At 39.0% G+C, this 72,089-nt stretch overlaps 4 protein-coding genes across 5 annotated transcripts; 2 read left to right on the forward strand and 2 right to left on the reverse strand.

Moving 5' to 3' along the window:
• The first annotated feature begins 931 nt into the window (after nucleotides 1-931).
• On the forward strand, nucleotides 932-10,317 carry LOC131852343 (CKLF-like MARVEL transmembrane domain-containing protein 4). Of its 2 annotated transcripts, none has more exons than XM_059203009.1 (4): nucleotides 932-1,072; nucleotides 3,023-3,168; nucleotides 8,131-8,397; nucleotides 9,897-10,317. In XM_059203009.1, the coding sequence occupies exons 2-4, from the start codon at nucleotides 3,034-3,036 to the stop codon at nucleotides 10,044-10,046; spliced, it is 552 nt and encodes a 183-aa protein (XP_059058992.1). In that variant the 5' UTR covers nucleotides 932-1,072; nucleotides 3,023-3,033; the 3' UTR covers nucleotides 10,047-10,317. The 2 variants fall into 2 exon arrangements, with proteins under 2 accessions (XP_059058992.1, XP_059058993.1); XM_059203010.1 differs by lacking the exon at nucleotides 932-1,072 and adding an exon at nucleotides 1,335-1,394.
• An 8,081-nt stretch (nucleotides 10,318-18,398) lies between these two features.
• Nucleotides 18,399-31,624, reverse strand: LOC131852330 (conserved oligomeric Golgi complex subunit 4). The gene is made up of 14 exons (XM_059202995.1): nucleotides 31,397-31,624; nucleotides 30,818-31,015; nucleotides 29,662-29,764; nucleotides 28,834-28,966; nucleotides 27,714-27,834; nucleotides 27,104-27,292; nucleotides 25,942-26,103; nucleotides 25,688-25,815; nucleotides 25,242-25,355; nucleotides 23,278-23,488; nucleotides 22,695-22,944; nucleotides 22,032-22,204; nucleotides 21,749-21,951; nucleotides 18,399-18,567 (listed from the first exon to the last, which is right to left on the reverse strand). The coding sequence occupies exons 1-14, from the start codon at nucleotides 31,481-31,483 to the stop codon at nucleotides 18,525-18,527; spliced, it is 2,115 nt and encodes a 704-aa protein (XP_059058978.1). The 5' UTR covers nucleotides 31,484-31,624; the 3' UTR covers nucleotides 18,399-18,524.
• A 282-nt stretch (nucleotides 31,625-31,906) lies between these two features.
• On the forward strand, nucleotides 31,907-43,613 carry LOC131852324 (kelch-like protein diablo). Its single transcript, XM_059202990.1, has 13 exons — nucleotides 31,907-32,104; nucleotides 32,221-32,291; nucleotides 35,490-35,693; nucleotides 36,023-36,191; nucleotides 36,494-36,673; nucleotides 37,438-37,596; nucleotides 38,590-38,782; nucleotides 39,219-39,442; nucleotides 39,874-40,026; nucleotides 40,611-40,861; nucleotides 41,278-41,416; nucleotides 42,121-42,233; nucleotides 43,485-43,613. Exons 3-13 carry the CDS (start codon nucleotides 35,491-35,493, stop codon nucleotides 43,507-43,509), a joined length of 1,809 nt encoding a protein of 602 aa, XP_059058973.1. The 5' UTR covers nucleotides 31,907-32,104; nucleotides 32,221-32,291; nucleotide 35,490; the 3' UTR covers nucleotides 43,510-43,613.
• Nucleotides 43,614-44,153: 540 nt separating this feature from the next.
• Nucleotides 44,154-54,425, reverse strand: LOC131852349 (thioredoxin domain-containing protein 6-like). The gene is made up of 10 exons (XM_059203016.1): nucleotides 54,281-54,425; nucleotides 53,123-53,226; nucleotides 51,933-52,004; nucleotides 50,107-50,256; nucleotides 49,105-49,303; nucleotides 47,531-47,701; nucleotides 47,131-47,285; nucleotides 45,719-45,939; nucleotides 44,923-45,148; nucleotides 44,154-44,390 (listed from the first exon to the last, which is right to left on the reverse strand). The coding sequence occupies exons 1-10, from the start codon at nucleotides 54,423-54,425 to the stop codon at nucleotides 44,154-44,156; spliced, it is 1,680 nt and encodes a 559-aa protein (XP_059058999.1).
• Between the last annotated feature and the right edge of the window lie 17,664 nt (nucleotides 54,426-72,089).

Genomic DNA, 72,089 nt, shown 5'->3' on the forward strand with positions numbered 1-72,089 from the left:
GGTCGTGAAGCCCAAGCGTATATTGAGAACGGGTCGTTAAACAAGCCAGGATTGACTCAAGAGCTGAACAATCTGCTTTAAAAGAGTTTCACGAGGAAAAGGAAGGAATACTCTATGGACCAGGCATCGCCGATTGAGAGTAAGTTGATATTTTAATAGTTTTTAACGAACTTGAAACTTTAAACGCGTTTTTCTCAAAACTGTGTTTTTCAAACTTTCCTCCATTGTATCTCAGAAACGGCTGGACCGAATTACTTGAAATTTACAGGGCACACTCAATATATGTAAACGCATGGAATGAACTATTATCAATCGAAAATTTTCAAAACTTCGATTTTTTTATAGCAAAAAACAAAAAAAAAAAAACGCCTAATTTGCAACTTTTATTTCAAATGTCTATCAAAAATCCAATTTTTTTTATATTCATTTGATTATAGGTCATTCCGTGCTTTTAAGCCTACAAATTAAAACGCCGTTTTTTTTTTTTTTTTCAGATAAGCCGATCAGCCGGAATCGTGGAGGAAGTGGGAGCTCTTTTTTTCGAGGCGGGGGTGTTCAGAGCGCTGTAACTCTAGTTTGACTGAATATTTTTAGCTGAAATTTTATATTTATACTGTCCAAATATGTGTTAATAAATGATAAAAAACTTGAAGCTCTAAATATTTACTGGTTTAAAATATCCCTAAAAAACAGGCCGTCACATAGGAAGACCCCCTTAAAAAAACTGTAATGAAACGTGTAAACATAGAAGTATTTTTTTTTTCAGCGCAACTAAAATGTCCATTAATTCATATTTGCTTTTTAGAATTGCACAGAATAAAACAGTTTTAATATTTCTAAGTCGTACATAATTTATGACTTTACGAATTTAAGATAATCGTTGCAGGTAGGTGTTTATGTCATTCACCCTATTCCCTCCCGTAGAGTTTTTGACAGTTGCTGTATGTTTAAGCTTTCATAAAATTTGTATTTTCGCTCAATTTGTTCAATTTATTGAAGTTTTACTATAAATAATTGACTCGTTAATGTAAAGTGAATGAATTATTAATATATACAAAGTTTTGTATTTTATGTAAGTAAATTTCAAATTTCTTTTATAATTGTATAAAATCGTAGTGTATTTTTGTGCGCTCCGTTGATAATCACCTATTTTGGGTGATGACGGACGACCGCCTTGATATTTAATATGTCCTTATAGTATTATTAGTTGTGAGCGCTAAGTATAACTGGTAATATGCAGTAAATATTGTGGAGTTATTGTTGTCATAAATTTCTATGTCAATAACTGCAGTGTACGTAACATTTGCTCAATTTCGTGGGAAAGTTGCACATTGCACAATATTCTCTAGCGCTATATGAACATACGTTATACAATAGGCAAGCTAACATTAAAAGTAAGCAATTTAAATATTAGAAACTCACTTGGCGTCTTGTTATCTACAATCAACATAATATACTTACAATTTCATAATAATATTGTATTGTATTTTAATCATACACACGCTACTTATAGATGTACATAATCTGATTACAGCAATCAAAATAGGTTTTATTAATTATAAGTAATTTATTTTTTTTCTAACCTCAAAATTTAGTATATATTTTACCTTTTTATGACTAATGTATTATGACTAAACCAATATGATATAGAATCCAGTGACTTGTGTATGTCTTGAGGCAACATCATACATATATTCCTGGTGTTCTTGTATATATAATAATAATAAAATAAAACAGACTCATTGCAAATCCCCCTCTTAAAACTATTAGAACCTCATTCTCAACACAATAAAACAAACTTCATCATATCATCATCACATAACTCACCCAGGCTTGGCTAAGGTCCGCATGTTTGAATGTATTACCCCCGTAAAAAGGGAGGTATATAAAATATATATATGTATAAATAATAATAATAATAATATCAATCTTGGCTTTGGCCCGTAAGTCTCTAAATACATCTAAGAGTAAGAAATAAAAAAAAATGTGGGAGCAAAAGTTGAAGCAATGAAACAACAATAATAATCATCTTTATTGGTCTCAAATTAAAACAAATACAATTGCTGCTTATAATAAAGTTTAAAAATCATAAATGTGACAAAAAAGTCTATAACTCAGAGGGTGCAGTGAGTCCACCATCTCTACTATTCTATTACAGCCTTTATTAGTAAATTAATACATTAAGAGGTACAATATATGACGATGACAATACCACTTATGTTATAGTCTGTCCTCTACTTACTCTTAAAGTTTCTTAATGTCGGGAATATACATGTGACACCCCTGGTGTTACATGATAACCATTTACCATCAGATGGAATGTATGTTTGCCACCATAATGATGTAAAAAAATATTATCCTATTATATCTCGCCATGTGTTGCTGTAGCTAAGGTTCTTGAATAAAATAATATTGCGATTATAAATTGAGATGTAACCTATCCTATTTTTCAAGTTGGATTAAATTGCACACAATGTGCAAATCAAATTTGCAATTGGTTCAGTAGTTTAGGAGTCCTTTGTAGACAAACACCGTGATACATAATTTATATATTTGCAAATTATGAAGATGTATGGGTCAGCTAGTCTTTAGCTGACCCATACATCTTCATAATTTGCAAAATATCTTTATTAATTATAGCCTATGTGTTATTCTAATGTAGTAGTATTATTACCGTGAAGTTTCATCAAAATCTGTTCAGTAAATAATAGTTAAAATCTATTCATTTTCTTGCTAGTAGTTTTTGCATGAAAGAGTAACAAACATCCATCCATACTTAAAAATTTATCCATTTTTTTTATACTATTATGTTGGCAAGCATGCATAACGCCCATCTGATGGTAAATGGTTACCGTAGCCTATGGACACCTGAAGCACCAGGTGTGTCACGTGCGCGTTGCCTACCCTTAAGAAACCTTAATATACCCTCCTTGAAAAACCCATTTATAATATTAGTAAGACAAAATCTACGCATAGTCGCTAGTTACATATAGTTTGTTATATTCAAGTGATGATATTCCAGCTTACTGAACAATGGCAGAAGTTGGATTCCCAGGACAGCACACCACCACAACAACGGTGACATCCAGCACTACGGTACAGACCAATCTAAGGTTTGATCCAGAATATGTCAAGACAATACCAGGAATACTCAAAGTTGTTCAAGTTGTAAGTATTTTAAATATATCTTAAAACCCTCTTATGGTTTAGCACATTGCCTTATGGGTTTGAATACAAACATTTGAATTCATGTTATTTTTTTATACAACTATGTAGCAATCTAAATATATATAACTCAAAGGTGACTGACATAGTGATCTATCAACGCACAGCCCAAACAACTGGACGGATCGGGCTGAAATTTGGCATGCAGGTAGATGTTATGACGTACGCATCCGCTAGGATTTTGATTAATTCTACCTCCAAGGGGATGAAAGTTTGTATGAAACTTTGTCAATTTTAAACCGATCGGGCTGAGACTTTGCATGCAAAAAGCTACTATGACGTCGGCATCTACCTAAGAATGGATTTTGATAAATTCCATCCCTAAGGGGATAAATTAACGCGAGCGAAGCCGCGAGCAAAAGCTAGTCAACCATAAAGTTCATGTGATGGTAATAATAAATGAAATGAAAACACTGTCTCTGAAACGTATTAAAAGTAAAAATAACTTAATAGCACGTCACCTAGTGGGTCCTTAACAAAACAAAGCTCTGTACAATTGAAATGGACTTTACACTTATGATTCTTTCTTCTTCAGCCGTTCACTCTTGGCAGAGTGGTCGTGGCTTTCATGATGGTATATTTTGTGGTATGGTATCGTTGTGGTCCTTGGCGAAAGAGCTCCTTACAATTTGCCTCCACCTGGTACGGTTAAGGCTTCACGAGTACATTGTACCATGGACTGCTGTGTAGCCGTTCTTATAATGTCAGTCCATCTCTTTGGTGATTGACCCCGAGAACGTCTGCCCTCAACCGAACCTTGGATAATTAGCCGCTCCGTACAATTATGATATATAAGGTCTATTATCACAGCTGACAGGTATTCCACTGCGTTTCAGGCAGCTGAAAGTTGTATTTAAAAATTTACATCTGACAAATTTTGCAGTTACAGGAGTGACTGTCTTTTTTCTTCACGTTTGTACTGACTTATAATCTGATTATTTTTAGACGATAATCTCTGGATCTACAGACCCTATTTAAAAAAAAACATTTACCATTAAAATGTCACGTTATTAGTGAGTATCGTAGGCTTTATAACATCACGCTACGACCAATAACAGCGGAGCTGCAATAAAAAATGTTGCAAGAACGAGGGAAATCTGCGGTAGACAAAGTTACGCTGGTCTGCTATTATCTATATCTATACTAATATTACAAAGAGTTTGTTTGTTTGTTTGAACGCGCTAATCTTAGAAACTACTGGTTCGAATTGAAAAAATATTATTGTATTAGATAGTCCATTTATCGAGGAAGTCTTTAAGCTAGACAACATTACGCTACGACCAATAAGAGCGGAGCTGCAATAAAAAATGTTGTATTAAGTGGAGAAATGTGTGGCAGGCGAAGTTGCGCGGGATAGCTAGTATAAAATATTACGAACTCCAGTTTATTTATTGACTACGCTACAATGCTCGTTCCCTGATGTGATTATTACGTGTTTAAGACCGCTGTAGTATCGATTACACATTTTATCGCTATTTAAAAATTTACAGCGCAGGTGTTACGGTTTACACTGGGTTACATGTTACACTTACATTACTGTAATTTTTAATATGTTGTCATTGATTATAATTACTTTTTATTCGTAATTTTTGAAGTCTAAACTGTATAGTAATGCTTTTTTTAATGGATATAAATAGCAAAAGATTATGTACATTCAAGACACGATGTAATATTCAAGATATTGTCATTTAAAAGAGAAAAAAATTAAGACTACAAAAAACACGCAGACATGGCTGTATGGGCGCAGTTTCCTTAGGCTTACCTTTAACGGATAAGTAGAACAGAAAAAAAATAACTGTGTCCATGATTGCTAATCTGTATTTTGTTAATTTAAAAAAAGAAATTAGAACTAGCAGATTTAAGTATGGTTGAGCGCAGTGATGGCTGGCTCACCCGTTATACTCGTGAACGTGTGCTTGTAGGACTGGTCTGCTCTGATACCTAAGACTGAATTATTTTGTTACTCAAGTTACTATTCATTTATTTACGTTAACTTTACTATTTGGCAGTTAGTATTCACACAAAATTGATAAAAATGTAATTCAGAACAATATTTATTTAAAAGTACAACACGCAAGTTTCTTACTTATTCTTCTTGTTATGAGTATGCTTTCTGAATGAGTGTTAGACTATTTAATTTTGCTTTAAGTTTATTGCTATATGTATTTCTATTTCTAAATATGTTATTTCTTATGTTATATATATATATGTTATTAGTTCTAATATTCTCGTTATTGGAACAAAAATACAATAATTTACAACTTAAAACCATACCATAGCTTACAAAGCAATCAGTGTTCTAAAATAATCATTTACAATGATTCACAAAAATGTTTTATATTTATTAATAATACATCAGAATTAGTAATATTAGCGGCTGATATGAATTGCTGATAACACGTTTGTTGAAGCCATATGTCGATTTTACTGATTTATTAATATGAATGGTTGTATCTCGTTATGAATCATCCCAGGTGATTGTTTGGAGGAAAAATTCAAAGAAACCTCAATAAAAAAATATTAAAATAAAAAAGTACTTATATGTGCATAAGTAGGTATGTACCTACTTATGCGGTAGATTAAAAAAATGTAATGACTATTCTTTTTTTTTCTTTTTTATATCTTTTTAAATTTAGGTACTTTTATACCATCTAAATACATGTCAGTCCCATTGTACCCTAAAACCAATCACTCCGTTACCTCACCAATGAACAAATTGCCTTAGCCGCACCGTCCGAAGGATCGGCTAAAACAGTTTGTATGGCACCAACATCTAATATATTTATTTAATGACTATTCATAAGTGCTTCAATGTAAGTTTATTTGAATAAATGATTTTCTATTCTGTTCTATACATGGTTATTTGTGAAGGGTTAACAAGACTGAAAGACAGATTGAATATTCATGTAATAAAAAGCAATAAGGCTAGCAATGTACTATATCAGGTTGACCTCCACGATTGTTGGAAACCATCGTGACACATTGTGGATGATGATCTCATCACGTCCATATCACTCCACTAGTACCCCGCCAGCGTAACCAGCGCTAATACTGCGGGTCCAACATTCCACAATAATAAAAAGCAATAAGATTATTGCTAGCAATGTACCATATCAGGTTGACCTAGCGCCCCCACGCATCCCGAATACTTTTCCTCTTGGTCCCATTGTTTCGCCTGGAAACGTGACGCATTCAGTTGTGTGATGTTTTATCTTTTTTAATTTGTCACGATGGTCTGTCTGTCTGTCTGCCAAAACCTCATGAAATTTTCATTTTATCATCCTTTTTAATGCCAAGGTTATCTTTATGCGGTTGAATACACACTTATTATAATAATGGCTTAACTAAAAAATTTGATATTTTGGAAAGCCTTTATAATTGTGTTATTAACTATTTTCAAAAATTTTTAATTTCGTTATAGATATGCGACTTATTAACACTCATATGTCATAAATAAACTGCGCGCGCACATATATGTTGCGCGCGCAACTGATTATTGTCAATCCGTTGTCTCCTTATGAATTTAAATGAATAAATCCAATTTTATTTTATAAATACATAAATATAATCTGGTATAGCCTATAACTGATGACCCTGCTCTTGGACAAGAGCGTAAGAACATATTATTAATATTTTTGAAGAATAAAACAACATATAATATTAAGAATATTGTCAATATTCAGGGTCGGAATACGCGTTTCTCCCTTCTGGTCAGTAGAGTCAGAGATATGGTTCGCGCAAGTAGAGGGATAGTTTGCAATTTAGAATATCACATCTATTATTTTGATTTAACAAAATTTTATTATGTTATTGGCCAACTGGACCACCAATTTTCAAAAGAATTTAAAGAAATTTTTAAACTGTTTATTAAATATAAACAAAATATCACATTTAAATTTGTAAATATCACATTGTCACCATTCAAGGGGTAAAATAAAATAGCAGATAAAAGTTTTTATGGAAATTCGTCATATTTGAAGCTAGAACGATGAAGCTTTTTTCTTACGCTTTTTTGGGTCAGTTTATTTAATAAATACCTTACTAATATTATGAAAGTGAAAGTGACTCTGTCTGTCTGTCTTAAAAGCCAAAACTTCTGAACTGATTTAAATGAAATTTAAAGTCTAGATCTTGAGATAGGACATAGGTTACTTTTTAATGCTAAAAAGGGTTATAAGAGACTGAAAGAGGAATTTTTTAAAAGTTTAAGCTTCAATCTTATTTTTTGCGTATTGATTAAATATAATTAACGAAAATGGGTTGTAAGGGTCAAAAGGGGAGTTAAAATGTTGTATGCATGTATTGTCATTTTTTAAAGCTAGAAACTTGAAACCCATTTTTTAGGCTGTTGAGAAAATATCAGTACCTACCGCCACAGGACTCAGCCATAAATGGTTACAGTATAGCGACATCTTATCATTGGTACATGATGACACTAATATAAGTAGCATTAAAAAAAAAAACAAGAAAAAGGGTTATAAGGGGTTGAAAGGGGAGATGTAATGTATGTATGGTATGTATGGAAGTATCTTCATTTTAAAGATAGTAATTTAAAACTTAGTTTTTGGCTGTTGATTGAATTGTATGGAATTATGTATGGAAATTTCATTTTTGAAGCTAGAACCATGAAACTTTTTTATTGGGTTAGATTATTAATATATATTTTTTATTATTTGCTCAAGGTCACTATTTTACGCGGATTTTGTCTATATTTTTCATATTATTATATTGTTTTACATGTGACCTAAGTTATTACGACGATCTACGATTCTACGACTACATCGGTGTCGTTTTCTTTGCTCGTTTCGTCTTGATCTCCTTCATTCACACCAATATATACGTTAATTAATATGGATGGTATTAGGCTTTGTTTAAAATAATAATAATTTAACACATTGTTTGCAGGGAAGCAGCCTGCTAGGCTTCATCTGCATCATGTGCTCAAGATTTAGCTACATCGGGAAAGCGGTCTACTTCAGCTGGATCTCCATGATCGCGTTCTGGTTCACGGGTATCCTGCTAGGGTTCTACCTGTTCCACATGGTGGAGAAGTTCTACAAGATCCCCTGGCTCAAGATTGAGTTCGTGTTCTGTGCGCTCTGGACTCTACTGTACCTGCTCGCGGCCATCTTGGCCACGACTGTGCATGACAACCCTCATTCTGCTGCTGCGGTGAGTTTTTTTTTATTGTATGACTATGACATGTAACTTCCGTTATGGCTTGTTGCAGTAATGGAATATCTTTAATTTGGTAATTTTGCGGAAGTACATTTTAATACTTAATGGAGTTATATTATTTTAATTCTGATACCATTATCATGTAATGTTCATCAGCTTCAAAGCAGCCCCGACAAAGAGGACTGCCAGTAGCACCTATTGATTACAAATGTTTTTTAAGGGACAGTGGCCCGTTATTTTTAGTTGATATCTATCTAGATTTAGTAGGCGTTTTGTCAATCGATGGTTCGTTTTAGGAATTGCCACTTTCGATTGTTTGCAATCAGTGATTTGTTTCCATCTTTGGTTTTGTATCTCGGTGGACCTTTGGCGAAGCCAGGTTCGAAATTGCGAGAAGGGTAATGATAAGAGCGGGAGGAAACTGAATAGTTGTGATTTCGCATCGCTAAGCTGAATTAAACAGAAGAATATCTAATGGTATACGATAGAGGGGCACCAGTGGAGGATGGTAAAATTTAAAAAAATCTAAGTTCAAAATATTTTTATTCATATGGTCTATTATAGACTCTTATGGTATGTGAAATCTACATGATAAGATAAGCATGAAGTCAAGTTAGTCACTCCATATGAGGAATTACCTAGAAAGTAACTCCTGTAATTACCAAAGGATCGTGGGGATCAGACATGTATACTGTTAGAATTGGGACCATCAGTCCTCATCATTAACCATCTCTTCTCACTTTCCCATACAGATTTGCTAGAGGATGTGTTTACCAATAGACTGTAAAAATGAGATGGTTAGCTTTATTTATGCGTTTGGAATTCAAACAAGCGGTAGAACTAAGAAACCTTTTTGTAATATTCGTGAACGATAAATCCAGGTTGAAGTTGTACAAAGTTATGAGATTTATGGCAGAAATAGTGAGAAGAAGTTGTTTGACTTTGTCTCACCTTTCAGCCGTCAAGCAGGTTGCTTTATACGATAGGTTTCGGTTGAGGAACTACATGGTATTATTATTATATTATACAATGGACTGTGTTTTGAGGAATTGTTCGACATGATGCCTACGGCCACCTTTTACCATCGCACCGCTCGCCATCGACAGGGAATTCATTCCCACACGCTGGAACCTAAGTGGTCTCGAACCGTGCGGAAGATGCCTTCTTCTTCCGCACGGTTCGACTTTCGTTGCTGACCCTTAAGAAACCTTAATATACCCTTGTATATTAAGGTTTCTTAAGGGTCAGCAACGCGCACGTGACACCCCAGGCGTTTCAGGAGTTCATAGTCTACGGTAATCCATTTACCATCAGAAGGGCCGTATCCTTGTTTGCCACCATCGTAGTATAAAAAAAACAGAATTACAGACTCTGTATGCTTGATATCTCAGTCTTCTGGTATGACAACGCACGTGGTACCATGATCATAGCAATTTAAAAAAATGGACTCCAATTTATCACATGTCATAAAAGCTGCCACCTTTTTGATGCAGTTCTTCGGATTCGTGGCAACAGCGGCGTACGCCGTCGACGCGTTCCTCAAGTGGCGCGCGGTCCGCGGCGGGGGACTCGCGCAGGGCTCGCGCGTCGTCTCCAAGCAGACCACCTCCGTGGAGTCTCCGCCCCCGAGGATCGGATACTGAACACCTTACACCTGCTACCGAACCGTGGTGAGGCAACCCCAGATTACCAGTCACACCTTAGTGTTTTAATAATCGTATTGTTTTAATAGAATAATTTATCGTGCACGTAAAAGACCATTCAAATATGTACAGTTTATAATTGGAACAAATTACAATAGCTGCCTTTATACGAATCGTTTTATCGCGCGCGATTATGACCGCACGCGATATAGCGCGGGAAAGTCAGTTCACGTAATCGCTAATGATTTAGTTTCATTATTTTTTGTGTTCACTCTTTTCATGAGTAGCGTTAGTTTAATGTCATTTCATTTTTTAAAATTAATCTTAAGGTTTTTGGAAATAAATCGTAATGTTTTTTCCAAAAGCTTTATAAATTATCAATTACTTTACTCCATATCTACATCTGTATATATCCGCCATTTTGAAATTAGAATTAATTGTTACAAAAAAACGTTAGAGCACGCACGACTGAGGGACGCGGAAATGCGCGAGTTGACGACGTCGAATCGCGCGTAACGACCGTACGTGTAAAAGCAGCAAAGAATAAAGGTTAAAGGGACTTAACATATCCATAAAGAGCTTCGTATATAAGATATTACTATGTACATTCACGTTTACTACACTTTATTAATATATATATATATATACTTAGTGAACTAAGACAGCTCGTGACCGAGTACTAATAATTACGTCTGCTAATTCAAACTCTAGTCCAAATGTAATGTCGTGAATATTGTATTTATCAATTGATTATTAAATAATAATAATAATCTCAGGACAATTCACACAGCGCCATCTAGACCCAAGTTAAACTAGCTAAAGCTTGTGTTATGGGTACTAGATAACTAATACAAATACATAGATATTTTTTTTTCGTAAATATATATTATACATAGAAAACACCCAGACCGATACAAACAATCATACTCATGAATACAAATGTTTGTGCTGTGAGGAATCAAACCCGCGACCATCGGACGTAAAGCGGTATGCTAGACCGCTAGACCACCGAGGTCGTCAAATAATAGTAATGTTTTAAATTTGACGCGTCATTATTTATACTTATAATTAGTAAATCACGGGATTTTATCAAGTTTTATTTTTTATTGAGTTCCCGATATTTCGACAGTGTTTCAACCGCCATGATCACGGGTAAACTATACGCTATACGTCGAGATATCGGGAACCCAATAAAAATAAAACGTGGTAAGATCCCGTGATTTATATTATATACTAGCTGTACCCGCGATTTCGTCCGCGTGGTTTATAACTTTATTTTTCTAAAATAAGAGTAGCCTAAGTTACTCTTTATTACATCAGCTACCTGCCAAAAGAAACCTTCAAAATTGGTCCAGCTATTTCAGAGATTAGCCGGAACAAATAGACCGACAGACAGACAGACAAATTATAAAAAATGTTATTTTGGTGTATGTACCGTATTTATATTCATATGCATGTAGTAAAAAACGGTTATTTCAATATTACAAACAGACACTCCAATTTTATTTATATGTATAGATGTATAGATTAGTAAATCTATACGTATAAACAATGTTAATAAACTTGATGTTCATAAGTGGCTAAAATGTCCAGCATTGTTATTTTAACTTTACTGCTATCGTAATGTTTAATCTGATTTCAAGTAAAAATATCTATAAATACGAATTAATGCATTTTCTCTAATATATCTATTGTTAAACAATTTATTTGTTAATAATTAAACTGATTGTTAGTTTAGCATTAGTTGCTTACAGGGGTGGAATGTTGTCCCCATCTTAAACAATTTTAAAGTTCTGTTCAGAGTTCCCTTCGTCTTTTCGTTAGCAAATCATTTATTAAAACGACAAAGATTGTTCAATAATTATTTTATAGGATTAACTCCTTAATTATGATGTTTCCATCTTAATAAATTTTATTATTCTGTCGCGAGTTCCTTTCGCCTTTTTGTTAGCAATTTGTTTATCAAAACGGCAGAGTTTGTTCAATAATTATATTATAGGATTAGTTCCTTAATTATGATGTTTCCATCTTAATAAATTTTATTATTCTGTCGCGAGTTCCTTTCGCCTTTTTGTTAGCAATTTATTTATCAAAACAGCAAAGTTTGTTCAATAATTATTTTATAGGATTAACTCCTTAATTATGATGTTTCCATCTTAATAAATTTTATTATTCTGTCGCGAGTTCCTTTCGCCTTTTTGTTAGCAATTTGTTTATCAAAACGGCAGAGTTTGTTCATTAATAATTACTACTAGCTCTATTAAATAATATAATAGAATTGAGGGCTTTATATATGCTTTATTAATAATTTATACATTAGATTGCTAATTTCATTAATATTATTAATATATGTAAGTTACATTTAAATAGTGAGTTCATGTTCATATACTGTGCGCACACTGTTTTTCTATTAGTATACACTCATCTTTGACACTTCCGGTGTCTGTTCACTTAGATCTAGTTTAAGGCAGAACTAGGTGAGAAAAAGGCGCTCACCTGTAAGTTGTGGTTCACAACTTACAGAGTACGATTTCATGACAGCAAGATATATATGTCGAAATATTGTATTATTTGATGTCAATGTATTCGATGATTAAAAAATATAGTCTTTAAAAAATTTTACATATTAATGTAAAACACAAAAATGTCCAGTCATCATATGTAGGTTTTAAAGTGAATATATGTATTTTGTATATTAAAATGAACAAGATATATAATAGTTATATATGTCCATGTGGAACAGTCATAACACTATAGAGTTATGTTGATATAACTTTATGTTTTCAATTAAAACCTATAATGTCTACGTCTAATTGTATTTGTGTTCAATAATTTAGAGATTTTAATATATAAGATTGGTTTTACATTTGTATCAAATATCGTTGATTGTATAGAAAAATGTCATTTTTCAAATATTGCAAAATTAGAAGCTAGAATTGCCTTCTTTTATATAAGTCAATTAAATTAACCACGCCGTCTTAAGCATTATCTGTGTAAATGTTTGTTAAAACTTTAAAGGAAAAATTAATAATTTCAATAAATTTAAATACATTAAATGCATGACTTGTAAAAAATGTACTTTTTGAATAGTGCCATTTTTCTATTTAACCGATCGTGCATGTAATTGTAGGAGCTAAAGAAAATTGGTCTCTATCGTGCACTTTTTAAAGTTCTCATCACCATGACTGTATTTGGACAATTTTTAAATATATAATTATTTTTATAAGTATATATATTATATGATTCTAGTTAATATTGGAATGTGATAAGTGGTTTATCCCATACGGATATTATAAGATTAAACCAAAGATTTTAATAGCGACCGTGCTAGAAAGCTCATTTTTTTTATATGAATATATTGCAATTAAAACTGTAAAACAAAATCTTTATATGTCTTACTGACTCTACTACTACCACTAAACTAATTATACAGTTAAGTTGCTTTACAGTATATTTCTACAACACCTTCTCTAATGCCATGTGTATCACCATTTGCGGTATTTCCGAGTAAAAGAGTGTTGCGTACAAGCAGCAACAAAACGCAACACAAAAGGAGCGTTCTGATTGGAGCGCACACCCATCCAATTTAAATATGCAACGTAATGTAACAGACAAAAAAATATCCACCGATCGATCTAACGTACTTTTGTTCACTCCACCAAATTTCTAATTATCATTAAGTTCAAGACTATAAGCAATTCTATCATTTTCTACAACCCGTAATCTGCTGAAGCCAACATCACCTACCATCTGAGCATTCGAGCCGCATCATCACGTACCATATATATAAATTGCTATTTTATATGGTTATACTCACCGGCTCTATGTTTTATACCAGATGCGCATCGACCCCTGTGTGAGAAATCTACCAAACGCCTAATTTTCACAATTAGATGTTTCAACTTATTAAATTTTATTATTTGTTAATTTTGTCCGAAATTATAATAATTTACTTTATGAATTACTCAATTTTTTTAATAAAAAAAAAATTATATATATATTGCTATTTTATATTGTTATCGTCACGGGCTCTCTTTTATACAACAATTCGTCATGAATTATCATATTTATAATATTATCTATTGTGGATATATATATTTATATACATACATGCACAATTCCATTCTTAATTCACTATAGATAATTTGCTATTTTCACAACTTTAGAACATGCATATAAAATATAAAACAATTATATATACTTTATTGCACTTGTACAAAATAGAGGTTATTAAAAAATGTGAATAAGAGCGGTCGTATCTTGAAGGAGATCTCTTCCAGTCAACTTAACGCTTTGACAGAGATGGTAGTTAACGGGCAATATCTTATATATAAAATTCTCGTGTCACAGTTTTCGTTCCCATACTCCTCCGAAACGGCTTGACCGATTCTCATGAAGTTTTCTGAGCGTTTTGAGTAGGTCTGAGAATCGGCCAACATTTAATTTTCATCCCCCTAAATGTTAGGGGTAGTCCACCCCTAATTTTTATTTTTTATTTTTTTATTATACAACATACAAAAATACATACAATCCTAAATTTTCACCCTTCTATCATCAACCCCTATTTTTTTATAGCGTTATTAATTTATATGGCAAAACAACGTTTGCCGGGACAGCTAGTTAATTATATAAAATAACAAAAACATACAAACACTTACTGAAATATATAAACAGGAATTATTATTATTATAAACTATTAAATATGTAATAAATATCATCGTATCAAATGAGAGATTATCTTGAAGTAATGTACAACGAATTTATATATACATATATACTCATTATTATAATGGTAGTAATGTAAGTGTACAAGTGTACAATGTAACACGAAAGAAAGAAAGAAAAATATTATTATTTGACTCATACAAAATATATAACAAGTAAATAAGATGCATAACAAACATTTATAATTATTTGAAAAAATACAAAAATACATACAATTATTAAAAAAAGCAATATAATTATGTTTATTTTACTTATATGTTTATACATCTTTACATAGTATAAAATTAAATCACTTCCGTTGTTTGTTCACTTATATCTTTTAATTTACGCAACGGATTTTAATGCAATTGTAAGCAATAGATAGAGTGATTCAAGAGGAAGGTTTATATATATAATACATGCGTGTTATAGTATGGAACAAGCGAGAAATTCAATTTTTTGTAATGCATACTGTAGCTATTATACTGTTTCTTTCTCGCAAGGTATATTCACGATTAGAGAGTAAGTGACACACAATATTTATAAATTGAAGGTTTTATGTTTTTTATATCACACTTGTATATGTAAGTAATATTATATTACATGATTCCCCATTTATTTAGTGGATTGAGTACCTGTTATTATCCTGGATTCTATTCTCAGGTCGAGCAAGTTTTTAATATATTTTGATTTATTACCTTACAAGTTTCCCCACTAATCTAGTGGATTGAGTACCTGTTATTATCCTTGATTCTATTCTCAGGTCGAGCAATGTTTTAATATATTTCGATTTACTATACATATATAAGATTTTATGTCTAGTATATGGATGCACCACTTTATACTGGTATTATTTTAATTTTTTTTTAGTTTAGCGTTATTAATTGTATTATCACAACTAATTGATAACAAAATGTATGTCATAAGTGTTAGATTGTATGTTTATTGCCTACTTACTATTATAATCGGATAAGTGAAGATAAAATTTATTTTTTTTAGCCAATCGGAATTAGTGCACAGTTTTTATACAGGTCATTTGTCTAATATTTCTATAGATATGTTATTATAATTGCGTTCTTAAATTTCACTGCAAAATATGATTATTTGAAAGTGTTTTGAATTAGGTTTATATGTATGTATTAATTTTAAATGCTAAAAATGTATCCCTTATAAATGTTTGATTCACAGAAGATGTTAAAATCAAGATGCCTAAAACCAAACATAAACTGTAATCTAGGTCACAGCTAAGTGTAAAGAATATAGAAAAATATGAAAGATCACATGAAGTATTTACACATTTCTTTAATATTAATAGTATGTTTGAAAGTACCAAATTTAGGTACCTAACATAAGATAGGTATAATATCAGTGACTATACAATGTATTTTGTAAAAACATTATCTACTATTTTAAATATAATTTATTTTAAATATGTATCTATTGATAAAATATTGTTTATATATCATGTTATAATAATTTTCATCCTTCTATAATAAAAGTACATGTATTGGGAAGGAACTGGCTTCTGTCATACGGCTAATGCTAGTTCAGAAGCCAGGACTACACATAAATACTGAAAGGATTGATATTGTCTGGAATGTGTACCTATTGTATAAATAATATTGTAACGATCCTTCTGAATTTAATAAAGATTATTATTACTATAGTTGTACCAGAGAAAATCGCGTCGCCAGACGTTTTAATCAGATAACTCAGAGCAGCTGTCTTCGGACCAACCTTATCAAGTCCTTAACACAGACATTCTATTTTAGCGTAAGATGTGTTCATTTGCATACTAAGAGCTATTATTATGTTTTAATACTAATATATAAGACTTTATTGTTTAATTAAGTATTAGATTTTTTTAACCAGTTGTGTCCAAGCAAGACTGTAATAGTCAAAATGCAGGTGATAGCCAGCCACATTTTACCTACAATTTAATTTCATTTATGTTTTTTTTTTTAAATTACAATGATGGCATCAAGCATACGGTTCATCTGATTGTAAACGGTTACCGTAGCCTATGGACGCCTCCCTGCACGCCTAGATGGAGGTCCCTTCGATGGGAACCATGCCGGTGGTCTTGGTGAATGCTTGCGTATCCCATGGGATACGCAAGCATGCACCGGTGCACCGGCACCGACCACGGCGATTATGTCGAGGAGGAACAGTCGTCAGGTTTTTAGCAGGTAGGAGTCCGGCAGTATCCATTCTTCCCTAAGGGAATGGTTCTCCATGATGGATTTTCCTGACGTGAAAAAAAAAAAAGCCTATGGACGCCTGAAACAGGAGGCGTGCCACATGCGCGTTACCAACCCTTAAGAAAGCTTAATATAACCTTCTTAAAAACCCCATGATTAAGCACGATAGCTTTCTGGGATCTGTGGATGTCGACCTGGTATTATGATGATGTTGATTTTGATAGTCATGAACTTTCTCATCATTGATAGATTAATCATCATCAACAATATCATCATCATCACATAATCACCGACATCATCATTATCATGTACAAATACACACGAAAATTATAGCAAAATCAAATTAATACAATATGTGGTTGATTAGACTTATTTGGGCTAACAGTGTAATATTATATATTATGGTCCATGCCCATAATCAATCATATACGGCCTTGAATTGATATTAACAGGGGCGGCTCTACCTACGGGCTTTATGGGCTGCAGACCTGGGCCCCGTGGATACAAATGCGCTCAGCCCCCACTGAAATTAATAGGCGATATTTAGATTTAAAAAAAACCTATCATAAAGCTGACAACCAATCAACCCAACGGCTTCTCCGTTGCTTGTTATTTATCGGTATATATTTTTTAGTTGAGTAATATAATTAGACTTGATACGACACGAAATAATTAATAACATTATTGAAGGAAAAATAGATGGAAAGAGAGGAAGGTCAAGACCAAGACAGCTATATCAAGCAAGTTAAGGAAAAAGTCGTGTCGTATCAACAGCTAAAAAGACTGATAGAAGATCGTGGAAATGGCGGGAGCTCCACCGACTAGAGCACAGCTCTTAAATTATGAATGAATATAATTAGGTAGCCCCGTAAGTAGTTTATTCCAGGGTCCCATAAATTCACGATATTTCCATGCTTTAAAAAGTAATCAATTAATGTTTATGATTAATTTATCTGTCAGTTGCGTCGCAATGCCCGTGTTTAGTGTTATTCGCCTGGTTTAGACAATTGAAGTCTTGTTTGGACATGTTTTCTAATTAAAAGAGTAGGTTATTTTAGCAATTAAGCAACACACCACAGTCATCGTATTATATGTGGCTTAATTAGCCTTCTATTGTACCTCCATTGAGTATTAACTAGCATTTTCTATGTTTTTTAATATATATATACTTGTTTGTTTTTAAATTATTTAACTCGAGATTACCCATCGATACAGTGCCTTAATGGAGAAATATTTACTTAAATAAGATATATTTTCAGATTTTAATAAATATATATATATTAACTTTTGTATGTTGTCATTACGAGTAAATGTTGTTAGGTAATGTTGGTATTATGTACTTAGTCACCTTGTTGCACGGTTATGTCGACAACCAGCGCCGTTATATACTTGTCTATGTGTACGTACATTTTGTAATATAATTTAAATAAAACTATTAATTCATAAATAATATTGTTTTATTTTAACTCGCTTATTTATTCCCGATATAAAATATATTATAACATTAGAAATGCATATAGGTATTTCTCTTATTTTCTAATAAAAAATAATAATTTTGATGGTCGTCTGTAGATTATAGCTTCAGCCGTTTTATGTCATCTATTTTGAAGTCAACCCTGAAACAAATTTAAATTTAATTTTTAATAATGGTGTTCAAAACAAAGGCGTCAAGGGACAGGCTTTTTTGATATGAAATGAAATTAAATCGTTGATTTTGCGAGGCATGTGGTGTGCACAGAGGTTATAAAGTGGGTACATATAGTTTCATAAAAACCGCTTTATATGAAGACATGCAAAATATTATATTGGTTATGTGTAAATAATTATATAATTTTTAGTTTTATATATATGTTTTTTTGGGATTTGGGGAACCAAACCAGAAGTACGCTAGTAAATCAAACCGCGAACAGCTTGTGTCTGAAATCGAGTACCTGCGCGCGAGCACGTCCCGGAGGTCCGGCGGCGCGAGGCGCGCGGCGGGCTGCAGCGCGTGCCGCGCGTGCGGCAGCCGCTCGAGTGCGGGGGGCGGGGGCGGGGGGGGGGGCGGGGGGCGGCCAGTACCTGCGCGCGAGCACGTCCCGCAGGTCCGGCGGCGCGAGGCGCGCGGCGGGCTGCAGCGCGTGCCGCGCGCTGCAGCCGCTCGAGTGCGGGGGCGGGGGGCGGGGGCGGGGGGCGGGGGCGGCCAGTACCTGCGCGCGAGCACGTCCCGCAGGTCCGGCGGCGCGAGGCGCGCGGCGGGCTGCAGCGCGTGCCGCGCGTGCTGCAGCCGCTCGAGTGCGGGGGGCGGGGGGCGGGGGCGGGGGGCGGCCAGTACCTGCGCGCGAGCACGTCCCGCAGGTCCGGCGGCGCGAGGCGCGCGGAGGGCTGCAGCGCGTGCCGCGCGTGCTGCAGCCGCTCGAGTGCGGGGGGCGGGGGCGGGGGGCGGGGGCGGCAGTACCTGCGCGCGAGCACGTCCCGCAGGCGGCGGCGCGAGGCGCGCGGCGCGCGCGCGTGCCGCGCGTGCTGCAGCCGCTCGAGTGCGGGGGGCGGGGGGCGGCCAGTACCTGCGCGCGAGCACGTCCCGCAGGTCCGGCGGCGCGAGGCGCGCGGCGGGCTGCAGCGCGTGCCGCGCGTGCTGCAGCCGCTCGAGTGCGGGGGGGGGGGGGCGGGGGGCGGGGGGCGGGGGGCGGCCAGTACCTGCGCGCGAGCACGTCCCGCAGGTCCGGCGGCGCGAGGCGCGCGGCGGGCTGCAGCGCGTGCCGCGCGTGCTGCAGCCGCTCGAGTGCGGGGGGCGGGGGGCGGGGGGCGGGGGGCGGCCAGTACCTGCGCGCGAGCACGTCCCGCAGGTCCGGCGGCGCGAGGCGCGCGGCGGGCTGCAGCGCGTGCCGCGCGTGCTGCAGCCGCTCGAGTGCGGGGGCGGGGGGCGGGGGGCGGGGGGCGGGGGGCGGCCAGTACCTGCGCGCGAGCACGTCCCGCAGGTCCGGCGGCGCGAGGCGCGCGGCGGGCTGCCGCGCGTGCCGCGCGTGCTGCAGCCGCTCGAGTGCGGGGGGCGGGGGCGCGCGGGGGCGGCCAGTACCTGCGCGCGAGCACGTCCCGCAGGTCCGGCGGCGCGAGGCGCGCGGCGGGCTGCAGCGCGTGCCGCGCGTGCTGCAGCCGCTCGAGTGCGGGGGCGGGGGCGGGGGGCGGGAATAGGGGGGGTTAATTACCTGCGCGCGAGCACGTCCTGCAGGTCCGGCGGCGCGAGCGCGCGCGGCGGGCGCGCGCGCCGCGCGTGTTCAGCCGCTCGAGTGCGGGGGGCGGGGGCGGGGGGCGGGGGGCGGCCAGTACCTGCGCGCGAGCACGTCCCGCAGGTCCGGCGGCGCGAGGCGCGCCGCGGACCATCGCGTGCCGCGCGTGCTGCAGCCGCTCGAGTGCGGGGGGCGGGGGGCGGCCAGTACCTGCGCGCGAGCACGTCCTGTTAATCCGGCGGCGCGAGGCGCGTATATAATTTTATTAGCGCGTGCCGCGAATGCTGCAGACGCTCGAGTGCGGGGGGCGGGGGCGGGGGGCGGGGGGCGGGGGGCGGCCAGTACCTGCGCGCGAGCACGTCCCGCAGGTCCGGCGGCGCGAGGCGCGCGGCGGGCATAGCGCGTGCGCGCGTGCTGCAGCCGCTCGAGTGCGGGGGGCGGGGGGCGGGGGGCGGGGGGCGGGGGGCGGCCAGTACCTGCGCGCGAGCACGTCCCGCAGGTCCGGCGGCGCGAGGCGCGCGGCGGTCATAAAGCCGCGCGACATGGCAGCCGCTCGAGTGCGGGGGCGGGGGCGGGGGGCGGGGGGCGGGGGGCGGGGGCCGGTGTCAGTACTCACGTTCCCCAGCTGGTAGTGCTGCCTCATGAGCAGCTTAGAGCGCGGCGGGCTCCGGGTGCGCGGGGCGGGGGGCGGGGGGCGGGGGGCGGCGGGCGGCCGCTACCTGCGCGCGAGCACGTCCCGCAGGTCCGGCGGCGCGAGGCGCGCGGCGGGCTGCAGCGCGTGCCGCGCGTGCTGCAGCCGCTCGAGTGCGGGGGCGGGGGCGGGGGCGGGGGGCGGGGGGCGGCGTACCTGCGCGCGAGCACGTCCCGCAGGTCCGGCGGCGCGAGGCGCGCGGCGGGCCAGCGCCCCCGCGCCGCTGCAGCCGCTCGAGTGCGGGGGGCGGGGGGCGGGCGGGGGGGGCGGGGGCGGCCAGTACCTGCGCGCGAGCACGTCCCGCAGGTCCGGCGGCGCGAGGCGCGCGGCGGGCTGCAGCGCGTGCCGCGCGTGCTGCAGCCGCTCGAGTGCGGGGGGCGGGGGCGGGGGGCCCTGCGCGCGAGCACGTCCCGCAGGTCCGGCGGCGCGGCGCGCGGCGCAGCGCGCCGCGCGTGCTGCAGCCGCTCGAGTGCGGGGGGCGGGGGCGGGGGGGGCGGGGGCGGCCAGTACCTGCGCGCGAGCACGTCCCGCAGGTCCGGCGGCGCGAGGCGCGCGGCGGGCTGCAGCGCGTGCCGCGCGTGCTGCAGCCGCTCGAGTGCGGGGGGCGGGGGGCGGGGGGCGGGGGGCGGGGGCGGCCAGTACCTGCGCGCGAGCACGTCCCGCAGGTCCGGCGGCGCGAGGCGCGCGGCGCGGCTGCAGCGCGCCGCGCGCGCGTGCTGCAGCCGCTCGAGTGCGGGGGCGGGGGCGGGGGGCGGGGGCGGGGGGCGGCCAGTACCTGCGCGCGAGCACGTCCCGCTGGTCCGGCGGCGCGAGGCGCGCGGCGGGCTGCAGCGCGTGCCGCGCGTGCTGCAGCCGCTCGAGTGCGGGGGGGGGGGGCGGGGGGCGGGGGGCGGCCAGTACCTGCGCGCGAGCACGTCCCGCAGGTCCGGCGGCGCGAGGCGCGCGGCGGGCTGCAGCGCGTGCCGCGCGTGCTGCAGCCGCTCGAGTGCGAGCAGCGCGGCGACCTGCGTGAGGCGCGCGCACCGCTCGCGGGCCGCGGGGGCTGCGCCGCCGGCCCAAGCCGCTAGTCGTCGCGCGCGACGCTCCACCGCCAATCCCGCCTCCTGAACACGCACATACACGATACCATTACCCATGTTTATGCAAGAAAATGAATAGTAGTGGTTAATTACATAATACGAACCCTGGTGTACCGGTTCTGCAATATACGGCGCTCGGTGTTCACCGCCAGATCTGTGACGGCGGCCACCAGCACGGCCTCGGCTACGGACGCCGCTAGCTGCGCGCGCGCCGCCTCAGCCAGCGTGTCCAATGCAGTTGGTAATGCGCTCGCATCGGATTCTTCTTCGATGTCCTCTGTTAATGAAAAATGTATATAATTTTATTAATTCTTAATTGGAATGTCTAAATGATAATAGAATGTTACGTCTCCTTGGTTTTATGGTATGCGCTGGCGGAGCATCCATGTCGGATGACCCGATGAGCATAGAGTCGGGTCACTGAAGTACTTGATAATTGAGCTGATAACAAACATTAATGAGAGTAGTAGAGTCTCGTACGGTCATAAAGTCGACATGGTTCCTCCTGTCACATACCGGTAGGTCCGTATCTCCCATGAAGTCAGGTTACTGAAGCACAATTAGATCGAGCTGACTAGAAACATTAATAGATGTAGTAGGCTCGAACGATCGTGAGGTCGGAAGGCCGCGGCGCCGGCCAGCCCCGCCCCCACCCCCGTACCTGCGTGCGCGGGCGCGGCGAGCGCGTCGGCCAGCCCCGCCCCCCCCCCGTACCTGCGTGCGCGGGCGCGGCGAGCGCGTCGGCCAGCCCCGCCCCCCCCCCGTACCTGCGTGCGCGGGCGCGGCGAGCGCGTCGGCCCAGGCGTGCAGGCGCGGCGCGAGCGCGGCCCGCAGCGCGGCGAGCGCGAGGTCGCGCGCGGCGCGGAAGGCGGCGGCGGCGCCGGCCAGCCCCGCCGCGCACTGCGCCGCGTGCTGCCGGCCGTGCGCCGCGTTGCTCAGCGCGCCCGCCGCCGCCGCCGCCTCGGCCGCCAGCTGCTCCGCCCACTCCCCGCCGGCCTCCGCCTCGTTCACGTGCGCCTGCACGATACACTCGCTCATCACACCTCACCCACAGTTCTTCATTAAGAAACTATTTGTAAACATAGTGACAAATCGGTCTGGTTTGCGCACTCTATAGAGCGACACGTCTAATTCGTTTAAATATAAAATTAAGTGACAGTCAATCTTTAGACATTTTTTGGGTTTTTCGTTCTCGGCCGAGACAAATTTCTCGGTTGAATTTGTAGTCGGCAATGCGGAGAGCGAGACAGATCTCGGTCGAGCCTTATCTCACACTCTCACCTCCGCTCGTGTCATCGCACGTAGATGTGCCGTCGCCTGTAAAATGTAAGAGTGGAAGCGAGGACTGACCAGGAAGAGCGCCCGCTGCGCGTCCAGGTCCCTGGTGAGCGGCGGCGGCGGCGCGGGCGCGGCGCGGTCGGCGGCGGGCGGCGGGAGGGGGAGCGCGTCGGGCGGCGCGCGCAGCCAGCGGCGCAGCGCGGCGGCGGGCCGCTCCACGCCCGCGCCCACCTCGTTCAGCACCGCGCACGCGCCCTCCACGCTGCCGGTCGACACCGACCGCCTGCGCACCGCACACACTCGTCGTCACTAGTTACTAGTGATGATGTCGATAATGATAATGATGTTACACCCTCATCATCACTAGTTGTTAATAGTGATGACAATAATAATTACAGATCTCCAGGCTCTCTCCGAGGACTTACTGGTATTTAATAAATCTACTAAATGTTTTTGTGAAGTAAAGTTGTATAATGTATCGCTAGTTGCGGTATATAATATAGTTAATGATGTGTGCGTATGTGTGTATGTGTGTGTGAAATAAAAGTGAGTGTCTGTATGAGAAAGGGTGTGTAAAGAATCTAGATACTACCGAAAATCTCTTGTCCATCCCACCAAAGTAACAAATCAAACAAATATATAAGATTACCTTAATCTATCACCTCAGAACAGACAACAAACCTTCGGTATCTTCATACGATAGGGTTAATAACAACAACAATTTTTAAATGCATTTTATTGAGAATAATTTAATATGAAGCTTCTTGTTAATATTGTTGTACAAATATGGTCCCAAAAAGGGAAAAAATCTTTGAGCAAAATTTGTTCTAAATTTATAATGATGTCTGTTGCGGGTAAATGATACTATGTTGTTGGTCCAGACGATGTATATTATAGATGATAATAAACTGACAATATGTACATAGAAATAATGATCTTATATACTAAATAACAATAGGAAAATGTAAGGTGGGGTGACACAGTTTAAACACAGCAGTGCTTAGTAGACAATATTGAATTTGTCTTACTAGCCATTATTAAATGCAATTATTATTTTGATATATCTAGATGACTGTGTCCCATAATGTCGATAATGATAATGATGTTACACCCTCATCATCATTATCATCATCACTAGTTACTAGTGATGATGTCGATAATGATAATGATGTTACATCCTCATCATCATCGACTTTGTCACTATCAACATATTCGTCATAAAAATCACTTCCGACATCATCATTACCGTCATTCATATCGACTAATATTAAAAAATACATCGTTAACACATCATATCACAGGGACAGCAGCCTTACGAACGTCATCATATAACACCCGCATACCCCTCGTAAGTTATCATTCCGAAGAACTGAGATGTCCTGCTTTAATACCCTGTAATCTCACTGCCATATCTCACTTCATACATTTTTTATTATAATTTTTTATTAATTTTATTCGTCAATCAAATTGGAAAGACCTTTCGTCTAATAGTGGCCTGCCCATACTACATACTAAACGTATGCGTCCACATAGTTCTAAGTTCACATCGCTAACTATAAGAGCATATGCACACTTTACTACGAGCCCCGAACCATACTATCTGATTTTAATGATAATATGTTAAACTATAATCTTATATATAAAATTCTCGTGTCACAGTTTTCGTTCCCATACTCCTCCGAAACGGCTTGACCGATTCTCATGAAGTTTTGTGAGCGTATTGAGTACGTCTGAGAATCGGCCATCTATTTTTCATCCCCCTAAATGTTAGGGGTAGTCTACCCCTAAATTTTTTTTTATGATACAACATACACAAATATATACAATCCTAAATTTTCACCCTTCTACCATCAACCCCTTTTTTTTTAGCTTTATTAATTTATATGGCAAAACAACGTTTGCCGGGACAGCTAGTATATAATATATTAGTACTTATGTCGACAGTATATATACTCTTGCATACATTACTAGTATGTAATACTATATGTGGGCATACAATTATCCATTGTCGCTCGTCATATGAAACTTATACTAACCTTATAACCTTCCTAGCGATAAAGAACACGTCGTCGACGAGACTTGATGTAGTTGCACCCGGCTGTGGTGTTGCCATCTTCAACGCTTTACTCATACTCTCCTCAAGGAAATACCTACATATGTACACAATTTACGAGTAAGCAGAAATGATTAATATTTTTAATACCAATTAATAAATGAAATCCCTTACATTAAACATAGAGTATCAAGTTAATGATCTTTTAATGTATAAATTTAAATGTCCAGACAGTTGGTGACCAGATGGGACGGGTCATTAGGGTCCCTAAATTATGGTTGAGTTGCAAGACACTATAGAAAAACAGAATGAAGTCCTAGAAGATATTGCTCAGCAGAGATAAGTTCACCATTATCCAAATCTAATTCTTCCTATAGTAGTATGTTTCATATTAAGTTTTATTACTGTACAATAATTTAACAGGCAAACCTTTCCAGCTCGAGGTAGTGCGCGAGCATGTCCTGCGTGACACGCGTCAGGTCGCACTCCGCTATGATCTTCTCCGTGGCAGCCACGCACGCCTCTCTGCCTGCTTCGTCCAGACTCGACGCGTCTGCCTAAAAAAAATATAATATGTTCATTGTTCCGTAAAAAAGCGAAAATGTAATTTGAGACAATCTAAAAGCGACCTTAGACATAAGCAATATAGTACATATTCGAATAAGGCTATGTATGGTGGGTACCTCTGTCTTCCGGCGCAGGAAGTCGAAGTAGAGCCGCAGCCGGGACAGAGAGAGCGCCAGCTCGGCCAGCACGGGCTCCGCGGCCAGCGCCCCGCCCGCCGCGCCCCCCGACAGCCGCGCCGCACGCAGCGCCACCAGCACGCGGCGAGCGCCCGCACACACCTGCACCGCACGCACCATCACTCTAACATGGTTTTATTAATGTAACATTCCAACACTACTGGTAGTTGGAAATGTTCAGTTCTAGTATAATATTCAAACTTTGTACAGGCTTATAAAATGCTAATTATATTTGCTGGATCCTAATTAATATGTGCGAACACGTCTGCTGCCGCGCGCGCTTCACGGCCGCGCCGCCCGCCTCCGGCACGTCCCCGTCCGCTGCGAGGAGGTCACTGACCGCGGGCTGCAGCGCGCGCTCCACGGCCGCGCCGCCCGCCTCCGGCACGTCCCCGTCCGCTGCGAGGAGGTCACTGACCGCGGGCTGCAGCGTGCGCAGGGCGCGCGCAGGGCGCGCGGCAGGCCGGCGGCGGCGGCGGCGCCGGTCTGCTGCCGCGCGCGCTCCACGGCCGCGCCGCCCGCCTCCGGCACGTCCCCGTCCGCTGCGAGGAGGTCACTGACCGCGGGCTGCAGCGTGCGCAGGGCGCGCGGCAGCAGGCCGGCGGCGGCGGCGGCGCCGGTCTGCTGCCGCGCGCGCTCCAGGCCGGCGGCGGCGGCGGCGCCGGTCTGCTGCCGCGCGGCCGCGCCGCCCGCCTCCGGCACGTCCCCGTCCGCTGCGAGGAGGTCACTGACCGCGGGCTGCAGCGTGCGCAGGGCGCGCGGCAGCAGGCCGGCGGCGGCGGCGGCGCCGGTCTGCTGCCGCGCGCGCTCCACGGCCGCGCCGCCCGCCTCCGGCACGTCCCCGTCCGCTGCGAGGAGGTCACTGACCGCGGGCTGCAGCGTGCGCAGGGCGCGCGGCAGCAGGCCGGCGGCGGCGGCGGCGCCGGTCTGCTGCCGCGCGCGCTCCACGGCGCGCTCGGGCTGCGCCGGCGGCGCCGCGCGCGCCCGCCTCGGCGGCGCCGTGCCGCGCCACGGCCGCGCCGCCCGCCTCCGGCACGTCCGCTGCGAGGAGGTCACAGCAGGCCGGCGGCGGCGGCGGCGCCGGTCTGCTGCCGCGCGCGACCGCGGGCTGCAGCGTGCGCAGGGCGCGCGGCAGCAGGCCGGCGGCGGCGGCGGCGCCGGTCTGCTGCCGCGCGCGCTCCACGGCCGCGCCGCCCGCCTCCAGTACGCGCGTCATGGCGTCCGCGTACACCGCCGCCTCCGCACTCCCTCCGCCGCTCACCACGCTCGCACGACGGATCGCACCCTCCGCCTGCCGAACCGCACTTCTTAATTAACATTTTTTGTTATAGCTATATATATTCGTATAGAATAAATACAGTTCGTGTACGAGAGTCTACTTTAATGTTAGATATAGACATATATATAAGTTAACGATACGAGTAAGTAGAAATAATTAAATTTAAAATCTTAATCATTCGTCCTCAATCGTTATTTTACTTTATTAACTTTTATCGATGAGAATGAGGGTACGCCCGACGACGACGATGATTATGATGTTGGTGATGCTAATAATGATGATGATGATCTGGATTATGATGATAATGACTGATGGGTGAGGACGATCATTTCATCACTTTGTCACATATTATCGAGTCCCTGCTTCCCTTACATGACGTAGTTTATTGGCTAATTCATTCATAACATAAACTATTTATTATTATATAACTCACTTGTGTAAGGAGATACTTGGCGAGCAAATCGACGCCTTCCTCAGCGCGACCGATCTGTGGGAACAGCTTGAATAGACGCTCAACCGCTGCTTCGTCTTCCTTTTTAGCTGCTTCCTCAAACCTTACAAAGTAAAAAATTATTGCCACTTTAGGTTGCAAAGTGGTGGCGGAAATAATCGGATCCCTACACCACTTTTCACATGTTTTCATTATTATCAAATCATAAGACAAACAATAATATACCATTGCGATTATTGTTTCTAAAGGAGTAATGAGACGATCAATTGTGGTCACCATAAAGACATAATGACAATTTATACAGTGCCACTTAGTCCTGAAGTAAGCAGAGCTTGTGTTATGAGTACTGGACATCTGACACAAACATTATTTTTTAAATCATCATCATCGCAGCCCGGAAGACGTCCACTGCTGGACATAGGCCTCCCCCAAAGATCTCCAGGATGATCGGTCCTGCGCTGCTCGCATCCAATGCCTTCCAGCGATCTTGACCAGATCGTCGGTCACCTTGCTGGAGGCCTTCCCACGCTGCGTCTTCCGGTCCGTGGTCGCCACTCGAGGACTTTACTGCCCCATCTGTCCTACGAGCTATGTGTCCTGCCTATTGCCACTTCAGAGTCGCAATTCTGTGGGCTATGTTGGTCACTTTGGTTCTTCTGCGGATCTCCTCATTTCTGATTCGATCACGCAGAGTAACTTCGAGCATAGCCCTCTCCATTGCCCTCTGAGTAACTTTGAGCTTATTGATGGGGCCCATAGTTAGCGACCACGTCTAGACGTGGTCGCTATTTTTTAAATACATACATAATATACATAGAAAACACCCAGACCGATACAAACAATCATGAATACAAATGTTTGTGCCGTGCGAGGAATCGCAATCATCGGAAGTAAAGCAGTGTGCTAAACCGGTAGACCATCGAGGTCGTGTATGTTTGTAAATAGACTTAATGGCCTCGATTGACGACCCTCATATCGGATCGATGACCCTCGGATCGTTTCCATCGTCAGTGCTTTACCGACGGTGTGGGGTTCGAGGGATTGAGCCGCTAGACGAGCGGGTCCATGAAAGTGGTAAGTAGGGAGCGGTGCGGGTGGTTACTTGCGCACGAGGTGGCGGTGCAGCGTGGCGGCGGCGCGGGCCATGGCGGCGCGCGGGTCGGGGGCGCCGCGGGCCGCCGCCGCCTGCAGCGAGCCGGGCGCCATGCTGCGGTACCGCGCCACGTGCGCCGCGCCTGCGGACCACGCGCACCACGCACACCACGCGGGGCTCTACATACACTGACGACTCTTTCACCCGCGAAAATAACACACACATCTATAACCGCTGCCTTCATATGTTACAATTCATATCAATATTGTAGAAAAAACCCGATATTTTAAAAAGATATTAAAAAAGGTAGTTTGTGTTTAGTACAGTGTAAATATTATTACAAATATTGTAAATAGCGCCATCTAGTATTTTTAGACCGAACTAAGTTGTTTATCATAAGATAACCATTACCCCCGCTTCAATCAATACTATACCGACTTCGGTCTATAAATACGGAGGACGGTAGATGAATAATCCTCTTTGGTTGGGTGAACCGCGGCATTCAGTCGACGAGTGCAGAGCGTACCGGTTCAGTTTTGGATACTGCGTCACGGGCACTGCTTGCGGTTTCCCTACCGGTAGCCGGCTTCAAAGCCTAAGTTGTCATCCTTATTAGTGATTTGGCTTCTACGCACAAAATAATGAGGCAATTCACGCGCGCAATCGTGTGTGAATATTAATTTATTATTATAAAATGGCGCTAAAGCAATCACGACTGAAGAACACGGAAATAACGCGTGATACATGATACGCGTCAGTTGTTTTTAGGTCTATGACCTACATTGTTGGTTTTTACAAAAAAGAGTAGGTATTTCCATCTCTCTTCTTCACGCTTACCCGTCTCATAATCATGTGCTTTTATGGCTGCTTCTACTCCAGCGCTGCAGATCTGCAAGTCTATGAGGTCGTGGACGCGTCGCTGACACTCCGCCACACGTGACTGAAGCACAATTTTTGATAATATTGATTGAGGTCTGTAACCTAGATTGTTGGGATGTAGGAGTAACCACTAGATGGTTAGTAGATATGATAGAGGCACACACAATATAATAGCACAATTTTTTTTTACATATAGCAAGTGACAGCACATCTGATGGTATTTTTTTTATATAAATAATGGAATGCTGCACCCTCATGCACTAACGGTATATGCTGGCAGGGCACCAGTGGAGGATGATAATATGAGCATGAAGTTAAGTCAGTTAGTCCATTAGTCCATCTAAATTCTCCAAGAATTTGTCATGGTTTCCAAGGGGGGACCGCATGGAGGTCAATCTGACATGGTACATTGCCAGCCTGATGGTAAGTTATCACTACCGCCTATGACCACCCAAAACAATAAGAGAATTGCAGGAGAGTTACCTGCCTTTTAAGGAGTGGTGGATAGAAGAAAAGATAGGAGGGTGTTATTAACTTAATTATTATTTCTGATTTAATTCACATTTAGTATCTAGTCATGGGTATTCTTTAATTTGTTAAAATACAAGTAGTTAAACTTACAAGTAGTTAAAATGGATTTGCGAAGGATAGAAACACATAAGAAATGATGGAAGAGGCCTTTCTGTCTAAAGGACAAGTTGAATCAGAGACTGGTGTGCAGAATAATTAATAACATTTGAATTTAAAAATATAAAAATAATTTCATTCCTGTATGAATAAATTGTGACTTAAATTCTAGCTATATAGTAAGTGAACTAACTGATAGCCAGTAAGATATACTTTTACATTTATAACTAATAAAAATAAAAACTGGACGATTACACAACATCATCTTGTCCCACACTAAGCTGAGCTTCTGTTATGAGTTCTACAACTGAAAGAAATACTATTAATATATTTATGAATAAATTGTGACTTATATTCTAGTTATATAGTAACAAGATTATAAAAATAAAATTCAATAATAATACTACATAATCTTACAATAATTGCAAAACCCTGTTAGATCCTTACTTTTAAACACAAGCAGTTCAATAATTTCCACAGTACTTACTCTAGCTAAATCCAGCTGGCGTACTTTAGCACTGACATCTTTAGCTAGTTCTGCCGTTTTCTCTACCATGTCGACAGCAGTTTGTGCGTCTGTTTTAACTTCTCCCAGCTTGGTGTAGGCCTGGCTGGCACTGCGTAGTCGTGCCTCTAAGGAGCATGTGCGAGATAATACACCAGCTAAGGCTTCATCTACTTCCACCTGGTAAATAATGGTATAATAATATGACTAGCGAATACAAATGACAACCTATGTGGTTTAGTACCACCAGTCAAAGTACAAAACCTAAATTATTAAAAAACTTCTATAGTTAAAAAATCTACAGATTATATTAAATAGAGTATACGTTCAGTTGTTTTCGAAATAATGCCAATATTTTTTATAATATACCTAAAATCTCGATTTTAGGTTACCATAGATGTTTTTTCTCTTACAACATTCTAGTTTAGATTTTAATTAAAAATAAAACAATTGTTTATTATTAGATTATAATATACGTGGATAGTGGAGTCATAAATAAATATTAGTACTTCTGTATGTATTAACGATTTCATAGTCGTCATCTAAATATTTTTTATTTACCTCTTCTTTTTGAATTTCAAGTAAAGCTTTTTGCAGACCATCCTCTGTAGACACGTCATACTTTTCTAACAATAAAGCTAAAGACATATTTGATATTTTATTTGCAAAACTGTTATTATGTTTAATTATTCACAGCTTCTATATAAATAAATATAAATTGTTGTTTAGATTTTTTTAGAATATAAATTGTGATGTTGACAACATTGACAGCTGAAATGACGGAAATATGTGTACTTAAACTGACATCAACAAATTAATGACACGTCTGAGAAAGTATGAATACTTTTTGACAGTTCGTAAATTTTGAGTGGTTCAGAAGTAGTAATTGGACGAGAGAAAATATTTTTTTATCCCTTTCTTAAAGCTTATATTTAATCATCAATTTTAGAAAATTCAAATAAGTATGTAAAATATAATATAAATTCTCTACTTAACAAAAAAAGTGGCTTTATTTGTACTATATACATAAAATAATGTAGTATAAATAATAAGACAGCTGTGACGATTCAACAGTTTCGAACGACACTAAAAATAATAATGGTGGTCAAATACTCGACTCCCTGCAATGAAATGAAACAGTAAACACAACAAATTGCAATTGGAAAATCAATGTATCGTTAATTGTGATAGAGTCTTTTGGGTGCATATTCATAGTTGCTCTCCTCTGAGCACGGATTTTGTTTGGCAGTGGAACAAAAATCGTCAAAGGTATGAATGATGTTAAATTTGACATTTACTTAACACGACTGGTTGCAAAACCTGATTTTATTGTAATATCTTGATGTCTGCTTGAACTTGTAAACAGTTAATTTGTTTCTATGCAGATTGACTCCGTGTGGGGTTGGGCTTCGCCCCCTCTGCGATTGCAGTTGGGGAACGCGCGCGGACCCAAAAGGTGAGAAAACTATATGCACAAATAAATGTGCTCCTATGTACATTCTAATTAATTGGCCAATGATATAGTGCAGTTAGTACCATATTATTACTGTAGCATAATTTTTAAATTGGTTTTAATTTACTGTTTGTTTATGTTTTATTTTTTTAATTTAATATCTCTATTTAGATGACTAAGGGAAAATATAAATAGGGATTGGGAAATTATTAAACAAACAGCTATCTTATACCTGTCACTTTATCTATCATTTATTTAGTTATTTTCATGATCTGTTATATTCACATTGTATATTATAAAAATCTGTTTAGCAATAGTTATTATTAAACTTTAGTGATTAATAAACATTATTAAATTATTAATCGGATCTTAACATAAATAATTTTATGGCAAATAAAGGTATTTACTGTCTCAACATTTAAATTTGGTTTTACTAGCCATGGCCACAAGGTGACCATTCGAGATAAGTGAACTAACTGATAGACCGTAAGATATACTTTTACATTTATAACCAATAAAAATAAAAACTCTGGACAAACAAAAACACGACATCATCTAATCCCACACTAAGCCGAGCTTCTGTTATGAGTTCTACAACTGAAAGAAATATTATTAATTATTCTTGTAAATACATACATAATAATTGAAGCTGGGAGAAGTTAAATAAACTAATCATACTCATGAATACAAATGTTTGAATAATCTGAACTTATTGTATATTAAAAACGTATTTAAAAAATAATATACATAATCTATATATCTAGCGGTAGATTAAAAAATGTAATGACTATTCAAAAGTGCTTCAATGTAAGTTTATTTGAATAAATGGTTTTCTATTCTATTCTATATATATAATTCAATGTTATGATGTAGGCATCCGCTAAGAAATGATTTTGATTAATTCTACCCGAGATCACATTGAAAAATCTTATTTATGTGAGAAATAAGATTTTTCAATGTGATCTCCAACATGTTAAGAAATAATGTGTTTTAAACCACTAAGCTACTGAGGCTGTTTTTCATTAAATATCACTTTTTAAAAATATTAAAGGGCATTATTTACAGTGTAGTAGTCCGAATGCTTATTTAATTACATTGAAATGGATATTTAAATGAAGGGCAAATGGCAGTGGCCATGATTGTAATCAGACTTAATGTGATTTTATTAATTTATATACTTATGGTGTTGTTAATATTTTTTTCTTTAACAATACACTATAACGTTGTCTGTAAATTAACAATTCAATTTTAGGGTTTTATCAATGCAAATTTAAAATATATTATAAAGTAGCAGTACTCACAGTTTCTCCCACAATAAATTTCATAAAATATAGCCTAGTGTTATTCTGATGCATAAGCTATATTACTGTAAAGTTTCATCAACATACATTCAGTAGTTTTGCATAAAAGAGTAACAAACATCTATACCTATAAACTTTCACATTTATAATATTAATAAGATACTGACTATACTAATAAACTAGTGTATGTATCTATTACATATCTAACAATAATCACACAGTACTATCTAGTCCTAAGTTAAGCACTTTGTATTATAAAGATCAGTGTTTTAGTCCACTACTTTACTTCAAATGATAGGTTCTATTCTATTCATTGCACAACAAACATGAGTATGATTGTTTTTTATTGGTATGCATGTTTTATGTTTTTAACCAACAAGTGTATCTGAGTGCAATCTGAGTATCAGTTGTCTAGTACCCATAACACAAGCTCTGCTTAGCTAGAAACTAGATGGCGCTGTTTGTATTATAAAAATACATTCTTGCTGGTTACTATATCAACATTTTTCATAGTATACACACTTTTGTGTTCAATTTAGTGCTTTAAAATTACCAACTGGTTGCTTTAACTGAACACAATGTAATCATTATTGTTACAGCAATTATTGTTAATACATAATGTGTTGTTAATAATCTATCATTAACTAATTCTCCCTTCTACTGATCACCACATATAACTCAGTAAACAGTATTGTTTTGAGATCTCATATGTTATGTAGTTTATAATGTAATTTGAGTGAATAGATATATGTCAGTGCTCAAGAAAATATGAAGTCCCCTATAGTTTGTTTGGATACTGTCATTATGCAGAAGTTACACTATTTTCGTAATTTATTCTGTGGTAGGTAAGACAATTCACTACTTTATCTATACATCTATACATATAAATAAAATTGGAGTGTCTGTTTGTAAATGTCTATTTTTTAGTACATGCATATGAATATAAATACGGTACATACACCAAAATATTTTTTTTACAATTTTTGTCTGTCTGTTTGTTCCGGCTAATCTCTGAAATGGCTGGACCGATTTTGACGGGACTTATTTTGGCAGGCAGCTTATGTAATAAGGAGTAACTTATGCTACTTTTATTTTAGAAAACTAAAGTTAAATTCCATGCAGACAAAGTCGTGGTAACAGCTGGTTATAATAATAATTTGATTGTTATAAGATGGTGAATGGTAGTTATTTAAAACATTTGTCTCAAAAAAATATCTGTATATGTTATGGTAATAACTGCAATAATCTTAATCTTATTAATATTATTATAAACGCAAATGTTTGTGAGTATGGATGGATGTTTGTTACTCTTACACGCAAAAACTATGAAACATATTTGGATGAAACTTTACAGTAATATAGCTTATGCATCAGATTAACATATAGGTTACATTTTTTAATCAAATTTAATGCAGGTGAAACCTGGGTATCCGGTATGGTATGGTACCTGAACTCGAGTATAGCTTTGTTATATATATTTCTTTTCTAAGTAATTATTATTTTATTTCTTTAAAAATATAAAGGGAAACCCTGGCCATACTATATGTATGTTGACACAATTTACAAAACATACAATAAGTAAAGCAGGATTATAGGTTCTAATTGTATTTTATTTATTCATATATGCAATCACATTATATATGTTACTGATCTAAAATATAATATTTAGGGTGAGTATATATTACTTTGTTAGGCTGTAACAAGTCTTTTTTTTCTTTAACATATGTCCTATGTCGGTATAAGTGTACCCTCTACCTATCAGTCTACCCTCATTCACCATCAGTCATTAAATTAACTGTTATACAAGTTTTTGGTAGGAAATTAGTTGCTGGCTCGTGAACAAAAACTCGTGTTACAAAGTGCAGCTCGGCAAAATGTAATGGCGTGTGTATGTTTTCAGGATGGGGGAGGGCGGGTCCCCCGGCGGGGTGGGCGGCGGCGGGGGCGGGGGCGGCGGCGGCGGCGGCGGGGGCGGGGCGCGGCTGTCACACACGTCGGAGAAGCACCCGCGCGCCATCCTCGGCGAGCTGTCCGCGCTGCGCCGCCACAGGGAACTCTGCGACGTCGTCCTCAACGTCGCCAACAGGAAACTCTTCGCGCACAGGTTTCAACTTACATTCTTTTGCTGGTCGATAAACAATTTAGAACATTGTCAATGTTCGATTCGGCATAATGCTGGCAACATGGATTCGAGCGCTGATTTTTAGTAGGGACGCAAAGAAACTATATACAAATAGCAAAGGATCAACATAAGCATAAGCATCACAAATTCAAAATCAAAAAGTAATGATCAGGATAAGGATAACGACGGCCTTATTTTTTTAATGTATTATGATTGAATGGCGTATGATCAGTATTCCACGCCGACGAAGTCACTGGCAACTGGTAGATTATTACTAGAAAAAAACGAGGGACTAATGATCCTCCCCGCAGGGTGATATTGTCAGCGTGCAGCCCGTACTTCCGCGCGATGTTCACGGGCGAGCTGGCCGAGTCGCGCGCCACCGAGGTCACCATCCGGGACGTGGACGAGCAGGCCATGGAGCAGCTGGTCGAGTTTTGTTACACGGCGCACATCGTCGTCGAGGAGAGCAACGTGCAGGTCAGTGTCTAGTGATGACGGGATCGGTGGTTACAGTGCACTCACACACTGGAACTGGCTGTCATGCTGATAAAGTCACGGCGCTACATATGCTGGAAGAGTGTCCGGCATTTTGCAGATAAGTGCCATATAATCCTTTTTAACGTGCTAATATATGTGTCGTATTTTACACAAGTGAATTATCATTTAGATCACCGCAAGTCTAACAAATTTAAGTACAATTATGATTCACAGTACTGCGTACGTCATTTAATGTAATAATTATACGCCATCTAAACTAATAATTTGTGTGTGTGTTCCAGGCGCTACTGCCGGCGGCGTGCCTACTGCAGCTGCAGGAGATACAGGACGTGTGCTGCGAGTTCCTCAAGCGGCAGCTCGACTGCTCCAACTGCCTGGGCATCCGGGCCTTCGCAGACACACATTCCTGCAGGGAACTCCTGCGGATCGCTGATAAGTTTACACAACAGAATTTTCCTGAGGTGAGTCCCCTTTATTAAGTTATGCTATATCACGCTAAACCCAGTAGGGGCGGAGTTGTAAAAATAATATTGTAAAGACATGGAAGATGGAATAGATTTATATTATTTTGTTTATTTCCGCTACCATTAGCCTGTGTGAGACCACAAATATTCAGTGCGGAAAACTAATCACCGTTACTGGAAGCCTTAAGACTTCACCACTAGTGATCAAACTCCAACCGTTATTGGATCTACTCTCATATTGCGTGTTTCTCCTCTAAACTAAGGACTATCAGGTAATGAATAGAGTTGGATGCCTAGTGTAGACTGTTCGGCGACTAGACTACGACTTGAGCAATATGTGACGTTACTGAAGATTCTCGGTTCAGCTAGTATACCATGAAAACAATGTTGGAATATTAAAATAATAAATTGTTCCTCATGACATTTAGATTTATATACAAATTGACATATACCTACATACAATTATATAAACAATCGATAATTTAATTAACTTAAAATTTGTACGCTTGATATAAGCAGATTTTGTAAGGGCCATGTTTTTGTATAACATCATATATGTATGTACCCAAAATCTATTGCAAATGAATTTATTATTATATTATTATTATTGTTAATGTTTAAGCAAGTATATACATATCATAAGGAATTCACTTCCAGGATTTCTCATTTGCGAACAGCCTGACAGGTCTGTGGCTACTCCAGCTTGTCAACCTAGCATACTGTATCATTTAGTTATTGAAGGGTGATGTATATATCTACAGGTGATGGAAAGTGAGGAGTTCCTATTGCTACCGGCGGCGCAGCTGATCGACATCGTGTCTTCAGACGAGCTGAACGTTCGCTCCGAGGAGCAGACCTTCCAGGCCGTCATGTCCTGGGTCAAGTATAATGTCGCTGAACGGCGGCAGCATCTCGCACAGGTATAACTCTATACTCACAACAGATTTACATGGTACAAGACGTGACAATGAATCTGTATTTTTGTAATCATGTGCAAGTTCATTTGAAAAGAATAACAGCTGAGTTTCTTGTCAGGTCTTCGTAGGTTAACAGCCCTCTGGTGACAGATTCTTATGATATGTCAAATCTACCGTATTTGATATATCATAAGAGTCTGTAGTAGACTCAGATGATTAATAGTAGGACCACATTGTATTTTATATGCTATGTTACCAAACCGCTGTTGTAATATTGGATGCACTGTTGTATTCGGCATATGCCTGTAAGGATAGTGTATGAATAAATAAATAAATAAATTTTTGCTGATGCAGTGTGTAAGTGCCTAAAGGATGTCCAAAACTATTGAACAAGTTTTTGTAAATCCTAATATCTTAATATTTTTATGTTATAATTGAGCCGTACATGTGTTTGTCATCTTATTCCTACTGATTTAAGTTATGCATACGTCACTAAAACTATGGTAATGTGACTATACTTCAGGAGTTATATTTTTTTTTCCTATCTGCGATCAGCCCTTCCGGCTATAATCAGATTTTTTGAAGTTATTGGCTTTTTGAGATGAGGCACCTCCAGTAAGGTGCCATCTCATTTACTTTCTTTAGATGTTGGCAAGGCGAGCCTTTTTTAATCTAAATGGACAGTTATTTATATCCAGTAGTTTTGAAGCTAACTGGTTCTTATGACTGGCTAATCTGTGTTTATATCTTGCACAGGCTTTCTGTATCTCTTCTTTTACAGTTGGAATTTCTAGATATGAATGTACTTCAATGTTTTTTTATGAACCAAGGAGCTCTGGCTATGGTTTTTAATGCCTTGTTTTGGAAGCGCTGAAGAATTGATATGTTAGAGTGTGAAGCTGACCCCCATAGTTCAGGAGTTATATGAAACTGTTTATAAGAAATAGAAACAAAAATAAAAAAATCAAAGTGTGGTAAAATTGACGTCACTTCCAGGTGTTGCAACACGTACGCCTGCCTTTACTAAGTCCGAAGTTCCTGGTGGGCACGGTCTCGTCAGAGCTACTCATCAGGTCTGACGACGCGTGCCGCGATCTGCTAGACGAGGCCAAGAACTATTTGCTGCTGCCTCAGGAGCGGCCACTTATGCAGGGTCCAAGGACCAGGCCCAGGAAACCCACAAGACGAGGTCAGATCTACTACATTACGTTGTTTGATGGAATCATGATGGTTTCTTGTTTGGTTTTTGGTTTATCTCTAGGATATAATAATCTACGAAGATCGCTAATTAAGGATGCTTTACATTTCATTCATAGTATTTGTTATTGATTATCTATTCCATAATTATGATTTGTATTAAGTGCGTGAATTATTTTTTTTCATACATCCTTACTTTTTAAAACTCTATTATCTTATATCATTATAATCTATGGTTGTCTGACAGACAAATGGAGTTTTAAAAATCGTATTCATTCATTTTTGTCTCATTTTTCGAACGATATTTTTGAAATCGATAACAAATAGTGCTAGTATTTATATCTACAGAGGGTTCTCGTGATATTATTTAATAAATAATGTGCGAGGTGTGATCGGAGCGGCGCGCAGTAACGGCGTGTGTCCGGCAGGCGAGGTGTTGTTCGCGGTGGGCGGGTGGTGCTCGGGCGACGCGATCGCCTCCGTGGAGCGGTTCGACCCGCAGACGGCCGAGTGGAAGATGGTCGCGCCCATGACCAAGCGGCGCTGCGGCGTCGGCGTCGCAGTCCTACACGACCTCCTCTACGCGGTCGGAGGACACGACGGACAGAGCTACCTCAACAGCATCGAGCGATACGACCCGCAGACCAACCAGGTCAACTAGTTACTAGTAGGACGGACCCATCACGACCCGGTACTTGGGCTCCTGATAGTAGACGGTATTTCATAGGAGGGAGACGTCCTACCTTTTATCTTGTGATTTCAATGGCCAATTTACAGAACCGAAACACAGCAAACAAAATTGCTCGGTAGTGGATATAAGTGAGAACTTTTTAGTTTAGTATGATCATTTCAGGCACCATCTCTGAGGTGCATGCTAAGTGAGACGAGACAATATACATTCGATCGATTGTCAGATTTTCCGAATGTATATCGGTGGTCTAAGACAGTCGCGACATGGAAGATGGTGGTCGGCCATAATGCTGACGATATACACTCGGTCAATAGTGAGGTCGTCCGAGTACGACCTGACGGTTAACCGGGTGTACATCGACGGCCTAATGAGGTGTATGCGTGGTGCGGCAGTGGTGCGGCGCGGTGGCGCCGACGTCGTCGTGCCGCACGTCGGTGGGCGTGGCCGTGCTGGACGGCGCGCTGTACGCGGTGGGCGGGCAGGACGGCGTGCAGTGCCTCAACCACGTCGAGCGGTACGACCCCAAGGAGAACCGCTGGACCAAGGTACCGCCCACACTACACCCACCCACGACACCAGCTCGCTAATGTACTATATCCAACGAATCTTGAAGTAATAGGCGAAAAAGTAATGGATTTCTAATCTGTATTATATATACATAGAAAGTACATATTGTGACGATTATAATATCGCGTCTGAAAGTGACGTGTCTAGTTGGAGTTTTTAATGGTAGTATTAATTCAATTTCGACCGTAATTAATTTAAGTTCTAATTAATTATATTGATAACGAATATGTACGTATTTCTATGTGTGTGCATGTCAAATACTTAATAGTGTGTAATGTTTATTTATTGACTTAATTCATTCTAATATTATCATTCTTCACTTCTTTTCTACTGAACGGAATGGTGCTCCCGCATATGCTGCTTAAACACTGAGAAATGAATATTGCAGAATATAAATTTAAGTAAGTTAGTTCATACATAGCAGATTCATTAGGTATTATCACAACGGTTATAAGGTTATAATCTGTGGAAGTCGACTCGACAAAATAGTAACGATCCGTCAGGAGAATAGTGGGTAGCGTAGTAGTGTAAAGACACGAGCGCGTGGCGTCGGTCCCGGCAGGTGGCGGCGATGACGACGCGGCGGCTGGGCGTGGCGGTGGCGGTGCTGGGCGGGCAGCTGTACGCGGTGGGCGGCTCCGACGGACAGGCGCCGCTCAGCTCCGTGGAGCGCTACGAGCCGCGCACCAACAAGTGGGCGCCCGTCGCGCCCATGTCCACGCGCCGCAAGCACCTCGGCTGCGCGGTCTACGACGGACACATCTACGCGGTGGGCGGCCGCGACGACTGCACCGAGCTCTCCTCGGCGGAGAGGTGACGCACACACGGGGACACACGCACACACACACACACACACACACACACACACACACACACACACACACACACACACACACACACACACACACACACACCTCGGTCTACGACGGACACAACTACGCGGTGGGCGGCCGCGACGACTGCACCGAACACACGCGCACACACCCGCACACACGCGCGCACACGCACACGCACGCGCACACACGCACACGCACACGCACACACAGGATTTCCCCTTCTCTTCTCTCTCCCTTTTTTTCTCCCCTCTTCCCCCCCTAGCAGCTAAAATGATTGATTAAGAGAATCCAACACCACAAAACGTTACAAAATTTCATATTCTCACAGAAATGAAATATTAATTCAATAAATAATTCTTGATATATAGTAACGGATTGGTATGATGTGCATAGGTACGAGCCGAGCACGGACTCGTGGTCCCCGGTGGTGGCGATGACGTCACGCCGCAGCGGCGTAGGACTCGCCGTCGTCAACGGACAGCTGTACGCCGTCGGAGGCTTCGACGGGACCGCCTACCTCAAGTCCATAGAGGTAACCGCTCCATGCTGCACACCTCAGTGCCACTTCTATATGTTCGACGGGACCGCCTACCTCAAGTCCATAGAGGTAACCGCTCCATGCTGCACACCTCGGTGCCACTTCTGTACTGTTCGACGGGACCGCCTACCTCAAGTCCATAGAGGTAACCGCTCCATGCTGCACACCTCAGTGCCACTTCTGTACTGTTCGACGGGACCGCCTACCTCAAGTCCATAGAGGTAACCGCTCCATGCTGCACACCTCAGTGCCACTTCTATACTGTTCGACGGGACCGCCTACCTCAAGTCCATAGAGGTAACCGCTCCATGCTGCACACCTCAGTGCCACTTCTATACTGTTCGACGGGACCGCCTACCTCAAGTCCATAGAGGTAACCGCTCCATGCTGCACACCTCAGTGCCACTTCTATACTGTTCGACGGGACCGCCTACCTCAAGTCCATAGAGGTAACCGCTCCATGCTGCACACCTCAGTGCCACTTCTATACTGTTCGACGGGACCGCCTACCTCAAGTCCATAGAGGTAACCGCTCGAGGATTTTCTTGCCGGTTCTTCTCAACTGAGCACTAGTCGGACTAGACAATAGACTAGGTCATATTTTTTATCACTATCCCGATAAGAAATATGACCTCCACAAGAGACGAAAAGGACCTATATTAATTGATGATTTTAAATTTATTATCCAATATCTGCAGGTGTATGACCCGGAATCGAACCAGTGGCGGCTATGCGGCGCGATGAACTACCGGCGCTTGGGCGGCGGCGTCGGCGTCATGCGCGCGCCGCATCATGACAATCACTATATATGGTGAGATATGACTCCACACACTAGCTACCTATACCCATCTCTTTTACTCTCTTATCGGCTTTCACACACGAGAAAGAGAGAAATACACCACACACTAGCTACCTATACACATCTCTTTTACTCTCTTATTGACTTCGACACACGAGAAAGAGAGAAATACACCACACTAGTTACCTATACACATCTCTTTTACTCTCTTATCGGCTTTCACACACGAGAAGTAGAGAAATACACGACACACTAGCTACCTATACCCATCTCTTTTACTCTCTTATTGGCTTTCACACACGAGAAAGAGAGAAATACACCACACCTATACCCATCTCTTTTACTCTCTTATTGGCTTTCACACACGAGAAAGAGAGAAATACACCACACACTAGCTACCTATACCCATCTCTTTTACTCTCTTATCGGCTTTCTCACACTACAAAGATAAGTTTTTTTTCGGACCATCTACATCTCTTTTAGCTGGCCTTTACAGCTTCACCGGACGATAAGAGAGTGCAGATGGCACACACAAACCAAATGAAGGACTTACTCTCTTGGGACTGTTCACACACGGATAAGAGAGAGGATACCGCTAGTTCGAACCTCGGCTCATCTCGTAGTTTCGATCTCGTTTGAATTCACACACGAGGAGGGTCGATCGGAGTTACCTAGAAATCTTTTACTCTCTTATTGATGTCACAAACTAAACAAAATAATCACACATACTATTATTATAAACTGGTTTTAATAATGAACTGGTTTTACCTAAATGCAGTTTAACTAAAGTTAGTAAATGCCTAAGGTTATATAGCATATTACCAGAGTCTGTTCTTAATTTATTGTAAATAAACTGGCTTTAAAAAATTGAGTTTCTTGCCAGTTCTTCTCAATTGGATCTGTATACTGAACTGGGCGGTAGGGAAAAAATTATAAGGTAAAAGATTGAGCGGCTAAAATGTCCGACATAAATAAATGATTTTTGAATTTGAATTGACTAAAATGAGACTTTAATTTCTTATTAAACACTTTGTAAAAAGCTTCTTAAAAATGAAGAGTTTGTAAATGATAATAATGTTTTTGTAGAAAAAAACTTAAAATTCATAGCGCTGACTGACTATCTGATTACTCAAAGATTTGAGTGCGTAGCTGTTGATTATCGCATGCCTCTTACTTGTTACTGTGTATTTATTTAAAAGTGCTTGTATTGACTTTATAAAGGTTATTTCTGTTTCTATTTACTACTTTATTTTTTTGTTCCAGGAATCGAAAAGACTCAGTGGTATAAACCACACCCCCTGCCCCCCTCGCTGTAAAATATTCCCCCTCCACTCCTATTGGTTAAGTCGTTACTCATTTATTTTATTGTTAATAAAATATATTACTAATTAATTGACTATTTATAAATAAATGAAAATACAAATTTTAGAATATACACATGTAGTTTTATTTCTTCAATACAGAAAATTTTGTATTTTTGAACTAGTCACACCAACATATGTAACCTGCATAAGTATCTTCACGCCAGATCTGTTTCGAGGTAGACAGAGATGTCCAGTGCTAATCTCTCGAATATCACGTGCTTACAAATACTTTGATATTAAAAATAAAAGTTACGTTTTTACGTTTCAGTATCTTAACTAATAAACATGAAATTTAGCATATATATGTGTCCCTTGTCCTTGCCCCAAACGCTATGTACATAACACATATAGTGTTCGGGGCAAGATCAAGGGACAAGTTTATATTTGGATAATAAATATACCTAAAAGGGACCATCCATAATTTATACATTTTATTTAATGATTGATTTTTTTCTATTTATTGTATATTATTGCTTTCCCAACTTTGAACTTTAAACGTGTCGTCTTAAAGCAGCAATTATGACAGTACCAACAATTAAATTGAACGAATAAAGCCAGAATGTATATATCAGTGTGGGGTGGCCGGTGGAGGCGACGTGGCCTTGTCCACCCCTTGCGCGTCCCCCTCGTTCTCTCCCTCCCCTTCCCCGTCCCCTTCTCCCTCCCCCTCGGCGTCCCCGTCGGGCTCGCCCTCTCCGTCGGCGGCGTCCTCCCCCTCCGCCTCGCCCCCCGGCTCTGCCTCACCGGCTTCGCTGGCCGGCACTCCAGTCGAGTCGATCGTTTCTTCTTTTGTCTCGTTGCGCTTCTGAAAAATAACACTAGATGTTACACACCACTTTGTTTTCTATCCTATGTGGTTATAGACCACTTATGCATAAACGAAATATCGCCTTTGGAAAGTACACACTTTATCCTAAGGACATATAAACCATCATCAAAATTGTTCGGTATAATACCAGCTGCTGAGTTTCACCACCGTACCACCCGCCAGAAACTAAAATACCATCCTGATCATCTGGGTGAAAAGCGGTCCTCCACAGTGCGGGTTTCTAGAAAACTGATCGGGCTGAAATTTGGCATGCACGTAGATGTTATGACAAAGGTATCCGCTAAGAAAGGATTTCGATTAATTCTACGCCCAAGGGGATAAAATTGGGGTTGAAAGTTTGTATGAAACTTTGTCAATTTTAAACCGATCGGGCTGAGACTTTGCATGCATAAAGTTACTATGACGTAGGGATCTCCTAAGAAATGATTTTGGTAAATTCCATCCCTAAGGTGATAAATTAACGTTAGCGAAGCCAGGGGTAAAAGCTAGTGAAATAATATACACATACCTTCTTTTTCTTCTTGGCTTTCGGTTTCGGCTTGACCTCCGGCTCGTTGTACCCTGGTGGGAAGAACCTGAGGCATTCCTCCTCGCCCACGACGGTGTCGTCGCTCACGTGGAGCGGTCCCAGGGCCATCAGCTCGGCTGGCGGACCGGCCGACGGTATTTCACTGGGCTCGGCCAGTTCTGGCTCCGCTAGACCCATGGCTACCATTACCACCATGGTCTCGCAACTGGAAATTTAATTTTTAACCGATTTTAAACAGGAGGTTTCTTCTCTAAATTTTCACCACATAAGTATATGTATATAAATCGCTTGTTATTGTTAATTCTAAGTTGTGGTATGATCTCTTTTATTGGCCTGGGTGTTTTCTAAGTATATTATGTATGTCTTTACAAAAAATATGCATACCCATAAGTGTTTGTATCAGTTGTCTGGTACCCATAATACAAGTTCTGCTTACCTTGGGACTAGATAGCGCGGTGTGAATTGTCCAAAGATATTATATTTTTGTTTTTTTTTTGTTTTAATTCAAATTAATACTATTCACTAAACGCATATGACAGTATAGGATATGTATATGATGTATATGACATAAAACATTTATTATTTTTGTCTGTCTGTTTCAGAGATTAGCAAAAACAGCTAATTTCTGTAATGGCTGGACCGGGTTTGGAGGGACTTCCACTCGCAGATACTTAGATTATTATCAGGAGTATCTTAGGGTACTTATTTTGAGATACTTTATTTATATCAATGAGAAAAGGTTGTGACACGAGAACTTTATATATAAGTTACTCACTAATCTTTGTCCACCTTCTCGTCATACTTCTCGACGGTTTTGCATAACAGCTTCGGCTCCTTAACATCGGCATCAGCAAAGAAACCACAGCGGAGAAGTCTGCAGCCTACGTGGGGTGCTCCGGCGGCAGCTAAAACAGCGCGCCGCTGCCATGCGCCGAACATCATCGCGATATGCGGGGGCTCCGCTAGCGATGGGGGCTCCATCACTGACCCTACCATCTGACAATTAATTCAGTTATTTCCTTTAATCAGCGTCATCAAGTTTCAAGTTAAGCAGAGCTTGTTTTATAGGTACTAGACAACTGATATATTTTTTTTTGTGTTGTTTGGGCTATTGTCAGATGTGTAGCACCTGTAGCACTGCGACCTACATAGATCTATTGTGCTCGCCCTTTTCAGAGTTCGCTACCTAGACCCGTCAGGGACAAGAATTGAAGGATATTCTTAGGAGCGATGGTTTTTATCTCTTCGGGAAAGAGTGTAAACTTTCCAAGGGAGATATTTCGTTTATGCATGAGTGGGCTACAACCACATAGGATGTGAAGCGGCGTTTCCTCTTCAGTTTGGCAGAATCTGCAGATACTTATCGTGCGTAGGCCTAGTTTAGCCATATGCTTGTTTAATTTGCAGTGTCCTGTGAGGGCCCTAGTCATCATGCATATGTTGTTTTTACTCAATAGCAGTAGTCTATTGGAGTATTTGCTCGAGAAGCCCGATATTAGGACTAATATAAATACTTAAATACACTTTTTTTGTTAAAATCATCGATGCATTTATTTTCTCCTGAAGGCTCGAACCGCTTGTGTTATATGTATATATATGAGTACATATATCTTGTAAATACAATAATAATATAGAAATAATCAAAATTATGAATACAAATGTTTGCGTCGTGCGAAGAATCGAACCCATTGAAATTAAAGCGCTGTGCCAAACCACGGAGGTCGTTAATATGGAATGAACCCACCTGCGCTAACGGTATACGCTGGCGGGGCATCACTAAAATATCCTAGAATGAGAATATATAGTCAGGTCGGTTAACCCATCTTAGTGAAGTCACCAGGAATTATACACAATGGCTTCCATGACGACCGCGTGGAGGTTAACCTGACATGGAAAATTGCTAGAAATGGGCCACTGATTCGTTCTCATTACTAAAAATAACCATTTTTTACTACATGCATATGAATATAAATACACCATACACCAAAATATTTTTTTTTACAATTTTTGTCTGTCTGTTTGTTCCGGCTAATCTCTGAAATGGCTGGACCGATTTTGATGGGCTTTTTCTTGGTAGATGTAATAAGAAGTAACTTAGACTACTTTTATTTTAGAAAAATAAAGTTACATTCCACGCGGACGAAGTCGCGGGTATAGCTAGTCACAAATAAAAAACAATGTTTATACCTTCGGGAAGAGTAGATCTAAAGCAGCCGCTCTCTGGTGCCTGTCCTTCGGTACGAACAGACCAGGAATGCCGTCTATATACAGTTCTTCAGCGGGATATTTCCTGACCGACTCGTCCTCGACTCCGTCCCCATACAAGGCACGTCGGGCTAATTCTGAAAAAAAAAACCGTCTATTAAAGGGGTTTTGACACGAATAATTTTATGGCAAATAAAGGTATGTACCTCTGGAATTTTCGAGTAGGCTGATAGCTCGTGGCCACGGCTAGTCGAAACGCCGAGTGAGGTAAATGCCTTCATTTACCCGTTAGTATAGGCGGGTGCAGCAATCTTCACATATTCTTCTTTCCTTAATTCTTCACAACTTTATCATCCATTAAAAAAAACAAACCAATACATACCGACAACACTGCCTTCCTTGTCCGGGGTTTTCTTCAGCAACAGCACCAGTGCTGGCCTCTCAGCTAGCAGAGCCACAACAGCTTCCTCACCAAACTCTGGGTCTTCAACAGCCAGCCTTTTAGCTCCGTCTTTACCCACAACAAGAGGACATTTGTCTGCTACTATCACTCCTAGAAATGCAAATATCACAGCTTATTTACAGTATATATATGAACGTGAGGACCTCAGAGTTTGTATGGTGTGAGCTAAATAATAATAATCTCAGGACAATTCACTCAGCGGTATCTAGATCCAAGTTAACCTAGCTAGCTTATGTTATGACCTTACAAAACAAAAGAGGAAACGCCACTACATATCCCATTTAGTTTTAGTCCATATTTGCATAAACAAAATATGCCCTTTGGAAAGTACATACTTTATTTAGAAGATAAAAACCATCGCTCCAAAGAATATCATTCAGTTCTTGTCCCTGAGTGGCTTAGGAAGTGAATTCTAAAAAAGGGTGAGCACAATAGATCTATCGCAGTGTCACAGGTGTAAAGCACCCAGTAATGTCCCTTACAAAATAAAATAAATATTATTTATAACTTGATTGAATTAGTGCTTCAAATAACAAAATTCATTTGGAGTTCAGTCAAGTACCAACGAACGAAAAGAAATGATCCAAACACGAACCTAACATTTGAAGTCATACATTGACTTCAACAAGTTCGTGTTTGGAATAATCACGTCCTCGTATAATTAAAGTTAATCTTTATAAAAGTTTTCATTTTAGGAATGAGGATAACGCAACCGAATATTATACAAATAACAAGTGGCCAATTATAATTATTTCCGTAACGTGATAATTAATATACTCATATTTTCCCCTCCGATCGATCTACCGTCCAATTCAAACGGGGTTTGAAATTACGACGATCTGAGCCGAGGTTCGAAACCCTAGAGGTGCCCTCAACTAAAGTCGTATCCGTCAGGCGGTAAATAGCCTTCAGCCGCTCTCTATCGTCCGGTGACTCTATAAAGATTTTCCTGACGCAAAAATACATACATGACATAGGCCTCCCCCAAAGATCTCCATGACGATCGGTCCTGCGCTGCTCGCATCCAGCAATAAACTAGTAATACTATAATTGTGCCTTAAAATTTTGTTGGCTAACTTCTGACTGACGGATACGACTTTAGTCTAACTGCACCACTAGAGGTTCCAAACTCGGATCAGATAGTAGTGATTTCGAAACCCGTTTGAATTGGATGGTGGATCGACTGGAGCGGTAAAAGCGGGTGATAACGGGTCCATGTAAGCAACGGCGGATCCAGGGTGGGCCCCCCCCTGAGCCCAGGACTTATATATTTTGTCACCATACATATTTTATTAATATTTTTAAGCACAGTACTTAGGTACATTAATAAAATAAGTACTTTTTATTTGTATCTATTGTTATCAAAATTAAATTATTAGTTCTTGACTTGACCACGACTATGTGACCCCCTCCTGGCGCCAAAACTGGATCCACCCTTGCATGTAAGAGAAGTCGAGGAATATTATTGTAAAACCTAAACAGAATATTATTACCATACGGTTCTAAAGCATCAGACACTTTTCTCAAATGTTTCTGAGCCTGCGGCGTCATCAGAGCGGGGCAGATGTCGTTGAAATAGCCCTCGAGGCGTTTCGCCCTCTCTTCACGGCGAGCTAACCTTGCCGACTCTATCGCTGCCACTTCCTTTTGCCTCCGCTCTTGATATACCTTGTCCTGAGCTGTAGCCACTTCCTGAAAGAAGAAATTAGTTTTTTTACTTAATGGATCTATATTATTGTACTGTAAACTTTAAATATTAATTTATATAAAAAGCTAATTTCCGCTTCACATTTCAATTGGCCCTTCCATCCATTTCATAATACAGACTATCAACCGAACAGAGTATGTTATAAACATGATAGATTATATCTTAGATTATATAATTATATCTTAGTCATAGATTATACCATAGACTATACAAGCATCATTTTGTTTAATTCTGCAACCATTAGCATTAGTGAGATCACCAGTATTCAGTGCGGAAACTTGGCCACCGCTAGAAGTACAATTACAGTAGGTATTATTAACGACCTTGGTGGTATAGCGGTCCAGCACACCGCTTTATGTCCAATGGTCGCGGGTTCGATTCCTCGCACGGCACAAACATTTGTATTCACGAGTATGATTGTTTGTATCGGTCTGGGTATTTTCTATGTATAATATGTATGTATTTACGAAAAAAAAATCTATGTATTTATATCAGTTATCTAGTACCCATAACACAAGCTTTAGCTAGCTTAACTTGGGACTAGATGGCGCTGTGTGAATTGTCCTGAGATTATTATTAATATCTAATTAATAAATACAAGCCTATTGTTTTAATGTTTTTGAGTTCGAGATGAGCTTAAGCATCTTTATTTGTACACAAGAAAGAATCGTAATAAAACAGATTTTTTGTTATGATAATATTATTGAAGATTTTCTGATATTTTTCAATTTATCCATTACAAATAAATCAGTTTTTTCGTCTTTACTTATTATAATTTTAAGATTACCTGTTCAGGCGGCGTGAGCTCGTGGGGAGCTCTCTGGGGCCGTTCCCTCTCGCCTTTCTTCACCAGCTCTTCATTGCGGAGTTCTTGTTCTATAGTCCGCGTGAGGCGTGGTGCATCAGCGCCGAACATAACATTCAGCAGCTGTCCGCCCTTTAATGAGATGAAGTATAGCAGTTACGATGTGACATAATAGTTCAATTTCAAAAATCATTTATTCATGTAGGCCATTTTAACCGCTTATGAACGTCAAATTTTTTATATCATAATTTTTTCCTTACCGTCCAGTTTAGTATATACATAGATCCAATTGAGAAGAACTGGCAAGAATGTTAATTGAATTACCTTTTTTTTAAAAGCCATTTTGTTTACAATGTATATTTATATAGGTGTTTATATCTAAGATTAACTGAAAATCCCGGGCATGAACAACTACTGCCATGCACGCTCATCAATCAAGTAATAAGTCCAAATCAAATGGACAATCGGTTCAGTAGTTGAGAAGTCCATCGCGGACAAACAACGTACCACGTAATTTTTATATATAAAGATTAGCTGTTCCCGCGACTTCGGCCGCGTGGAATTTAACTTTATTTCTCTAAAATAAAAGTAGCCTAAATTACTTCTTATTACACCATCGACCTGCCAATAAAAGTCCCGTCAAAATTGGGCCAGCCATTTCAGAGATTAGCCGGAACAAACAGACAGACAAAAATTGTAAAAAAATGTTATTTTGGTGTATGTTCCGTATTTATATTCATATGCATGTAGTAATAAACGGTTATATCAATATTACAAACAGACACTACAATTTTATTTATATGTATACATTTAGATTAAAGATTTAATCTAATAGTTAGTTTGCTGTATCTTTACAGGCGATCGGAAAGTATTCGCTGGAGTTTTGCCAAGTGTCTACGTATCTACCTGCATTCAGCCGGGTTTTTATTGAACCCCGTATAAGTTTGGTCGATACCACCACCCGTGCCCTCCCCCGCGATTTATTGTGCTACATATATGACCTCAATGAATCATATCATAAATATAATAGCTGTTCCTTTCAAAACAACTCCTACGGTTCACACATAAGGTAAGTTTTTCTGTACATTGTTATTGAACTTAGGATTACAAAGTTGACTGACGATAAGTTACAAGTGGAATTGAAGACATCAAAGTCAAGTAAGTAAGTCAAATCAAGTAGTATGGTCGAATCTGGTCTGAATAAAAAAATTGCGCGTTAATTTATATTTATAACTAGATGTTCCCGCGACTTCGTCTGCGTGGAATTTAACTTTAATTTTCTAAAATAAAACTAACCTAAGTTACTCCGTATTACATCAGCTACCTGCCAAAAAAAGTCCCGTCAAAATCGGTCCAGCCATTTCAGAGATTAGCCGGAACAAACAGACAGACAGACAGACAAAATTGTAAAAAATGTTATTTTGGTATATGTACCGTATTTATATTCATATGCATGTAATAAAAAACGGTTATTTCAATATTACAAACAGACACTCCAATTTTATTTATATGTATAGACTAGCTGTTACATGCGACGTTTTATTTTTTTGATTAAAATAAATATAGTCAATATAGAAAAATGTGTGTCAATTTATATTTAACTACGTGCGCGTGCAGTTTTATTTATTTTATTAAAATAAATATTTTTTCTAAATTTAAAATAGCCTAAGTTATTCCTCATAACATTAGCTGTCTGTGAGTGAAAGTCCTGTCAAAATCGGTTCATATGTTTCTGATGTTAGCAAGAACAAAGGGACAGACGAACAATATCTTTTAAATTGGCAAATAAAGTTATTTTAGTAGCTTACCGCAAGGAACATCCAAGTGGGCTCGCTGCGTTTTCTGAATCTCTTCAGGCATTCTATATGGTCCGATTTTGCCTGGAAAATATTATTTTTATACTTTCATTAGTGTACTGCGAAAATCGGAACCGTCCAGATGCTCATTAGCTTTAATTTGAACTGACTTACATGAAGAAAATATTTAATGATGAACATTTTGTTCATCATAGTTTTATTACTTAAAAGTTATTATATAACATTAATGTCGAAAATGTTTTAATGATGAACAAACCCGTTGTGTAAGGACTTTATATTATTTTCTTTAATTCTTCGATTGGCACGTGTGAGACCACAAATATCGAGTGCGGAAACCTGATCACCGCTACTAGCGTTACCACTATTGCTGACCAATTCTGACCGTTTTTAGATATATACTCATATAGCGACACGTACCACTATTGCTGACCAATTCTGACCGTTTTTAGATATATACTCATATAGCGACACGTACCACTATTGCTGACCAATTCTGACCGTTTTTAGATATATACTCATATAGCGACACGTACCACTATTGCTGACCAATTCTGACCGTTTTTGGATATATACCCATATTGCGACACGTTTTGACCAATTCTGACCGTTTTTAGATATATACTCATATAGCGACACGTACCACTATTGCTGACCAATTCTGACCGTTTTTGGATATATACCCATATTGCGACACGTGTTTCGCCTCGAAATCATTGAATGAAACAACCAAGGCATCATCAGGCAAACAATAGAGCTCGGAAGCAAAGTGTTGACTGTTCGGCTATCAGAAAAATATTTAGGAATAATTTTTGCAGTGTACACAATTTTTTCCGACTTAGAATTAATCATTAATTACTAATTATTGTAATTAATATTTCGCCCAATTTACATAATATCTGATTAATTTATTAATTTACACACCTATGTGTTATTCATGTAAGCTATATTACTATAAAGTTTCTTTAAAATCCATTAAGTAGTTATTTCGTTAAAGAGTAAGAAGCAACCATCCAAGGATGTGCTATTATTTTCTATATTCATAATATGTACTTTTATCTCAAAATGGTTCAACAAATATTTAAAACATTTAAAAAATCTTTTTAATAATTTGTATTTTCTATTAGTATGGAAGATGTGGGATACTTTCTTTGCTACGATGAAGTAATAATAGATAGGCTCACCACCGCCAGATGCAGATTGTCTCCTCCCAGTTCCACCTTGATCTTCTTCAAATTCCCCACCATGCCTATACATGGTCCGCACCACTCTGAATACACATCGATCACTGCAACAAATAGAAATAGAAATAATATTTCTTCAACCAAACTCAATATAAGCACTTTGGAATAGTAATTTTTTTTATTCTACCGTTTATTCGGAATACAGATTCATCACAAGAACAATAAGCAAGAAACTTGTGTGGACAGATAAAACTAATTCAAGTTACATTTAGAATTTATCTAAATAGTAATCTTTTTTGTTTCGGAATGTAGACTCATCACAAGAAGAACGAGCAAGAAACTTGCGTGTTGCTCTTGTGAATAAATGTTATTTTGAATAATCTATACATATAAATAAAATTGGAGTGTCTGTTTGTAATATTGAAATAACTATTTTTTTTACTACATGCACATGAATGTAAATACGGTACATACACCAAAATAACATTTTTTACAATTTTTGTCTATCTGTCTGTCTGTTTGTTCCGGCTAATCTCTGAAATTGTTGGACCGATTTTAACGGAACTTTTTTTAGCAGGTAGTTGAGGTAAAAAGGAGTAACTTAGGCTACTGTCTCGCTTTCACGCCTAAACCATTGATCCGATTTAAATGAAATTTGGTACACAGATAGTCTAGACGAAAAGACCTGAGAAAGGACATAGGCTACTTATAAATGCGAAAAAAGAGTTGTAAGGGGTAGAAAGGGGGGATGAAAGTTTGTATGGAATATCGTCATTTTAAAGCTAGAAACTGGAAACTTATTTCTTAGGCTGCTGATTAAATATAAATAAATATGACATTCAAATTTTGTAAAAAATTTATTTTCAAGGTTGTAAAAAAAAATAGGGGATGAAAGTTTGATTGGAAATTAGTCAGTTTTGAAGCTAGAAAGATAAAACTTTTTTCTTTAGCTATTTTGGGTTAGATAATTGAATATTTTTTTATATTTACTTGGTCACTATAATACGCGGACGAAGTCGCGGGCACAACTAGTATATATAATATATGTACACACGTGTCTGGCTGGAGTGGGTAGCTAGTATTTTAAAATTGTTACATACATCAAAATTATCATAAAAAATACACATAAACATTTATACAACTGTCTTATATACATACCTAGTAATCCTTCTCTGTGCATGAACTTGCTCCATTCCTCGTCGGTGTTGAGCTCGGCCTGCAACTGAACCTGTGCGGCCTTCTTGCCTGCCCCGGCGGCGGCCGCGGCAGCAACAGCGTTGGCGACCGCGCTCGTCAGAGCCATGACGCCGAGTGGCGCCAAACATTGTCATGGCAAGTGATGAGCGAAGCGTGCTCGCGTGCGTGTGCTCAGTTGTGCTCAGGGGTGGTTTTGAGGAAAAATGATAATTTCTGCTTACTCTCTATTACTGTTTTTTTAAGGGATGGTAATGGATTGGTGCTTCCTCCTACGCTAACGGTTTACGCTGGCGGGGCACCAGTGGAGGATGATAAGATTAGCATGAGGTCAGGTCAGTTAGCCCATCGTGACAAATTCTCTAGGAATTTATCATGATGGTTTTCAAGGGGAGTCACGTGGAAGTCAAACTGATGGTACATTGCTAGCAACAACAGTCCACATTGTTAACAATTCCTTTCCAATTCCGCTCTAACGGAACCTAAGTCGTAAACTCAGAGTCGGATCTACCTAAGACTTTTTGGGCTGCAGCCCAGGGCCCCGAGGATACAAATGGCACCCAGTCCTCACTGAAATATTTTTTTTATACCAATTAGGTGGCGAACAAGCATACGGCCCATCTGATGGTAAACGGTTACCGTAGCCTATGTACACCAGGGGTATCACTTGAGCATTGCCGACCCTTAAGAAACTTTAATATACCCTTATAAAAAAACCCCATGCTGTAGTCTCTCGAGCACCTCGGCAGGTAGTTCATTCCACAATCTAAGTGTACGCGGGAGGAAGCTCCTCTGAAACCGCACTGTCCGAGACCACTTAGGTTCCAGCGTGTGGAGAATCATCATAAGGTTGGCAACCCTGAGATCAATCAACCCATACAGGTGCGCGTCTATCGAAAGGAACTGGTCGAAGGGAATTGGTCGCTTGTTTATGCTCAGTGTATTTTTTTAGTTGAGTAATATAATTAGGTACGGTAGGTAGGCACAAATTCACGATCCGCCCCTGCTAAGTTAACAACAGCACGCTGTAACTACAACTTCTTATCACCAACCTACAATAACAGAGAGGGGGGAAGGGTATTGTTAGTAATGTGGACTCATGACTCCATTACTAGCAATGTACTACGCCAGGTTGACCTCCACGCTTCCCCCTGGAAATCATCGTGATAAATTCCTGGTAAATTTGTCACGATGAGCTAATTGAACTGACCTCATGCTCATCTTATCATCCTCCACTGGTGCCCCGCCAGTGTAAACCGTTAGCGCAGGCGGGTGCACCAATCCACTTTTCCACCTGACTTTATGCTCATCGTCCACTGGTGGGGCACCAGCGTATACCGTTATCGCAAGTCGATGGTCCACTCCACTATCATCATTAAAAAAATAAAACATATTGGGTAATTTTTGGACTCTAAACTGTTTTCACACTCAACCTATCATGCCCAACTGGTGCCCAACTAGCATGAAATGTATAAGTTAGATTATTAATTATTTAACTTAAATTTTGTTAGTTTCTTTAGTTTGTTGCGTTGTTTAGTGACCACTGTTTGCTCAGCACTAAATAATGTGGCTACTTCACAATAGATGGCGCATTTTAATAAAGTCCCTGTCTACTAGTGTACGATAGATGGCGCTACCTGTAGTCAAGTAAACCTACCTCACAGGAGCCCACTGGTCGTAATTAATTTAAAAGTATAATATTAAAATTAGTAGATACTAGTAACTCGGCCCGGCTTCGGACGGGTGTACATGTATTATATATATAAACTTTTCTATTGAATCACTCTATCTATTAAAAAAAACCGCATCAAAATCCGTTTCGTAGTTTTAAAGATTCAAATTGAAATTCTTTATATGTGAAGTACAGGTTATAGGTACAGGTAGGTTGTTGGTTTAGATTTAAGCTTACGTAGGGTCAAACAGCGACTTTCTTTTATACTATGTAATGAAATGTCTTCCCTATTTCTATTCAGATTTTGTATTTACGCATGTAAAATTTAAATCTTATATATAAAATTCTCGTGTCACAGTTTTCGTTCCCATTCTCCTCCGAGACGGCTTGACCGATTCTCATGAAATTTTGTGAGCGTATTGAGTAGGTCTGAGAATCGGCCAACATCTATTTTTCATCAATCAATGTTAGGGGTAGTCCACCCCTAAATTTTTTTTTAAGGCAAAACGTTTGTCGGGATAGCTAGTAAAAGTATAAATAATATTGAAGGTGATGTAAACGCTGTTTTTGGACATATATTTTTGAACACAATTACAAATTAAAACAAATGGGTTTTAGTAAGTGTGTTTTATGTCTAAAATTATTTATTTTGCTTTCTTTTTTGTGAATGATAACAGAATGCTTGAGCTAACGGTACAAATAAAGAATCTTGAATCTTGAATCTTGAAACGGTATACCTACGTTGCGCGTATATGTTGCGGGGCACCAGTAGAAGATAAGGATAATGTCAGGACAATCAGTTGTGAACTTATCAGGAGTTTGTAACGACGTTTCCCGACGGGGATTGGTCCACCTGTCCCCACCAGGTGGACCAATTCTTAAATTCAAATTAAAAGATAATTTATTCATATAGGACATTTTAGCCGCTTTTAAACGTCAATTTTTTTATGTTTGACGACCTCGGTGGTCTAGCGGTCTAGCACACCGCTTTACGTCTCATGGTCGCGGGTTCGATTTCTCGCACGGCTCAAACATTTGTATTCAAGAGTATGATTGTTTGTATCGGTCTGGGTATTTTATATGTATAACATGTATGAATTTACGAAAAAAAAAATTATCTATGTATTTGTATTGTATAAAAAAATCGCTTTTGTAATTATAAGGGTGTTTTTACGTCGTTAGCATTAAACAATAAGTTGTCTTGAAACGTGCCCTGGGAGTTGGGGGTAGTTTTGTCCCTTACAATTGGGACGCCGCGGAAGCGCCGCCTCGCGTTTCTTTTTTATTACCAACTCGAGTATAAACAGCTACAATGTGAACCAGTGGTTCTCGATAATTTAATATCCTCTCCAGAGGGACACATTATACAATTAAAACTTTGGCCGTATCAAATCGCGGCTGAAGTACTACAAAATATATTTATAATACAAAAAAAAAATGGGATAATAAAAACAGTAGAGAAACAAATAAATTTAATAAAAAAAAAAAAACCAGTGGTTCTCAACGTTGATTGCACTGACTCATTCGACAGCCTCGGTGGTCTAGCGGTTTAGCATACCGATTTAGTTCCGATGGTCGCGGGTTCCTCGCACGGTACAAACATTTTTATTCATGAGTGTGATTGTTCGTATCGATCTGGCTGTTTTCTATATATATATTTACAAAAAAATGTAAGTATTTAATATCCGTTACCTTGTACCTATAACACAACTTCTGCTTTGTTTGATAACTAGATGGCGTTGTGTGAATTGTCCAGAGATATTATATTATTGTTAGATTTATATTCAGCAGATCAATTGTTGCCTACAATATCTGTTAGGCATACCAAGTAGAAGAAAAGAGAAGAGAACGAGTTTATTCTTTATTTTGTAATTTTAATACTTAAATTTCAATATATGTAAAATAAAATAAATTACAACATAAGAACTGGTTTTTTACAATTACAATATAAGAAAATTTTAATAAAGCTAACATAAGCTTTTATAAAAATATTATGACATATTATAAACAATTCTTTTATTTTATATTACTACTGTTATTTTAGACTAGCTGTGCCCGTGACTTCGTTCGCGTGGTTATCAAAAGCACTGTCGCGTTTTTTTTCCCGTTTTTGCAACATTTTTCACTGATGCTTCGCTTCTATTGGTCGTAGCGTAATGTTATACAGCTGAAAGCCTTCCTAGACAAATGGGCTATATAACACAAAATGATTTTTTCAATTCGAACCAGCAGTTCCTGAGATTAGTGCGTTCAAACAAACAAACTATTCAGTTTTATAATATTAATAATAATAATATATAAGTATAGATTAATAAAGTTTTATATTATTTAATTAATCATTTATGTGTTCAGAAACAGTACAGTAACTGTAATAAATAATCTCTTAAGATTTATATCTTTTTTTCGTGTTTTAGTAAGTCTATTATATAATTTATTATATATTTTTATATACAATTATTATAAGTCACGGTAACGGTACATAAAATCTGAGTGGAGCCATTTTAGTGATTATAGGGATGTAAATAATGAATATTTTATGTTTATTTTTAATTATCTACACGGTAAATTAAGTTTAATTATATGTACATTATATTTGCTCTTTTTTTTTCGTTTGTTGATTATATTGTATTTTTTACATTGCACTGAATAAAATATTTTTCTTTCTTTCTTTCTCTCTTTCTTTCTATTCTTTACTGCGCAAAGTGTGTACTTAAACGCTTTCAAAGTTACGCAGAGAGAAGTATTTTTCAGAGCAGGCCGGCTCGAGATACCGGCACGAGTAATTTATTTGTGTTTCATTCATTAGTAAACTCCGCTGTGTTCATTTGTTACCTACTCCCCTCTTTTTTAACAGCCAATAAAATTTAACGAAAGATTTGCTTTATTTCTATTTTGGCAGAGAGAAAGTCTCCAGATATCGTCGCCATTGGTACTTATTTATTTACGAAGCAAAATGTAGTCCCTGTCTATGTAGCTGCTTAAGTTAAAAAGTTATTGAATTTTTTATAAAGTTGACAACTTCTGAACGATGCTTTTATTTTGGCGTATTTTAATTTTATTTCGTGAATGTTTTTTAGTTAAAAGTATGTTTCTTTAAATTAATAATATTATTATTTTCTATAATTACCTTATAGTAAATAATATTCAGGTTTGGTTAGCTTAGAGTTGCCAACCGTCATGTTTTCCCAGGATAAGTCCTAGTTTTTGAAGTGTCCCGGGAAGTCCTGAATAGTTTGGCAGCGTCCTGGGTTTTTAAAATACACGCGCCTCTTAATGACTGATTATCAACAGTATAATTTTATCAAATACTTTTTATTAAAAATTTGATTATATTAATTACTTGAATTTTTTACAAGTTTTGTCTGTCTGTCTGTTTTTCCGGCTAATCTCAGAAATGGCCGGACCGATTTTAACGGGTCTTTCTTTGGCAGGTAGCTGATGTAATAAGGAGTAACTTAGGCTGCTCTTATTTTAGAATAATTCTTTCCTTTTAGAAAAATGAAGTAAATTGCACGCAGAGAAGTCGCATATACAGCTAGCTATATATATATCGCGCGAACCCGAACTCTGTACACAAACTCTATTCAACACCTGATGATGCCTCGTTCAGAGGCGACACACGTGTCGCGATATGGGTGTAGACTCAATAACGGTCGGAATTTTTTCACCACTAGAGGAGGTCGTAATGCTAGTCTAGTTTCCACACCGAATATTTGTGATCTCACACATCCTACTTATAGATATACATATACTTATATATATAAACAAAATAATAGAAATCCATGAAATAGTGAAATCATAATTACCACACGCGAAATAGAGATAATATACAATTGCCAAAAACAAGACTCGATAAAACTTTTAAAGGCATTTACTTTAAAAATAAAAATGTATAATAAACTACCTGTTACAGATCAGACGATTACCTCCAAAAGAATTTTTCCCATTGACATGGATAACGTAATAACATTAAAGAAACTTATTATAAATATTGTAATGGGTGAAAACTGTGATCGGTACAGCCTATGCTGTAAATAATATAATTGACGTAGTGGAGTAACCTGAAACAGTCATGCTCGCTATAAAGTTCAAACTTGTGGCGGCGTGATGGGCCGGGTCGATGTGCTCCCTCAAATATGGTTGAGTACAATGATGGCTGGCTCATACAGCATACTCGTGAACGGGTGCTGCTTGTGGGGACTGGTCTGTTCAGGTTGTGAACACTGATTTTTATTAAATTTTTTGTTCTTTGATTCATTCTGCGATAGCATATGCAGGTGGTCACTCTATTCACCCAAATTTGAATTTTAATAACTGTATATTATTATAAACATGTTCCACTATTATATACGAGCTGAGTTTCTTGTCAGTTCTTCTCATCTCGATATCATTCCGAACTGACGGTAGATTTGACATATCATAAGAGTCTGTAATAAACCTACATGAATAAAGATATTTTGAATTTGAATTTAAATTGAAAATAAAATATTATTTTGAAAACATTCTTTTTATAATATTACAGAATGCCAGTATCTTCGGAACTTTGCCTAAAGGGACCTAGAATTTTTATAATATTTTTAATAATATATTTTAGTTATTGTATTATATTTTTTAAGCTTTTTAATTTTAGGTTCTTAGTTGTACAATTAAGTTATGTGAATGATATAATTAGTTAATATTTAATGTATATATATTTCTAAGTTATAGCCAACGTTTTTTTCTGGTGTTCATTATTATATGTACATTAAATTATTAAATTTTCACGAATAAATATCAATATAACAGAATGTATGAATCAAAATGTAATTATACCGTAATTATGATTTCTATTTGTTTATACAGTGTATTGTGTACGTAATTAATTTATTTTATTTTATTTAATAATAGAAAATCATTTATTCAAATAAACTTACATTGAAGCACTTTTGAATAGTCATTACATTTTTTTTAATCTACCGCTCGTTCGGAAAGCTGTCTCATCACAAGAAGAACGAGAAAGAAACTTGCGTGTTGCTCTTTTAAATAATTTTATTATTACTTTACATTTTTAAGTTTAAGTGTGTGAATACAAATCACCAATTAGCACTAATTCAATTAAATACTCAAAAAGAAAAAATATTGAATATATAACCAACTGGTTAAACAATTAATAAGAGGAAATCAGTCATAGTGATTAGAATTCAGTCATAGTAATATAATTGTGATCGAATTTAAATTTTATAAATATCATTATTGTATATTATGACTTGCCATATATCTAAAGTAGTTTTTTACATTAGTCAATAAATAAAACTAAACTAAATGAAATATGGACTTCCGCAAAATAACACATAATTCGATTAAACAGTCATAACGTTAACAAATAATGCCTTGCATAAATATTATTTCGACGACATCGATATCACTTGTACAAGGAAACCAATTATTGATCTAAATAGGTTACCATGAATAATTCATGTGGCATCGTAATTTAGTGACGTTGGCCTCTACCCCTACCCCCCCCCTGCCCCCGCCCCCGGCCAACCCCCAACCCCGTCAATACACCTTCAATCCATTATAGTTACAGTGTTCAATTAACAAGTGACAATTGTGTTCAATGATAAACAAATCCTACGCTGTAATTTATTAAGTTCAAATTTAAATTTGATTATTATAGTAGATAGATCGTCCATCATACTCGTGAACGTGCTGTGTGGACTGAACGGACTGATCTTTTAATGTGAATCTGCATTATTATAAACAAGTTGATTTGATAAGAATAAATAATAAGAGCTGAGTTTCTTGTCAGTTTCGTCTCAATTTTATTTGTAAATAACAATAATAATCTCAGGACAATTCACACAGCGCCCTATAGACCCAAGTTAAGCTAGCTAAAGCTTGCTTAACTTGGGTACAAACATAAATACATAGATACATTTTTTTTCGTAAACACATACATAGACCTATACATAAATACAAAGTATATTATGAGTATGATACTCATGAATACAAATGTTTGTGCCGTGCGAGGAATCGAACCCGCGACCATCGGACGTAAAGCGGTGTGCTAGACCGCTAGACCACCGAGGTCGTCGAATATATATGGACCGAATATGTATGAATATATTATTCAAAGTTCAAAGATTTAAAATATCTTTATTCATGTAGGTTTATTACAGACTCTTATGATATGCGAAATCTACCGTCAGTTCGGAATGATATCGAGATGAGAAGAACTGACAAGAAACTCAGCTCATATTCTTTTCAAATAAATGTTATACATAATACAGATTCATTTTTATATTCAAATTTGGGAGAATAATGTGGCCACCAGCATATGCCATTGCAAAAGCATTTAGTCATAGTATAATCAGTGTTCGTAACCCGAACAGACCCGTCCCAACACGCAGCATCTATATAATACATAAAAAACACCCAGACCGATACAAATAATCATACCCATGAATAGAAATATTCCGTGCAAAGAACCGAAACCGCGACCATCGGAAGCAAAACGGTGTGCTTAACCGCTAGACCATCGAGGTTGTCGGAGTTTGATTTGGTCGTTCCAATTTAATAAAAAAAATATCTATCTATCTATAAAATGTTTATTTTCGCGGACATATAACGGAATGCCCCATGTTTAACAAAAAAAGAGAATTATGAAAATTTACTAGATATAAAAATAAAGTTAGAAAATGTCCCAAAACTAGTGACAGATAAATATGATGTGTCTTCCTAAGTGGGCATATTGGGAAACTGTAAAGCTCACTTAGTGTGACGTAAATAAATATATAAATAAATAAACGATAGACAAATATTTTTGATTCTTGAAAACCATAGGTAATAATAAATAACTGTAAATAATTAAGTATAATTAAGGTATTACGGGTACATACAATAAGTAATATAAGGATATTAATAATAAAATAATAATAAATAAAAAAAATTAAAAGAGAAACAATGGCACACACATATAAAAAGAAAAAAAATAGACCAAAAGGAAGCGGCAGTTATTACAATAATAAAAAAAAATTCGCAAACAAAGCAGTGGGCTGCTATTAGTCTTCAAATATAAAGAATAGAATAAAAATAATCTTTACTGAAATAAACTTTTGAATAGTGATATTTTTTTTATTCTACCACTCATTCGGAAAGCTGTCTCATTACAAGAAGAATGAGCGTATGAAGAAACAAGTTGCCCGTGTTGCTCGAAATTTTGGATCATTTAAAGCCCTAACGAATTCATGATGAATGATCTGGTGATCTGGTATGACAGATAGCAAAAGTTTGTGTGAAAGCAGCCGATTTGCTAGATAAACGTTTTGGATAAAGAATAGAATAAAAATATTTTTTATTCAACATAATGTAAGAGAGTTATATATAGTTATTTATTCACGTTGTGATTTTAATTCTAAAAGTTTCTAATGTTATTTAAATATGTATAAATATTTATAAATGTAGGTATAATCAGTATATTTAATTACCTAGTCCCTTACTCAGATTCATTAAACAATTATAAGGATATATTGAATCTATAGAAATATCTCTGTAATAATTATATTTTAATACCAATCTGGAGTCTAGTGTTAAACCTTTCTCTTCAACGGCTTCGGAATGAATGCTAAACAAAAAGAATCTGCATTACAAGATGGCGTTCTAAAAATAGGTAAAGCAGTATTGTATAGTGGGGACGAGTGCGCCGCTAGCGCCATCTAGTTTCAGAATATTACAACTATGGGTAATTTTAATAATTAAAACTACTTTGGCGTTAGTGCTTAAGTCCAGCGCCATCTATATCCGGAGCTAGCGATAACAATTGTCATTCAACAAAAGTCAATAGGCGCCTCTTTATTTATAAGAACTGTCAGTTATGATCAGACGGTATCGTACCTTTAATAAATAATGCGGGAAAGTTGGATACTCGATTGGACAGGTATGGACAGGTATATAACTATTGTTTGTAAAATATATTATCTATAAATCTATTTTTTAATGACTGATTTTCAACAGTATAATTTTATCAAATACTTTTTATTAAAAACCTGATTATATTAATTACTTGAATGTTACTACATGTTAATATAACTATTGCAACACTATTACTACGTTGTTTTTAAACTGGATAGTCCTGGTTTTTTTCACTTACAATTCTGGTTTTTTAAATTTGCAATGGCATGGAAACACCCTGTAGTTTTTTTGCAACCATATACCATGAACTACCATATAACATAACCATATTGATAACCGTTTTTTTGCTACACGTATATGAGTATAAATACACCAAAATAACATTTTTTACAATTTTTGTCTGTCTGTCTGTTTGTTCCGGCTAATCTCTGAAATGGCTGGACCGATTTTAACAGGACTTTTCTTGGGAGGTAGCTGATGTAATGACGAGTAACTTAGGCTACTTTTATTTTAGAAAAATTCTCTAATTAACTTTTTTTTTAATGTCATGCGGACGAATACGCTGGTACAGCTAGTAATCAATAAAATTGTTTAGCAACTGTGTAGTGGTTTAACACATCGCTTTATTTTCGAAGGGCACAGTTTCGATTCCCTGCACGGTGCAAATATTTGTATTCATGAGTGTGATTGTTTGTATCTGTCTGAATGTTTTCTGTGTATATTCATATGTATGTACAAAAAAATGTTTTCAGGTCTGAAAAGGCGGATATGATAGTTAAAAATACAATATATATATTGTAAAGAACACTAATTATGATGAAGACTTAGGCTTTGAAACCGACTACCGGAAGAGAAACCCCAAGTAGCGCCCATGACTTGTGACACGGGTGTAGGTTTAAAAGGCCCTTTTAGAATGCATTAACACTCACCTTCACTACTTGCAGCTTCCCCCCAGGCCTAACTAAGACCGGGATAAACCCATTTCTAATACAATTTACCTTAGTATCCAAAACAGAACCGGCACGGCCTGCGCTCGTCGACTGAATGCCGTGAGTCATCCAACGAAAGAGGATTATTCAATTACCGACCTCCGTATTTATAGACCGAAGTCAGTGTAGTAGGGAAAAGCGGGGTTAGCTGTCATCCTATGACAAACAACTTAGTTCGGTCTATAAATACTAGATGGCGCTATTTACAATATTTTTAATAATCTTTACATTTAACACATTTTTAATACTAAATACTTTCTGTACAACCCAACACTAAACTCTGGACTACTACAGCGTCCTCTGGTGATAATAAATAAAACAACCAGCGATGTTGGATTGTTGAACTTAAAAAAGGGTTGTTTTTTTTTTTCGGACTACTCTAATGCTATTGGCCGTAGTTGGCCTTTACAGCTTCACCGGAAGTTAGAGGGCGAGTGCAGATTGCACTCCAAACCCGCGGAAGGACTTCTGGAGCGGCTGAAGGCCAACTCCTGCCTGACGGATACGACTTTAGACTGAGGGCACTACTAGGGGTTCGAACCTCGGCTCAGGCCGTCGTAATTTCGATCCCCGTGTGAATTGGACGGGGGATCGATCGGAGGGGCGCCGGTGTGGAGCGCCCGGGCGAGCGCAGGCGCCCGGTTGAATGCGCGATATTGTGTGTTTGAGGTCGTCGTCTTCGCCGGCGAGGACGGTGTCGTGTGTGTGTGTGTGTGTGTGTAAAAGTGTGGTGGAGGGTTTATTTCACAAAATGGCGTACATATATACACAGTAATACAACGAAACCATATCGCCGTCTACTTTTAATACAGCGCCATCTAGTATGTGGCTCGAGTATTAAAGTTTCTATATAAATTAACAAACTTATGTATCTTCTTTGAATATCTTTTTAAAATATCGAATTTTTCTACAATACTGATGTGAACCTTCACAACATGGAATAGAAAATAAGCTGACAGCTCATCTGATGACATAAAATAACCATTTTAAAAAAAATAAACTTTAATACTCAACAACGGTTGTTGTTTGCCACACCCGTGGTACCACACATGCGTGCTCTTTCCAGAAGACTAAGATCTCTAATTAGAGACCTCTTATCCTGTTATTTCTCTGCTTAATTATAACCAAATCATAGCAGAGGGAAAGGGATTGTTAGTTGATTGATAACCCCATTGCTAGGAATAGTATGAAGATTTTAAATTCATCATGTTAAGTTCGTGGTGAATTTATCACGATGGGCTAACTGACCTGACCTCTAGTCATCTTGTTATCCTCCACTGGTGCCCCGTCAGCGTATACCGTCAGCGCAGGCGACTACACCATTCCATTAAACCTTAAAAAAAAAACTAAAACATAGCTTACAAAATGCTTGGCGATACTCACTTTGATTGACAAATTGGCGGCCCAAGATGGGCGCCAATCTGTCACGTTACGTGACAGGTATTAATAAAAAAGAAAGATCTGGAATGAAATTTATTATAGACTAGCTGTACTCGTGACTTGTTCCGCGTGGAATTTAATTTTCATTTTCTAAAATAAACGATTTTTTCTAAAATAAAAGTAGCCTAAGTTTATTTACTTATTACATCAGCTACCTGCCAATAAAAGTACCGTCAAAATCGGTCCAGCCAATTCAGAGATTAGCTGGATCAAACAGACAGACAAAAATTGTAAACAAATGTTATTTTGGTCGTATTGTAGGTACCGTATTTATATTCATATGCCTGTAGTAAAAAACGGTTATTTTGGATATTACAAACAGACACTCCGATTTTATTTATAAGTATAGATATGTCATAAAATTTACTAAAAATATAGTATCTTTAACGAAGTAAATTTATATACAAAAGGGTAGCCCTGTTAAATTTCATTCAGTAAAAACAAAGTAATTCAATTGAGTTTCTTGCTAGTTCTTCTCAATTGTATCTATATAACTGGACGGTAGTGAAAAAATTATAATGTAAAACTTGACGTTCATAAGCGGCTAAAATGTCCTACATGAATAAATGATTTTTGAATTTGAATTCCACACATGTCAAGATGGGATTGAGTAACCCATGCAGATGAATTTCTTTTTTTCACTCTCTTAGAATAGAACAGAAGTAATCTTTATTAAAATAAAATTATTGCAAGCACTTTTGAATAGATATGTTTTTGATTTTACTGTAGAGTGACAATAAACTTTTGCCTTTCAGTACTTGTAGTACTCTGAAGATTTTCCTGCAGAAAAACAAATATCTACAAATAGAAATAATTTTTATTTATCTACCTAGATATTTTTTTTATGTCATTTATTTTGCTTGTGTTTCTTTGTTTATTTCATAAACTCAATACTAGCACTTTTGTACAGTCATATTTTTTATTCGACCACTCATTCGGAACGCAGACTCATCACAAGAAGAATAAGCAAGAAACTTGCGTGTTGCTTTTTAAAATATATGTTGTTCTACCTAAATACACTTAAATATCTACAAATAGAAATAATCTTTATTTCTCTTTCTAGATATTTTTTTAGCTTTGTATTTCTTTGTTTATTTGGTAAACTCAATACTAGCACTTTTGTACAGTCATATTTTTTATTCGACCACTCATTCAAAACGCAGACTTATCACAAGAACAACGAGCGAGAAACTTGCGTGTTGCTCTTTTAAATAAATCTTGTTCTATATAAATACACATTAACAAGGATCGGGCTTGCGACAATCAAGAGAAACGGCAACGCTCTCCTATGGTAAATATAGATAAATGTATGACAGTTTACTTTGTCTGTGGAACTATATGATGCCGTAATTGAAGCAGTACAAACGTTTCCCCAACTTTTACGTTACGTCTCTGAGTAATGTAGTTAGCTACGTAATGAAATGTTTGTATTGCATGTCGGAAGCAAACGTTGTTATTAATAAATCCGTTCGGATTTAGGCTACCATTCGATCCATTTATATATATATACTAGCTGTACCCGCGACTTGGTCCGCGTGGAATTTAACAAAATAGTTGATTAGAGAATTTTCTAAAATAAAAGTAGCCTAAGTTACTCCTTATTACATCAGCTACCTGCCAATGAATGTCCCGTTATAATCGGTCCAGCCATTTCAGAGATTAGTCGGAACAAACAGACAGACAGATATACAGACAAAAATTGTAAAAAATGTTTTTTGGTATATATGGTATATACACCAAATTATTATTTATATTCATATACATGTAGTAAAAAAACGGTTATTTCAATATTACAAACAGACACTCCAATTTTATTTATATGTATAGATATACATACGTATTGATCTAAAATAAGATTACAGTTTCTTAGCCATTTGTCCCTCATTTATAAATATTTGGTGGTCTCGGTGCTCTAGATGTTTAGCACACCGCTATTCTGCCGATGGTTGCGGGTTCGATTTCTCGCACGGTACAATTTGTATTCATGAGTATCATTGTTTGTATCGGTCTAGATATTTTCTATATATATTATGTGTAAAATATATTGTTATTATGTGATATTAATACATAGATATTTTTAGACATATATATTATGTGTAAAAATATCTATGTATAATATCTATGTATTAATATCAGTTGTCTAGTACCCATAACACAAGCTCTGCTTACCGTGGGACTAAAAGTCCGTGAGACGTTAGGGAAAAAATATAAATTAAATGGCGCTGATATTTGTTAGTCTTTCACGCAAAAACTACTGAACGAATTTTGATGAAACTTTACAGTAATATATGTGAATACTCATATACACAGACCCCCCAAAGTTGTACTTCGATACGTGTAATTAAATAAATTAAACTACGAAAATCTTACTGTATTATGTATTAAAAAAAAATTCGGACTACTCTAATGCTGTTGGCCGCAGCTGGCCTTTACAGCTTCACCGGACGATAGGGGGCGAGTGCAGATGGCACTCCAAACCCGCGGAAGGACTTATGGGGCGGCTGAAGGCCAACTCCTGCCTGACGGATACAGAGTCTGAGGGCACCGCTAGGGGTTCGAACCTCGGCTCAGGCCGTCGTATTATCGATCCCCGTTTGAATTAGACGGGGGGTCGATCGGAGGGGGCCTAATAATATACATTAATAAGATGTAAACCTTTAAAATTCAAAAATCATTTATGCATGTAGGACATTTTAGCCCCTTATGAACGTCAAGTTTTTACATTATAATTATTTTTTCCTACCGTCCAGTACTTTTATCCGAAATCTCACGGTTAAAGCAATAGTCAAACAACGAGTAATTGTAATAATTATAAGTCCAATAATGGGATTGTTAGTAATGTGGACTAATGAACCCATTACTAGCAATGTACCATGTCAGGTTGACCTCCACGCGGTTCCCCCTGGAAAAAGTTTCTTCATTCGTATTCTGATAGAATTGAAACAATAAATAATAAATATTTATAACTTTCTCATAAACAACATTCATGCGCTGTTCGCCCCAATGATTGCTCAAGTTGGTCGTAGATTAACCGTGTGATCAGTAACTGTGTAATGCTTTGTAATCATTATCAGTACCGCCGTTTGATGTTCACAATTCCACACGGTGGGTTTCTTTAGTAAAGGCATTCCGCTTTGATGTGGCCCATTTGAATTTTAGTCTAGAAGGTATACAGGTTTAAGTTTAAATTTACATTTCTTCATTTAAAGAAATATAAATTTAAAGTAATATAAGTAAATATAAGTTTAAGTGAACACACATTATTGCATAGTATAATACAAAGTCGCGGTCGCTGTCTGTCCGTCCCTATCTATGCTTAAATCTTTAAAACTATGCAACGGATTTTGAAGCGGTTTTTTTAATAGATAGAGTGATGATAACGACCTCGGTGGTCTAGCGGTCTAGCACACCGCTTTACCTCCGATGGTCGCGGGTTCGATTTCTCGCACGGCGCAAACATTTGTATTCATGAGTATGATTGTTTGTATCGGTCTGGGTGTTTTCTATGTATAATATGTATGTATTTACAAAAAAAATATCTATGTATATGTATCAGTTATTTAGTACCCATAACACAAGCTTTAGCTAGCTTAACTTGGGTCTAGATGGCGCTGTGTGAATTGTCCTGAGATTATTATTATTCAAGAGGTAGGTTTAAACATATAATACATGTACACCCGTGCGAAGTCGGGGCGGGTTGGTAGTAGCCTATAAATTTCATGTGGATGAAATTGCGGGTACAGCTAGTATATATATATATCAAAGTATTTTTTTTATGGTTAAGTCTATATGTCTCTGAAAATAATTTTTCTCGCTGGAAATTTAGTCATGTAGGAATTGACATTGACAAACTTTGTTTATATTTACCACATTAACCATTAGATTAGATTAGATTAGATAGCATCTACAATATTGACACGCGACTGTGTCTTTGATATGTTAATAGACGGAAATATAAATTAATAGTATCTAATAATGTCTGATGAAATGAAAACTTAATAATCACTCTCTTATCACCTGTATCTAATGCTTGGAATCCACGTAAAGTTAAATTAATTGATCCAGTCAACTTTAAGTAAACGTTTAAACGATTAAAACTTTAATAAGCAGTAGAAAGCAATTACCAAGTTATATTGAAGACTAACAAACATATAACTTTATAATTTCAGACACAGATATAGTATTTATGCGAGATATTAGTTTTATTTATACATCACAATAATAATTGGTCTTAAAATATTGGGCCAAAAAGACCGCTTCAAAATCCGTTGTGTAGTTTTAAAGATTTGAGCATACATAGGGACAGACAGCGACAGCGACTTTGTATTATTGGGCTCCCTAAAATATGGTCGAGCGCAGTGATGGCTGGCTCATCCGTCGTACTCGTGAACGAGTGCTGCTTGTAGGGACTGGTCTGCTCTTATCACTACGACTGATTTAATCTTATTGTATATTTATATTTGACCCAAAAAATTAGTGCTGGTTGGTAATTTGTATTCACACGTTTCGACATGTAAATATAAACTTACAAGGATTATTTAAAAGAGCAACGCACAAGTTTCTTGCTTGTTCTTCTTGTGATGTGACAGCTTTCCGAACGAGCGGTAGATAAAAAAATTGTTATGACTATTCAAAAGTGCTTAAATTAAGTTTATTTGAATAAATGATTTTCTATTCTATTCTAATAAACATTACGATCAAAATCTATTTGTCTACTATAATTAGATGACCCGTGTGGCTTCGTATGCGCGCCATATCGCCATTTCTAATTCCCCGCTTTACAGCATTTTCATTACAGCTCAGTTCCTATTATTATTATAATTAGCGTGATGTTATATAGCCTATGATACTCACAAATAACGTTGCTTTCTATTGGTAACAGAATTTTCAAAATCGGTTCCTTAAATCCAGAGTTTGATCCCGCCAAAACTTTATAAAGTTAGGTTTAAGAACCGTACATACTTTCATAAGAAATTAGTAGAAATTATAAATTGATTCAATGTTATTTATTTGTATATACATAAATCATATAGAACATCCAGACCAATACAAACAATCATATGTGTGATGTGTGAACACAAATGTGTGCACTTAAGGAATCGAACCCCCGACCATATACTTAAAATATAGAACGTTGACGACCTCGGTGGTCTAGCGGTCTAGCAGACCGCTTTACGTCCGATGGTCGCGGGTTCGATTCCTCGCACGGCACAAACATTTGTATTCATGAGTATGATTGTTTGTATCGGTCTGGGTGTTTTCTATGTTGTTATATGTAAAAAAAATATCTATGTGCTTGTCTCAGTTATCTAGTACCCGTAACACAAGCTTTAGATAGCTTAACTTGGGACTAGATGGCGCTGTGTGAATTGTCCTGAAAAAAAAGTATATACAATCAGACATTCAAACTGTAGTAGTAATAATGATATATAATCTATGTTGTATAAATAAGTCAGTGTCAAAAGACAAATGACACAAGCTGTCATAAAGGAGTTTGGATAAGATGGTTAGAAGAATGTGTAACGGTTACAAAACGTATAATAAAACAATAAATGGTAAAACAGTAAATTGTGACTATTAATTGTCTAATTATACACAAACAATCATAACGAATACAAATGTGTGTTTCGTGGGAGGAATCGAACTCGCGACCATGGCAGGTAATTAAGCTCGACGAAGTAGCCAACCATACGTAGGGGCAAGGCTGGCTTAAGATTGATTTAACTTAGTCCAATTTGCGTGGAGTTTTAGAAATGAAATTACCCGTCGAAGTTCCGTAAAT

The sequence above is a fragment of the Achroia grisella genome, unplaced genomic scaffold (assembly GCF_030625045.1).
Source record: "Achroia grisella isolate CSIRO2021 unplaced genomic scaffold, CSIRO_AGI_Agris_v1 utg842, whole genome shotgun sequence".
NCBI classification, from domain to species: Eukaryota; Metazoa; Arthropoda; class Insecta; order Lepidoptera; family Pyralidae; genus Achroia; species Achroia grisella.

What these genes read in the sequence shown, in the direction of transcription:
- LOC131852343 (XM_059203009.1), top strand. Translation starts at nt 3,034, where the DNA reads ATGGCAGAAGTTGGATTCCCAGGACAGCACACCACCACAACAACGGTG. An exon ending in TACTCAAAGTTGTTCAAGTT is followed by an intron (nt 3,169 to 8,130) that starts GTAAGTATTTTA and finishes CATTGTTTGCAG; the next exon opens with GGAAGCAGCCTGCTAGGCTT. An exon ending in ACCCTCATTCTGCTGCTGCG is followed by an intron (nt 8,398 to 9,896) that starts GTGAGTTTTTTT and finishes TTTTTGATGCAG; the next exon opens with TTCTTCGGATTCGTGGCAAC.
- LOC131852330 (XM_059202995.1), bottom strand. Translation starts at nt 31,483, where the DNA reads ATGTCTTTAGCTTTATTGTTAGAAAAGTATGACGTGTCTACAGAGGAT. An exon ending in ATCGCTAGGAAGGTTATAAG is followed by an intron (nt 23,489 to 25,241) that starts GTTAGTATAAGT and finishes TGCGGTGCGCAG; the next exon opens with GCGGTCGGTGTCGACCGGCA. An exon ending in CGCAGCGGGCGCTCTTCCTG is followed by an intron (nt 22,945 to 23,277) that starts GTCAGTCCTCGC and finishes TGTATCGTGCAG; the next exon opens with GCGCACGTGAACGAGGCGGA.
- LOC131852324 (XM_059202990.1), top strand. Translation starts at nt 35,491, where the DNA reads ATGGGGGAGGGCGGGTCCCCCGGCGGGGTGGGCGGCGGCGGGGGCGGG. An exon ending in CACAACAGAATTTTCCTGAG is followed by an intron (nt 36,674 to 37,437) that starts GTGAGTCCCCTT and finishes ATATATCTACAG; the next exon opens with GTGATGGAAAGTGAGGAGTT. An exon ending in ACGACCCGCAGACCAACCAG is followed by an intron (nt 39,443 to 39,873) that starts GTCAACTAGTTA and finishes GTGGTGCGGCAG; the next exon opens with TGGTGCGGCGCGGTGGCGCC.
- LOC131852349 (XM_059203016.1), bottom strand. Translation starts at nt 54,425, where the DNA reads ATGGCTCTGACGAGCGCGGTCGCCAACGCTGTTGCTGCCGCGGCCGCC. An exon ending in TGATGCTTTAGAACCGTATG is followed by an intron (nt 47,702 to 49,104) that starts GTAATAATATTC and finishes TTGCATTTCTAG; the next exon opens with GAGTGATAGTAGCAGACAAA. An exon ending in AAGCCAAGAAGAAAAAGAAG is followed by an intron (nt 44,391 to 44,922) that starts GTATGTGTATAT and finishes GTTATTTTTCAG; the next exon opens with AAGCGCAACGAGACAAAAGA.